Below are 72,089 nucleotides of genomic sequence, written 5' to 3'. Positions count from 1 at the left end.
ATGAAAAAGGAAAAAAGAAAAGAAAAGAAAAAAAAGAACAAAAAGATACAAAGCACACCCATGATCATAGCATAGCACTAGGGGTCCTCAAATTAGGTACGTTCAATGACCTTGGTCGGCTGGCTCCGTTCCTATTCCCCTAGCCCTTTAGCATCACCCACAATTTTCCAGGGCATATCAAGGGCAGAACATACCTAGGGAGCTTGTCTCGCCTATGGTTAGACCTGTCACCCTGACCCATTTGCACGATTCCCTCTTGCACTCTGCCTTAATACCATTGCAATCAATTGTGGTAAGCACCGCATGAATGGCCATGAAAAGTACACCGTCCTCATCAAGAAAGTCTAATAGCTCCCAGCTACCGAAAGTGCGGTGTCCCTATATTCAGTTATGCTACATCGTGCAGTCACAATGCAAGGGATGTCTCATACACCTTCACATGTACTTCTTCTCAACATGGACAACTTTGCTTCATCCACACATTATTACGAGAAACCAGCCTGTGGTCTTCTAACTATGTAATATCTAAGTATGCACGAGCACTCACATAATATATGCACCGAAATATATACATAATTTGGGTCCTCAAGTGCAGGACAATACTCTCAGCTTGCTTAGAGTTCGACCTGTCTCCCAAACTAATTGAACTATGTCTTGTGCACGATAGAGAAGACTAGCACTACCCCTAGGGAGAGACCACATATGAAAGTTTTTAAATTGCAAGTATTGAAGAATCCAACGAAAGTATCATTCACTCTTCATCGACGCCCAACTCTGAATTCTTATCCTTTATCATCCTGCAAGCCCGCCAAGAATCGTCATGTGCAGAATCCCCAACAAACCAACACTTGTGCTGGGCATCGGTGCGATCCCCAACAAAGAACAGCCCCCACCAACTCCAACAACCCTACCACCAACCACCTAGGCCACCAACGTGCCCCCAACGACCTTCCTCCACACCACCACCAACACTCCTCAACGGCAACCATCGATGTCCCTTCCACCCACATCTTCAGTGCATGCCAAAGCCTGCTACCTACGACGGTGAGTGCCACGGGACTGGCACTCGTCTAGGAGGGGGTAATGTTAACCATCAGATGAACAAGGTGGAAAATATGGAAAAGCTAAAGCAGAAGACCAAGGCCAAGGCAAAGTGAAACGGAAGACGAATGCGCGACATGAAAAATATGGAAACACAAGAAGTGCAGAAAAGTCCTAAATAAAGGAAAAATGCACACAAGAAAAAGTGCAAGTCAATACTTTTGTAAAAGAGCGCAAGCGCATCATGATTTAATTTAAAAAGTGTCAGGCTCTCACCCGTGCAATTTATAAAGGTAGATGGGTGGTAGGAAGGAAGCTAGGAAGATAGGAGGACAAAGGAAAAAAGGGCCTAGGCCACGATCGACTTTGTAAAAAAGGGGATAAGGGGATGACCGCCCAAAAGGGATTTAGGGTTTTGTATATAAAGTTGAAAAGTGAATGAGAAGCTCATTCTTATATGTGGCTAACAAGAGTTCTCTTCTTCTTCTCTTCTTCTCTTCTCCTTGCTTGTGTGTGCTCTTGAGAGAGGGAGTGTGAGAGTGTGAGAGAATGAGTGTGTGGGAGTGAGGGATCAAGAGGGTGAAGCTCTTCACCATCTCCTCTTCTCTTCTTCTCTTCTCTTCTCTTCTCTTTTCTCGCACACGCAGCTATGGTGGATGGAGCTTGGAGATGGAGGAGGCTTGAGGATGCTTGAGCTAGCATTTAGGATTGTGGAGCTACCGATGTGTGCGAGAGAGGAGGCAACTCATATCGGCATCAAGGTAAGCTCACTACACCCGTAGATATGAATGGCACGTCGGCTATGTGAGAGGTGTCCATTAGTGCTCATCTTGGAACGCTTGAAACAACAAGCGGTCCATGGGTCTTGGCGGTTGAGCAAAAGCTCCCACAAATACCTGTCATCTTCACTTGACATACATGCAATATATTCTGACCAGCTGGACATGTATCAACTCTTGCATAGAGTGGCAACTGAATGAGATGTTTTTGGATTGTTTTGAGGTCTGAATAATTTTGTTTCAACATAGAAAATATTGTTGGTTACAATAGTGGGCTGGCTGTATTTGGTACTGCTACTTGCATAATGTACAAACATTGATACTTGTATGGACATAGTTTGTTGTTGGGATGTTTTGCCACTACCATAGAATGTTTTGAACTGATTTAAGCTTGGTTTATGCTGAGTTGACTATGTTTTTTCATTGTTGGAATATAGTTTATAGCAAGCAGGTTGTCAGAAAAACTGTCCTGAATTGCAAAAAACTGTCTTGAATAGTAGGAAACTGGTCCTGAATTGTAGGAAAAGGAGTCAGATACTTACAGGTTGTATACATCACTGAATACCTAAGCTGCAACTATGGAAAATGCTCAAGGTACTGACAATATCACTCAAATTGTGGGAGAAAAGATGGACAACAAAAAATTTTCTTTATGGAAGTTTCATATGAAGAATTTTTCAGTTGGCAAAGGTTATTGGGACTTATATACAGGTGTTGAAACCTGAAATACATGAAAGGAATCCGATAAATGATCAAAAAAGGGCTCATAAGCTATGGACTGAGAGAGCATGCAATGTGTTACATTAGTTTTCCTTATGTATATCAGTTTCTATGGTTATACAGATTACTGGATGCAATTCCCCAAAGGATGCATGGGACATACTCATGAAGAATTATAGAAATGTAACACATGCAAGAAAGATTCAGCTAAAGCAACAATTCGATAACATGTCTAGGAATGGTAGAAGCATTCAAGCCTACACTACAGAGATCAAGAACATAGCGGATCAGCTTGCCACCATTGAATCTTCAATGTTTGAGGATGATATGATTGCAATGACTTTGAATGGACTTGGCAAAGAGTATAAAGCATTTGATACGTCTTATTTTGTGAGAGCCGAATCCCCTGATTGGGATGAGCTGATTGCTTTGCTGCTACATGAGGAAGTTAAGCTTGGACTGAATACAGGTTCTAGTACGTCTCAAAGCAGAGACATTGTTCTTTACTCTAGCCAGCATGGCAGAGGCGGCAGAGGCCATGGCTCTTTTCGAGGTCGAGGAGACACTCAAAATACTTATGGACAGCATCAGCAGAATGCCTAGCATGGCACAAATACACAAGGCCAATGTGGATCTAGTGGCTTTAGAGGCAGGGGGAGATCACCCCATGGTGGAGGTGGTGGATCTGGATCAATGATCAGTCAAACAGAGATAAGGACTGTCATTACTGCAGCAGATATGAACACATTGCAAAGGATTGTTACAAGAAGCAGGGAGATATGAAGGCAAAGGGCAAACAACATGGGCAATATGCATCTTCTAGCGGTGCTCATGATGAGTAGGTTGATAGATTGTTTGCTATACAGCATGTGTCTAAGAATGCATCTAGACAGAACAGAGATGAGAGATGGTACATTGATTCAAGGGCTTCAAATCATATGACACCCCATGGAGAATGGTTTGATGAGATGGTTGCAGGTTCACATGGTTATGTGTGTACTGGGGATGACACCCAACATGACATTCAACATACAGGAATTGTTATGTTGTTGTTGATGTCTGATGGAAAGAAAAACAGCTTGCATGATGTACTACATGTACCTACAATAACCAAGAATCTTTTGTCAGTTGGACAGAAGGCAGAACAAAATCTACAGGTGAGATTTAATAGAGATGGATGCTTTGTTGAAGAATATGGTAATGGCTGCAAATTGATTGCTAGAGGCCAAAGAGATAGCAGAATGTTTACTCTTGATGTGTCAATTCCAAAATTGAAAGCATGCATGTTTGCACATGATGATGGAGCTATGTGGGATGTTGAGATATGGCAAAGCGGATTGGCCATGTGAATGTACAAAAGTTGAAATCTATGTAGCAGAAGGAGATTGTGCTTGGACTGCCTAAGCTCAAGTATCATGACATTGGACATGTATATGATGCATGTTAGTTTGGAAAGCAAGCACGGTTTTCATTTATGAGACATGTATGGAATAGCTCACGACCCTTGCAGTTGGTACATTCAGATGTATGGGGTCCATCTCATAATGCTTCGTTTGGTGGTGCTCGTTACTATGTATCCTTCATTAATGATTTCAGCAGGTATACTTGGCTTTACATACTGAAACATAAGTGATGCATTCAAGATCTTCAAGAAGCCCTGTCTAAAAATGAGACTTGGGAATTGGTTGAGTTGCCTGAAGGAAAAGTCCCCATTGGTTGCTAATCGGTGTACAAGGTTAAGTGCAAGTCAGATGGTTCGTTCGAATGCTATAAGGCCAAGCTAGTTGCAAAAGGGTATGCATAGCAATATGGCCTTGACTATGAGGAGACTTTCAGTCCAGTGGCTAAAATGGCAACAATCAAAACTATCATTGCTTTGGCAGCATGCAAAGGCTGGAAATTATAGCAAATGGATGTCAAGAATGCTTTCTTGAACGGTGATTTGGTTGAGGAAGTATATATGGAGCAGCTTGAAGGCTATGTTCACCCGAACTTTCCTACACATGTATGTAAGCTGAAAAAGGCTTTATATGGACTAAAATAGGCACCTAGAGTAGGGAATGCTCAGATCAGCAGTTATTTACAGCAACATGGATTTAGATTGGGTGTGCAGATCACAGTCTATTCATGAAGAAGACAGATCATGGATATGTGTTTCTAGTGGTTTATGTAGATGATCTTATCATCACTGGAGATGATGAAGAGGGCATTGCTGAAATTAAATCATGTTTATAGGCTGAATTTAGAGTCAAAGACCTTGGTGAACTAAAGTATTTTCTTAGGATTGAGGTAGTCTCTACGCCTCAAGGTATATGGCTACTACAAAAGCAGTATGCTCATGACGTGTTAAAGAAGTATGGTATGGTTGAATGCAAGCCTATGGAGACACCTCTTGATCAAAATGTCAAGCTACAGATTGATGTTGGGAATGACATAGAGAATGTGACGATGTATCAATCTTGATATACTTGACTATTACCCATCCTGACTTATGTTATGCAGTGGGGCTAATTAGTCAATTCATGCAGAAGCCTCGCAAACCACATTTAGATGCAATTAGGAGGATCATGAGATATGTAAAGGGTACTGCAGATTATGGGTTGTTTTATACATATGGAAAATCTCTTTACTTGACAGGGTTTACTGATGCTGATTGGGCTGGTTGTGCCTATGATAGGAGGTCAACTAGTGGTTATGCATTTGGATTTGGCAACAGTATAATCAGTTTTGGCAGAGTAAGAAATAGCCTATTATTGCATTGTCTAGTACAGAAGTTGAGTACAGAGGAGTTGCCTTAGCAACTTGTGAAGCAGTTTGGTTAATGAAACTGCTGAAAGACTTGGGAATATAACTAGAAAGCAGAGTGAGATTGCATTATGATAACCTCATTAGTGTTATGTTGGCTAGCAATCCTGTCTACCATGCTAGGTCCAAACATATTGAGGTTCACTACCATTTCATCAGAGAAATGGTTCTTACAGGGCAGATTGACTTAATTCATGTGAAGAGTGAAGACCAGGTAGCAAATATATTTACCAAGTCTCTAGGTAAAGAAAAGTTCATATATTTCAAACAGCTACTTGGAGTTTATCAGATGGTTTGAGCTTAAGGGGGAGTGTTATAATATCAAGCTCTCGTTACTCTTCAGTCAGTCTATATTTATGTGTGTGACCAACATTAGCTGGATACAGCTATACACGTGTGTGACATTCAATAAGTCAGTGTAGTCAATGACTTAATAACCACAGTTAGTCTTGGTCAGTCATACTTATGTGTGTAAGTCTCTTTCAGCTAGTATGATGGAAGAATAATGGAAGAAGAACAACAACGAGCTAAGGCTCATCTTCCGCTCCACTCTGTCTCTCTCCGTCTCTTCTAACATGTATGAGCATTGTATGTATGAAAAACTAATGAAAGTGTCACATAAAAAGGATGTTGGTGCCAAAAGGTTTGAATGTTTATAGTTGGTACATAGTGATGTATATGAATCTATGCCTACGACTCCTTTAGGTGGAGCAACTTCATTACTTTCATTGATAATGCCATTAGGAAAGTATGGGTATTTCCTATTCATAAAAAGAGCAATGCCTTTTATGCATTCCAAAAGTTCTTGTTCTTTGAAGAAAATCAATTAGGAAAAAATTTAAAATTCTTGAGAATTCATAATGGTGAAGAGTATATCTCTCATGAACTTCAAAATTTTTTGTGATATGCATGGCATCAAAAGAGAGTTGACTCTTCAAGAAAACCCATCTCAAAATGGGGTGGCTAAAAAGATGAACATAGCCATCTAAGAAAGGGTTAAGACAAGTGTTCATTTGGTTAGTCAATCACCTAGTAAGCCTTTGGATGGAAAATATCTAGAAGAAGTGTGGTCTAGTAAGAAACCCTCTTATGATCACTTTCAAGTGCTTGATTGTGAGGCTTATATTCATACCTCTAAGGACAAGTGGAACAAGGTTAATCCTAAATCCAAGAAATGTAAATTACTTAGATAATATAGATTCATGTGAGATGGTCACCATATTTGAGATCGTGAGGTTAAAAATCCATGATGTTATCTTTAATGAGGATAAGTTGCATAAATAGCCCATCAAGCCAATTTAGATACACATACTAATACTCAAGGAGGATGGAAATCCACCATATATCATGTAGGTCTTGAATAGCCATTGAGGTGGAAGAACTATAGATAGGTGGGAAACCTCACATTAGGCAAGATATACAATTGGGATAGCTAGACCCTTAGGTAGGTTGAGCCACTTCTATTAAGACACTCTACAAGTGTCTCTAGACCACCAAAGAGATACACATCATCTCTTGACTATGCCATGGTTACAGATTGTGGTAAGCCTTCATGCTAGTGTTTAGACACTCAACAAGAGTCTCTAGAGTATCAAAGAGATACACATTGTCTCTTGACTATATCATGGTTATAGATTGTGATGATCCTTCATGCTATGCTGATTCTATGATTAGGAATGATAGTCATAAATGGATAAAGGTTATGTAGTCAGAGGTGGACTCTTTGATTAAGAATTCCATGTAGGAGTTGGTTCCTTTGCTTAAAGGTAAGCATGCATTACCATCCAAATGGTTCTACGAGCTAAAATGTCTCCATCTTATGTGTATGCCTAAGTAAAAGGCAAGTGTAATAGCTATAGGATTCAAGCAAGAGAAGGGGATAGCATTTGATGAGACCTTTGTACTAATAGTCAACATGACCACCCTTTGTATGGTGCTTGCATTGGTTGTTCAAGGAGGATATGAAGCTTATACACATGGATGTCAAGATAGCTTTCCTGCATGGGGATATTCACATGGATATCTATATAGATTACCCAAAATAGTTTGTTCTGGAGGGTACAGAATAGTTGATATGCAAGCCCCTCAAGTGCTTATATAGATTTAAGTAAGCTTCGAGGAAATGGCATTGCAAGTTTGATGCCTTCATGAGGTCTCAAGGATACACTAAGAGTGAGAACAATTTTACTGCTTATATATACAAAAGGCTATGGATAGTAGAACCTTGCTTACAATCACCTTACTTCACTAATGCATGGTGCATACGTACACATACACAAACTGCCCACATCCTATTTTCACATTATCTTGTATGCAATCCACAAGCACACTTAGAGCACAAAGGTGCTCTTAACCTTTGCACATCACATAATTAAATAAGCACTAGATCCATTGTAATATCGGGCACACATTTGTCTTAGAACACTTTTTCATTAGATGTGCACATTGTCAATTGCAACTAGGTTTTGCACAAAGCTCATTCACACACACTCACGCATCTCACAACAGGCAAATAATTTTTTTTTAATTTTAGGGTGGAGGTGAAAATGATCATCTCTCAAGGTAAAAATAGGACATATCTTAAGGTTAGGTATTTTAATCATTGAGTGTGAGTTGGTCACATATATTGTACTTATGCACTTTCCTAGACACTAAATATTGTCTCTAGAGACTGTGGTTGAGTTAGGGATTCCTTTTCTAGCAAGAATCTTGCATCTTATTAGCCCTCAAGATAAAGTACATGAACACTTAGTAATACTCCTTGAGCAAACTTTGAAACTTCCAATTTATTAGAACTCTTAACACCTTGTGCCAACTAGTTTGGTTTTGTAGTACATGTTATGCTTGTGGTTTGCTCCTATCTCATGACCTTCAAATTTTGACATACCCAATCCTTTGGAAGCCTTAAGATAAAAACCCACTTTTACCCTAAGTGCTTGACTAGACACTCTCAAGAACGCATAGACCCACTAGACTTGTGATTATTTCACAACCTTGCTAGACTCTTGTATAGGGGATTAAAATTGATCCATCAATTATTTTCAAGTAACCTCAAAGTAAAATGATACACTTTTACCTTAGAGATTGACTAGATCCACCCAGGACATCAATTTTGGCACACAAGTTTGTTAGATATTGTACAAAGCATAGACTTATAGTAGCATTCTTAACACCCTTGCTTGTAGCTAGTGAGTTAGGCCTCAAAGACCCTAAATTAGATTCCTCGAAGTAAAAAGAAATCACTTGGTTGGCATATCCACTAATAACGTGAGAATCTACTAGTGATCTTGTAGCTACAAGAGAATAGCCCTTGAGCTCAAACAATATCTTTTCACCTCAAGGGCATAAAAAATTTCTTGTGAGGTCCCATTTTGCACTTATACCTGATATAAAACCCTCACAATTGCCTTGAACTTGGTTTTCATGCTATTGTCTTGGATAGCCTTGGATGTAATGAAAGGTGCCTATAAGGATACCCAAAATCATTTGTATGCCATTTTTCAACATCAAATGCACATGTATCCTTTAAGGTTTGCATTTGACACATTATTTATGGAGTGAAACTTTATTTGAGCTTGCATTAGGCCCTAGTCTTACATCCAAGTCCCTCAATCCATGCCATCAAGGTAAAGACCAAGAACACTTAGATGGAGCACATGCTTGGAATCTATGACACTAGTACTCCTAATTATGTACACATTGACCTAGTTTGCCATGTGCTTGAAACATGTGGTAGCTTCCAAAATCATCTTGTAGATCAAATCCATTATTTGGGTAATAGTCCCAAGGTTATCTACATACTTGGAACCTCACACTAGGTCATACGCAATCTACCCAATGTTATGGGGAATCTACCCAATGTTATGGACATGGCAAGTGCTCTTTGAGAGCAAGAAGATTGCTCTCACAACTTACAAGAGAAGAACTTGAAAGTGAAATTGAACTAGAACTTGATTGCAAGATAACTCGATAACAAGAGAATGCTCACAAGAGCATGGCTTGATTACAAGACAAGAACTGGAAGAGGACTTACCTTGCAGGAGCCTCATAATTGGTATTGGCAAGACTAAAGCGCTTGTAGCCCATGACCCCTATTTATACTATACGCTAGGGAGATTCAGGGGAACGCATGTCATTACAAGAGGATGCCACATGGCATGACATGCATATCAACACATGGCATGTCATGTAGATTGCCAATGTACTCCTTTACAACTAAGTTCTTGCATTGATCCACATGGCAAGATCTTCCTTTCCTAGATGCAAACTCATCCATAAATATTATATCCTAAATGACACGATCAAATCAAACAACATGATTAGTAAATGATCTAGAGGTATCGAAACTCGGACCCTAAATGCTAGCAAGGCAATTGCAGGTATGATTTTTTCCCAAGATTTCACCAAGGGGCTTTGGGGGACCCAATGCACCTTACGATCAAGTTTCGTCACATAAAATGTATGATAGTTACAAATCTCACCTTTTCTAGATCATCTTGTACCTTCATTTCCTCGTGTGTTAAGGAGATATTTCTCTAGGCACAGAAGGATCCACAAAATCCTTGGTAGGAAGTTGCGGCCTTGGTCTGAACAGATCGTACTATAGCGGTTCAAGCTCAGCATCTAACACAAGGTAACCTTATTCAACCAAATCAATATGTTCATGTGCTACTATGATGGCACTCAATGTACCTAAGTGTATGTCATCATATCTTCGAGCCTCTACCATCATTGGATACATATCCACATAATCATAATTGATGAGGTCTTCCATTGAATATGTGTGACTAGGACAAAGAATTAACTTCTCTTCATTCATTTCCAAGTATTGTAACACATCCGATAGAAGAAAGCTACTTCAATGGGTGTCAAGGAGGCAAGGTTGTGTTTGTCGACTTGTGGCTCTTCTAAAGAGCATGGCACCATGAGAGCCAATCCTTGCTATGTCACCACCCGACATTCCTCTTGAACATTTATTGGCTCTCCAATTGACTCTTCTCTCTTGTTTGTGAGAGCAATAATGTATGGAGTTCTATCTTCATTTTACTCCTTCTCTATGGGTGTATCAAATGTAAGGAGGTAAATCTCCAATGCACAATCACGCTTCATGATCTTCAAAGGCATTACACTTAATGCATTGCCCAATGGGCCAAACACCTATTCGTTACTTTTTGGTGGTTCTTCCTTGCATGAAATACCATGAGTTGTTCCAGAGGCACCAAAGACATGTCAAATCCCTCGATGGAGTATATGCAGGTGGCGATGGTGGTCACAAAGTCTTCCAAGACCTGAAGGTGAGATGCAGTGGTGAGAGCAAGTTGAAGTTCTTTGTGAAGACCTCAAAGATTTGTCACCATGGTGGGCAAAGAGAGTCTCATGGATCCATGTGTCAAAGTGTACCTGAGCATCCATCAAAGCAGTAAGGAGGATGAGTATGTTGGATGTTGAGAGATGAAGAGAAAATGTGTGAAATGAAACAAAGAAACAAGAACTAAAGTAGTTCCACTTTAAAAACCCTAAGTTTCAAAGCATTAAAGGATTGTTTCACATCATACAATATTTCGTTATGGCTTTACTTAATGCATTTGTAAAGTTCACATGCATAGGTAAATGTGTCGATATGGCAATTGCATGTTGTATCAGCTATGATCTAGGAGTTCCCCCCTCCCCTCCCCCCTTGTTACATAGGTGTGTGCATGTATATCAGATGTCAATAAAAGAGTGTTATATATATATTCAAAAATTTCATTGTAAATTACAAGATGTACACTCTATCAATTAACATGGAAAGGGAGGTGCCTTCTCTCCATCCCCGAGTTACGTAGGTGTGCATGTTATCAAATGTCAATAAAAAAGTGTTATATATATTCAAAAAATTCATTGTAAATTACAAGATGTACACTCTATCAATTAACATGGAAAGGGAGGTGCCTTCTCTCCATCCCCAAGTGGATGCTTGGATGTATGCATCTTATCTTAATTTTAATGTGTGTGTGTGTGTGTGTGTGTGTGTGTGTGTGTGTGTGTGTGTGTGTGTGTGTGTGTGTGTGTGTGTGTGTGTGTGTGTGTGTGTGTGTGTGTGTGTGTGTGTGTGTGTGTGTGTGTGTGTGTGTGTGTGTGTTAATGTAGATGTTTTTGTCCTTCGATGTGCAGTTGGGCGTGTGTATATTATCTCAAAATTTAAAGTACATGGAGGCATACACATGTTCGAATAGTTTTAAATATAATTACATAAATACACAAAAATTTTAAAAATAATAAAAAGTAAAAATATTATAAGTATATAATTTTGCAAGGCGATGATAGTTTATTAGCCAAAAAATTTTCAAAAGTTTACAAGTGTTGGATATTACAACTTTTGGAGTTGGAATTTTAAGGAGACTCTAAAATTTCTAAAGTATGTGGAGCCATGCACTTTTTACTGGAAATAGTACCCTTTGCTTGGCTTCAAATCTTCCTACCATATAATTTAAAATAAAATCTAGCAAGTGGATTCTCCATTAAAATTGTGATTTTCTCATGCATTATACTAAAAGGCCAATCATCCTCAATCTCTAACACTTGAGACTCATGGCCCTCATAATGACAATAACATCTACAGGTGTACTTTCATGTGTGCCTTAATCAAGGCACAACCATTCACCCTTGAGTATCCTCCATCTCTACGATAGTTAAACACTAGGCATAAAGTCTATCATACGACAAAGTACCTACTACAATTGGGAAGGAAAGTTAGCTAATCCATCCCAAAGTAAAAAAATACTTGAGCAAGAAATTAAAATTTTACTTAAAAGCGGTGTCTCTTGCTGTGACTAGACACTCTACCATGTCAAGACTATGAGTGATTTTTGAAGTCCAAGTTTTGCCTAGAATCCTATTACATAATCCTCCAATGCACTTTCATGATGTATGTGCTTTTGGTATGTCTCAAACCCTTACATTCCTTGAATATATGTGCAAGAATTGCAATTAGTATGAACCAACTTAGATGTATATTCTTTGAGCCATTGCTTGGCTTCGAAGAGTTTAATATGTCTACTCAAGATTTTTGTGCTAGACATGTGCAAAATGTTGCTACTGCTGCACAATGGCCATTCTATGCCATTGAGATTTGATATGTGTATAGACTCAACGGTTCCATATTCTCGTCGACGCCCCTTCGACAATATGTACTTAGACTCATGGAAAAATACAAGGTTCTCTGCAAGCTGCTTGGCTACATGCCCCTCAAAGAGTAGTCTACCAATTTCAAGGTGGTAATACTTAAAAGAACTTGTGAAACTCTCAACATTTTGCCACTCATAGCAATCTGAAGGATATACATTTATAAATACAATACAAAAGTTACATAAATATTATGAAATTTCACATTCTCAATGTGCTACAAAGACTTATTATTTGCAATGTTTCGTTGAACGATTACTGTGGGTGCAATATATATTTTCTTTTGCATGAATACATGTTATACCAACACCTCTGTTACAAGGTGAGAATCAACCTTCCTTTGTTTGTGAGCTAAAATTCTACCCTTCCACTGCTTTGATATATTTGCAATTGCAAATGCTTTCACCCTAAAAGCTCCCTTCATACTTGGATGCATATATACCCAAGATAAGCAATGATACATATCCATAGTTCAATTCTCTTCTTCATCTTTCCTATTACGTGCTTTTATCGAGAGAATGATTGTTCTTCTCTCAAGTATTATAACCTAGGCAATAGATGTAAAGAAGTATGTGTTAAGCCCTAAACAATAAGCATTTTAGGTCCAACCAGTAATCACCAATATGCTTTACAAATCAACATGGCATTAAGAGATGTTTGCACTTTTGTAAATATGCACAAATATTGATATCGAAACGCATGTAGGTATGTACATCAACACAAAGTAAGGATTCAATTTCAAGGCATCAGTTTAATCATATCATTTACTCTAAATAGAATGGAAGAGTAGTACAAGAACTCTCAAAGAAGTTTGTAAAAGGAAATTGCATTATAAGAATAGGAGTCTCATTTAACTCAATATATTGCATAAAAATATAATTGTTAAAGAGTAGTTGATACAAGGATGGCATGCACATGGCATACAAATCTGAATAGGCACATTGGATGGGCACCTTAGATATTCTATGACTCAACACATTGTACATTATATGGATGATATGGTACAAGAGTTTCATTCATCATAGGGCAATCGGCATGAGATCCAAATGGACACATAGGATCAACAAATCAAAGGATTTTTGAACCTCGACTTCCAACATATCTATATCATCCAGTACAAAGGAATTGCTCACCACAGTAAATTAGTCAATCAAGAGTTGTGTGCTTCCCCTAAACCTTACACAATACATGCATGTCACAAAAACATAGCACTTTAATAACAACCAAAACAACTAATTATTCATGAGTTCTTGCAATATAAAAGAGAGAATTTACCTATAAGGTAGAATATCTACACTACTTTATTAATTGCAGTATCAACAATAGATTTGAAACTTATGATCATCAAAACCTATTGAAATCATAGACATGAGAATAATGTGACTAGATTGTTCAATCAATGAATCCCTTCTAATAAAAAATATATAGATAGTTACATGAATAAAATAAGATAAATTTGGGTAACTTTACCTATAAGGTGATCTACTAAAGATAAGATTAAATCATTGATCATCAAAACCGAGAGCTATAGAATACTTACTCTACCTTGTGTTAAGTGATGCAACAATAATTAATTTGAAAGTTGAGACTAGTATTAAACCCTATAGTAAAGATAGCAAAAAAGGAAAAACACAAAGAGAAAGAAAGAGAGTGTATGTGAGTAAATGAGAGAGTGTGTGTAATCAGTATCTATCCAATCTTGCCTAAATTTATCTTTGCAAAAAGATAATAGCAAGAGTTAGCATTTATATCAAGGTATACTGAAAAAAAAATAGAAAAGAGGAAAACATAGAGAGAGAGTAAGAGAGAGATGAGCACTTATACAAACTCACCCAAAATAATATCTACGATAAAACAACAATAAGGGTTAGAACCAACATTATGTTGTATTAAAAAGATAGCAGCAAAGAAAATCCACAAAGAGAGAGAGAGAGAGAGAGAGAGAGAGAGAGATCAACACCTTCACCTTTGCTTCGAATGAACTTTGCAAAAGAAAACAACAACAATTAGAACCAATATCAAGGTATGTTGAAAACACAACAAAAAATAGAAAAAATACATAAAAGATATGTGTGTGTGTGTGTGTGTGTGTGTGTGTGTGTGTGTGTGTGTGTGTGTGTGTCTTACCCAAAGAAACCTCTACAATAAAACAATAACAATAATAAGAAATTATATCAAACCCTACTGAAAAAATAGCAAACAAGAGAAAATGCAAAGAGAGATGGACAGTTGTATTTTGCCTAAATTTTGGAGCTGCAAGAAGAAGAAAGTGAATAGGTAACTAGAACACTCAAAACCCTAGTTACTCTCACCAAAGATATTATTTTTAAGGGTCCATTTTTTAGTGCAAATTTTTCATAATGCCAAACTTGATCTTCAATTTTGTATGATGGATATTGCATGTGAACCTTATCTACATTTCTATTATATTTCTCTTGAGCTTGTTGGATCTATACTTGCAACTCTTTATGAATATCAAAGAGGTGTTGAGGTTGTCTATCATTGGGTATTGACCATAATTAGCAAAGAATAGTGTGAATTGAGTGGAGGCATGGGAGGCATGGGAGGACTTATTGTATGAAAACTTAGCAAGGAGTAATACATCCACCCAATTGTGTTGATGATAGTTGATTGTGCATCTAAGGTATTGCTCCAAGATTTTATTCACTCTTTTTGTTTGTCGGCTCCTCCAAAACTCATATATAAACTAGGGGCTATGATCATATACAATATCATCGAGTAATCCGTGGAGCTTATTTACTTGTACTAGGAAGAGCCTTGATGTCCCTTCTCCATTGATAGTCTTGGTTGTTGAGATAAAGTGTGCCATTTTTGTGAATCAAACAACCACGACCAAGATAGAATCATACCCTTTAGAAGAAGATAGTTCAATAATGAAGTCCATGGTTAAGAATGACCATAACTTACTTGAAATAGATAATGGTTCAAGAAGACCATGTGATCGATGACAAGGAACTTTAGCTCAATTGCACATGTCACAAGAATGCACAAAGTCCTTGACTAGTTTCCACATTTGTGGCACCTAAAAATCCCTTAAAACTAGCTCAATTGTCTTGTTAACCCCAAAATGCCTTACTAAGGGGAGATCATGTCTCTTCTTGAGTATATCCACTTGCAAAGGACCAAGAGGAATGTGGAGGAGTTCTTTATAATAGAGCAACCCATCAATGTCCTAAAAATTCCTTTAAGTTTTTTCTTAGCCTTGATGTAATTGCCTCCTTATGTCCTTGGTGAATGAGTCTTTTGTAATTTCATTCTTGACTTTGTTACAAGACATGCCATGAACACGAACACGGACCATGCGGCCAAAAAGAAGTAGAGGAAGACTAAGAAAGCCCAAGTCAAAAAGTGAATGAAAAAGCTCATTCTGCCCAGGCAGGAAAAGTGGAGGAGAAGGCAAGCTTTAAAAAATGTGGGAGACCACTGAATATTCTAGCAAGGTCCTCTCAAGGATGAAGAAGATCCTCTCAACAAAGATGAAGGAGGTCCTCTCAAGGATCAAGGAGGCTCTCTCAAAGATGAAGGATGCTCTCTCAAGGATGAAGGAGAGCCCCCGAGGGCTCTCGCAAGGAAAGTGCGAGGGGCAATGTAACTCATTTTATAGGAGTGTTGGCCTAGGAATGCACACAGGAAGCCAACAAATAAAGAAAATACACCTAAACTACCAGAGCTCTTATGTCTCTATTAGACGCTCTGATAGGAGCTCACAACTAGGAGATGATAGATTGACATAACTAACATAGGCACACAAACATAACTAACCTAACTGGAAGGGACAAGCTTCTATGGGATCGAATGGCTAAACAAGCTTTTCAAATATTAAAGCAAGCCTTCACCTCAACACCTATTCTTATCCATGCAAATCCATTGAAGCACTTTATCGTGGAGACAAATACGTCAAATTTCCACTTTGAGCTGTTCTATCTTAGATTGGTGATGACAATCGATTTCATCCAATAGCTTTCAACTCAAGAAATATCTCTATTGCAAAAATCAACTATGAAATTCATGATAAAGAACTTCTAACTATTTTGGAGTCTTTGGAGACCTTACAACACGTACTTGAAGGTGCCCCTCATAAGATCACTATCTACACATATCACAAGAATTCGGAATATTTTATGACTTATCATATCTTGAATCTTTGTTAAGCAAGATGGAGTGGTTTCCTATCTAGATTTGACTTCATCACTACTTATAGGCCTAGCCACCAATAAGAAAAGTTAGATGCTTTATCTCAAAGATCCTACATTGCACCAAAAGAAGGCGATGAAGCCCATGACTTGCTGGCAAGACTGAAGGGCTTATAGCCCATGACCCCCATTTATACTATAGTCTAGGGAGGTCAAGGGAAACACGTCATTATGAGAGGATGCCATGTGCATACTGACACATGGCACACTAACATCAACAACGGAATAAGTAATTATGCATGTATCTTCTAGAATATTCTAAAAACTTCATGGAACCTAGGCTCGTTCCCTTGCATATGAACCAAGGGTTCCCCTTGCTTGAGCATTTGTTACACCCAAGAGACACACCTACATAGTCACTAAGGCCTATCCTCTAACTCTTGAGTTTATTAGTGTTACCAAAAACAGAAGAGATTGTAGACTTTGAACCTAAGAATTACCTTGTAACATATATTGGCCAAGGCATTGACTGCAAAAGCAAAGAGTAGAAGAGAACCAATTTGAACTCTCAAATAACAAGAATTGACTTGCAAAGTGTTACCTTTACCTTGATGTTGAGTCTCATTTACTTCTAATTGCATTAACAATGGGGTATACCTATTGACGTTTGTAGTTTAGACAGACTTTTTTATGTGCAAGTTGCTTTGTTCTTGGCCTTCTTCAATTGCATCTTCTAGAAGCCATGATTATCTTCTATTGGCCATCTCATTGTTGTTTCTTCTTTTTTGCCAAGGTTGCCCCATTCCAAGAAATCTTTAATGAAATATTCATGTTTCAAGCACTTAAAACAAGTGTTCAAAAGGTTCTTGCAAGCCATTTCCTACTTTTGTGTCAATACCCCTTTTGCATTTCTTATTAGCATATACATCCTTTAGTTTCTTGTTAATGTTGATTTCAACCAACACTTGCTGATGCCATTGTGGGTTTATGTCTAAGTGCAACCTTTGTCCTAAAGTCCTATCTAACAATGTAGCCAAAGAGCCAAGAAAAGGTTGTAGAGGATCAAGCAAGTTGGGGAACTTTTCCCACCCAAGAACCTTAAGTGGGTTTAGGACCAAGTGACTCAGAATCATTATGCCACTTGAAGAAGTTGAGGGGCAATTTCCTAAGTATACATAGATCATATCCATGAACATTGATGGCCATCTCTTAGGATTTGAATAGAAAAAAATAATAATTGTTGGGGAGGTATCTAGTAAACAAAGTTCTTACTCCTATGGGATGCCAATTCTCTTTGATCAAAGATATTAGAGTTTCAACAAGAGGTTGAGAGCCATGGCAAAGCCTAATGAGGGCTTGGGATGTCAAGATTGTGGGAGAGAAGGAAGGAGTCCCACTTATAGCTTTCTTACTTGCACAATGGGAGAATACACACACAGGTGGAGGCTGAAAACAATTTTCCTCTTCTTAGTTGTGTAAGCCAAAAAAACTCTAGTACATAGAAATAGAAGAACCCTATATATAGGTCTCAAACCAAACTCAACTAACTAAGGTGGCATACTAACTGAGCCACGAACTAGAGTAGATAAGGATAGCTGTCATCTAGCTATTATTCATGGGCGGTGTACCAACCGCATCTGCAACTGACAAGTCGATGACATAAATGCACAATGGTCACCCTGGCATATCACGAGTGGAGCTTGATATCTCAACACTCCCCCTCGAGCTCAATCCCGATTCCCGCACACCAAGTAGGTCTCTGAACTTGCGCAGCTTCTCTGCGCCCAATGCCTTCGTGAATATGTCAGCTACATGATCCTCTATGCTGACATAAACTAGATCAATAAGACCTAGTAAAACCCTCTCCTGCAAATAGTGATAATGCACCTCAATGTGCTTTGTTCTAGCATGATAGACCGGTTTATTTGCCAAGTGTATACTACTCATGTTGTCACAATAAATGACAACTGGTCTATTTGTAGACTGATGCATATCATAAAGTAGCTTATGCAACCAAGCTACCTCACATGCACCCATTGATACACCCCTATACTCAGCCTATGTGCTCGACAAGGCAACTGAGGTTGTTTCTTGATGCTCCAAGTGACTGCAGCACTTCCAAAAGAGAACACATATCCACTGGTAGATCGTCTATCAGAAATACTACCAGCCCAATCAGCATCATTGTATCCATGCAACTGTATCTGAACCCCAGTCTCATAAAATAGTCCATACTGCAATGTGGACTTCACATACCTGAGTATGCATCTAGCCACATTTAAATGTGGTTTCCTTGGAGCCTACATAAACTGACTTACCAATCCAACAGCATAGCTCAAATCTGGCCTGGTAATAGTCATATAAATCAAACTTCCTACTATGTGTCTGTACTTAGTAGGGTCTTTGAGAAGCTCACCTGCATCTGCGCTCAACTTCACATTCTGCTCCAAAGGAACTGAAATAGGCTTACAGCCTGTCATTCCATATTTGGACAGCATGTCCAATCCATACTGCCTCTGCAAGAGCCATATCCCACTTGGTGATCTAATCACTTCAATGCCCAAGAAATAACGCAGCTCTCCCAAATCCTTCATCTCAAACTTCTACTTTAATAGCATTTTCACATGAAAGATATCTTCATCACTATCACCTGTAATAATCAAATCATACATGTCTAAGAAATGGTTTCCTTGCCTGTTTTCCAAACTGACAGGCATCACATACCTTATGCATTTCTGCAACCTTGAATTTAGGAAATCCTGCAACAATATTTTAGGCTTACATTGATTTAAGTCGCTGTACATTAACATGACCAATGCGTTTATGCCAGATATCAATATCTGCAACTACACCCGTCCCATGTGCAAACATTGTTGCACTCAGTTCAGGCATGTCTGCATCCAACGTAAACATTCTGCCCTTCTTCTTTCCTTTTGCTATCAAGCGACCTTTATTTTTCATATCCTCAACAAAGCATCCATGAGGATTAAATCTGACCTGCAAGCCCTGCTCAACCATTTGACCAACAGAAACCAGGTTCTTGGTGATATTCGGGACATGAAATACATCTGACAAGTATTTCTTTTTCCCATCCTGCATAGACAAAGGAATTTTTCAATCTGCATAATAGAATGTGCAGTATCATCACCAGTCTCCACAAATCCTAGCTTTTTCATTTTCCTTGCATCCTGCATCTATTCTGCATGACCTGTCATGTGGTTTGATGCACCTGAGTCAACATACCACACATCGTTGCTTTCTTCTGCACTTGTCACAGAATTGGTAATGTGCTGCACCATAAACAAATACTCATTTCTGTCATCACCCTGTCTACTAAAAGATGCATAATTCCCTTGTTGCAATTTTCCATTCATGATATCATTCTGCTTTTTATAGCAGTCTTTAGCCATATGACCCATTTTACCACAGTAGTAGCATTCAACATTGCTATTTACATTTTGGCCTCTTTACCATCTACCACGACCTCTTTGGCTCCCCCTGCCTCTAAAGTTACCACGTCCTCCTCCATAGGACTGGTTTTCTTGAGTTTGCTGCATATTCTGACTTCTACTATGGCCTCCAGATCGACCTCCTCTACCACTGCCTCTACCTCTTTCAGCATTTGAGTAGAAGACAACTTATTTTGAAGTTCCTCCTGAAGAAGATGCACCACCATTTCTCTGCTCCTCAGAAATTAGAAGAGCAATCAACTCCTCAAAATCAGGAAATCTTTCACGGACGGAAATGGATGTTCGAAACTATGCATAATCCTTTTCTAGACCATTCAAGGTCACAGAAACTAAATCATCATCTTCCACTAGCGACCCAATGGAAGCAAGTGCATTTGCAATCTTCTTCATCTTCATGTGGTAGTCATTGATGCTCATACTTTCTCTTTGCACATTGTGCAACTCTTGCTTGAGCTGCATTTTCTTGGCTTACGTATTTGTGTTATACATTTTTGACAAAGTATCCCATACCTCCTTTGGCGTACTTGCATCTTGAATATGCACAATCATAGAGTCTGAAATGCTGATAGACAGCCAGTACATAACTTTCCTGGCTCTCTCATGCCATGCTTTAAATGCCTGCATTTGCTGTTGATTGGGAACGTCAAGAAGAACTGATTCTTCTTCATTTCCTGCAATGAATTCCCAATATCCTTTTCCCATAAAGAAATTCGTCATTCTGAACTTCTATGCTTGGAAATTGTTCTTGTCAAGCTTTTCAGTGACAATCTGTGAAAGAGAATTAGACGCCATTACAGAACATTGCAAAAAATTCTGTCACTGCAAAGAACACAGCTTCAGCCTCACAAGGGCAAATCTACAAAACTGACGAAAGTGGTATTTGACCACACAGTCACTTCCTAGTGACGATTTTGCATCAACAAACAACAAGGATGATTCTGTAACTCCCAATGTCTCTGCGCACAGGCATACAATGCAATTTCTACAGTAACTTTTCACCAACCTGTAGAACGGTGGTCGCACAACATAAAACAGGAATAACGACCTTGCATATCAATTACCCCATGGTTGAAGAGAGGGTTGAATTGTATTGACAAGGAGGGAATTTGATCTTGCAACATGGCAAGGATACCTTAGGCTTGAGGTTGCATATCAAAAGGATGTCATGAGGATCTATTAATGAAGGCACAATCAAAAGAAGGGACCCAAAATGCATCTTGGTATAGTGGGGAGTTGCATTGTGCTAGAATGACAAACTGGATGTAGGCTTGTGGTAGAGGGGCTAGCACACTTGCATGAGGTGAGCAAAATGATGGTGTTGGGAGGGGACGCATGGGGAAAAACTTTTCCACTCAAGTGAAGCATTGAGGTGGGCGGTGGTTGGGGTTGCAAGTCAAGTCAGCATGCGTGTGTAGTGCAAACAAGCTTTACATTTTTTCCCAGCCCATCTTTCTTTCCCATATTCACTTTCTTAGTGAAATTTCTAAATGGACCACATCCCATTTAGTTGGATTCAACTCTTCCTTGCCTCGCCCCAACATCTTTATCTTCGTTTCCCATATTCACTTCCTTGACAAATTTTCTAAATGGACACCCCATATAATGAAACAGTGAATTAGACTGTTTCTTGCCTCAGCTCCTTAGTAGGTTCTCGATCGTCAAATGTTTGAGAAGTTAGTGTTGAAGGGATCTCCAAATGGCAACAAGGACACACAAATGCAAGCCACACCTGCACTCCATTTGTTCATGGCAACAAGTCAACACAAGGATAGCACCAATGACCAATCACCCAACATAATCAACACATGATTAATAAGCAAACCTGCCAGATGTCAAACGCAAAACCTCTTCACTCTTCCACAGCAACAATAGGCAGGGTTCACCACCTTAAATACGACTAACTATTAGATTGCCCAGTGCCACTGCAACAGATAGGAACCACAACATATTTGATTATTACACCAATACGATCAAGAAGGGCAAATCAGTTGAGACTCTATCTAAAATCCTTCCTATAGAGATATAGAAAAGCAATGTCACTGGCAGGTCTCTGCAAGCAGACAATTTGAACTTGCTATCCAGTGTATGACAATTCTAACAAGCTAACAGCTAATTACTTGCAAAGACCAAGCTGCCTGTTGCAACAGCTACAATTGACTGCCACTATTGTTTGGCAGCCATTTGGATACTAGATTTACGAGGTACCATTCTCCTGATGAAGAGATAATTGGAGACATGCAGTAGCTTGCACAATTTACCATGTAGTACTTATCATTAACGTGTTTCAAACATCCATAGAGGGCAGGGGCAAAACTGAAAGATGATGTAACATGGCAACTTCAGATCTTTCTGAAAGGTATACATGCCTATGAACAACATCTAGCCAGAGATTAAACACCAATGGTACCCGTTCAATGAAAGCATGGTCTGTTACATCTGCTGGAATTCCAAAAATCTCAAGGGTTTTAACTTAATTACCAAATTACTGGATTGCCTACTGGTAAAGTCTTATTCAACCCTGTTAATGTGATGCTATCAAGGTAAAATGCCTCTCTTATAAAGTGAAACCTTACGAATAATCAAATGGCATAAGTTAAACAACTCTAGGAGCTGCAGAAACATTGATGCTTGGAATCCAGACTTGGACACACCCAATGTTACTTATAATTCCTAGACTGCAAAACAGAAGCATTACCAGTGATCTGTTGTCTAGCACAACGTGTGGTAAGTTATTTTAATAATGCATGAATGCATTGGGTTATTTCAATAATGCACAAGAAAAATGTATTCATCATGCGGATCTCACATGCATGATAGCCTCTTCAATGAACAAGTTAACCTTCCATGAACACCTTTTTCACTGTATAATCTTGAAAAGTCAACCTTTGAGGATCAATCACGAGAAGGCGACATGAATATATGCAGAAGAATAAAACATAGAGGGTCCCCTCAAGTGGTAATGTATGCTACATTGAAAAGGCCCAATCGATGACAGGACAAAGGCAACAGAATGGCGGCAAAAATAATGTAACAAGTAGCCACATAGCAAGTCTGGTAGCATCACAAATGTGGCATTTCAGAAGACCAGCCTAACAACCATCAACAAATCTGAAATAAGCACCAACAACCTATTTAGCACCAAGACAGTTTCACATGCACAGGAAAGCGATCAGAGGGTGCCTGCAGACAGTGCTTTAGTTTCCATACCTTGCAGGCAGCATCTATACACAAGCCTGCAGTATGCCACAAAAACAGAACAATGGCCTGCCTGATCACGTCTGAAACAGGAGGAACACCTTCAACAAGATTATGCACAGTTCTCTGAACTGCGAAAACCTGCCATGGAAGGCTGAAAATCTTGTACAACCAGCTTGTTAGATATCAAGAAGCAGGAAGTGAAGGCATACTCATATACAAAAAACCCATCAGTACAAAACAAATTAAAGAGATAGCTCCGATCCAAATGGAGGAACGGCTAATATGATTATTAAACTAACAACCAAAATATCCAGTTAAAACTTCAAGAAGAAGGACCAGTAGACTAAAGCCTTGATCTGGATAAATTATATCTGAAATGCCCAGTTAGCAATGACTAGAAAGGGCACTCAAATTTTTTTTACGCAAGTCCTCTTTTGAGCATGAAGGCTCGTACATTACAAAAGGCAGTACTAGAAATCAAGTACATACAATGAAACACCAAAGTACTCAGGCATAGGATTTAAAAAATAAGCTGCACAATTTGAGGCTAAATTAGTGACTCCTTAAGTATTAGCCTAAATTCTTGGCCTAACATTGCTCGTGCGAGATAGCTTTGTTGCAACCTGTGGGTTATAGGCCTTCCTACATCCAGGGCATCTGCCATCACCTGATGCTATCTTGTGGTGACAAAATAGACACAGGCGAAACCCACACGAACAGGGCATGAAAGATGAGTCCGTAGTATCTAGCTCTTCCGTACATATTGGACAGTGAGATGGAGCAGGAGGAATCCCCCACAGACTGCCATGTGAAGCCCCCCACACTGAAGCACTACCTGTAGGAAGCGGAAAACTGTGCTGCTTAGACAAGCGTGGTAGTGTAGGTGGTCGAGAAGTATCATCTGGTCGCCACGCTCTACCTACATCTGCTCTGGTCCTCGCAGCAAAGGTACCTGATCTATTGTACCTGCTCTCAGGTTTCAGGACATAATTGTTTGCCATGGAATTTAATACCATTGTGTTGTTCCCTTGAGCAATAGAACTTGACATCATGGCCTCCCTCTCATCGTCCCTACATCTAGACTCTCCTCCATGTGATTTCTCCTCATCAACAGATGCCTGCACATGCAGGGCATCCGCTACAACTTCCCAATCATCAACCTCTTTCTCATCATCACTACCACTGCCACCAGAGCTACAACTTGATTGACTACTGTTAGACCGCGTAGAGCTTGTATCACTGCTAGACCAAGTTGAAGACCCATCCAGTTGATTAGTATGCACTACATATCTTGAACTTGAAGTAGGCAGGCTTTGACATTCAGGTTCAGGTACAGATGAGCTGCCTCGCCTGCTTTCTGAAATTGCAACCCGTGAAGCACACGACATGCCCTCTGAAAAGTTATCTTCTCCTGCCTTATAAGAAATAGACTTTGAATCCCATTTTGATCTAGGCCCCTCTGTATGCACATCCTTGCCTCTATTGCACAATCCTGTTCCATCTTCAGAGCCAATGGCAGCATCACCGCTCCAATGTCCTGATTGCTTGTCATCCTGATTGGACACACAGCTTTCAGGCTTGCTATTTTTTCCTGCAACTGGTGAGAAAACTGAATTTCAGAGAGGCTTAACTGGAACCCTTTACAAAACCTCTCACTCATCTTGAATAGAGACAGGATTGGATTACATGAAAGCAAGAGTGAAACTCCTTGCATCAGTCAGCACAGTAAAAGTACAAGAAGAGAGTCATCATTCAAAACACATAATGTCAGAAACAGCACATTCATGATCATTTCTTTTAATGGCTATCTGCAATCATGCTGCAAATTTTATTTCAACTCACGAGGAAGAGTACACGCCTTTGGCAAGCCACTGTTCGCGTCTTGCGTCCAGCTTACATTGCTTCAACTTTGCGGCCCGCTGGACCTGAGAAAACCAGGTACGACAAGAACCAACAGTAAGGAGTCCATAATGACCAGTAATAGCGAGGCAGCGATGATAACGATCCTTAAAAGGATAAGGTTAGAAATGTGCAACGAATCTGTGGCTATTGCGCCACAGACATGCCAATACAGCAATGCAAGAAGATGGCAGACCAGAGCGGACCATGATAACTGATTGTAAGGATTCCTAGATCACATACAATCGGCAAAAGAGGCCATTCAGGCTTACCCTCTTCTTTTTCCCGGTATCAGCAGCCGGGGGTGCCGGTGCCGCATCGGAGGAGCCCGAAATTTCACCTTTAGTGCAATGAAAGCCCTGCAGGGCGTCGTCACGATGGTGGCGGAGCGTCTGATCAGGGGTGGAGGAGGGCGCCGGCACGTGAGCTTCCATTTGACACATGAAAAGGGGGGCGAATTGGAGGCGGGAGAAGGGAGGTTAGGAGGGGATAACGAGATTCAGAGGGGATACGGCAAGGGGGGATATGGCATATGCAGCAGCAGCAGCAACAGCAGAAGGTCTGCGGGTGTGTGGGAATCTGGAACAAACAGCGAAAGAGAGAGAGAGAGAGAGAGAGAGAGAGAAAGAACGAACCGTCCACAATATGATTCGATAGATTATTATAAAGCCCCCGAACCTGAGCTGTATACGAACCCCGAGCCTACCCCCTAGGCTCGGACACAAACCTAGCTAGATCCCAAGGCAATTTCCACCGTCCGATCCACCAGCCAGAGCACATGCCTAGGTCCGCTAGGGACCGTCCGATCAGTCCCCAGGAACCTGAACGTCAAATTTTCATTATTTGCGGAAAAAGCACTCATCTGTTCACACCGGCTCATTGTTGTTAGTCTACCCCCCCAAAAGCGCTTGGTAGACCTTTCACGGTGTCGACAAGTCACATTTCTCTCTCTATTTTGCAACCATAACAACATTATTACAATCCATGTCACATGTCCACAACTATCCTTTTGTCCTTCCAATAGTCACTTAATGCTACATTTGGACATTTTACAATCCATCTCTTGTCTTACACATCCTTTATATTTTTCCTAAAGCTCGAAGAGAGTAGCCTATGACTCAGTTTGAAAGAGAGAGAGAGAGGCAGCAAGAGAGAAGTAAAGACACATAGAACAAGTAAATTTAGCCTATAACTAAGGTCTCACATGAGTTTTTCCATTGCGATGGGGAGTGCGAGGGGGGGGGTGGTAGGTAGGTGTAGCTAAATTGATGGCTTGAATGTAGTATGGTGATGAGTATGTCTTGAGTTCATGCAAGTCTGTGGCATTACTCCTATGGGCAAATAGGATAGCTTGCAAGTCATGTGAACACTAGAGGTTGATTGTAATGAGACCACCCTCCTCAGTGACCTTACTAAGGTGTGTGTTTTTTTCCTCTCGTTTTTCTACAATGCTTTGAAAGGCCTTGACTAGAACCCTACACAATTGAAAACTTGCCATTAGGGCAATGCTATGATACACCTAAATATCCTCTAGTCTCTTTAATATCCCCTCTTCCTCTCTTTTTTGCAAGAACAAAGCTAATTAGAACACATCATTGCACATTGAGCACAATCCCAAATGGAACATATAGGTACATGTTAATTTGTCCCTATATATTTTGAGGATACAATAATGATTGATAATAAGCTTTTAATTATGTTCACAAATCAACATGAGTACAAGGAGAACTTGTTTTCTTGCTCTTTACATTATCACATGGTGATTTGTGTTTAGATACTTAAGTGTCTTGTCAACACATGTTAAGAGCTTGCATGTGTTAATGCCAGAGAAGTGTCATTTCTTTTTCATGGATATGATATGGTTGTCCGAGTGTGTACTTTCCATTGTTCTACAAATAAACATGGGGATGTCTTTGAACCTAGAAGGTTACTTTTTGGCTCATGGACTCACTTACCAAACAATCAAACTTTCCAACCCTAAAGACTAGCTTCATTGAATGCACCATTTATTTCATCATGGTGGGGTTCATCTCCATAGACTCACAATCTTTAAACCCTCAAGTCAAATTCCATGTCAAAATTAGCACAACTTCACCCAAGTCATCTTTTTCTTCTTTTCTTTACAAATACAATGCTAAATATGTTGTACTACATTATGAAATCATTTGTGTTTTTGGTTATACACCCCTCAATGATCTTTGTTGTAATTGAACATTGTTTTAATATCCACATGGTATTATGTATGGACATAAGCACATGATGGAATTGATTGAGTAATCTTGAAGACAAATGATTGGATGTACTACTACATTTGTATGTGGAAAGAGGCATGTTGGCTTAAAGACGCATGAATGTTAACTTTAGAATCTTTTAATGAGGGTAGAGACCTCTTGCTTGGTAGTAGGCTATAAAGAATCTATCCACTTAGAAATGGATGAGTCATTTAAGAAAGCATAAACAATAATTTACTAATATCTAGAAATGTACATAGATGTATGTGTATATTGAATGTAAGCACACATACACATACATAGTGAAAGTGCATAATGCATGCAAATAAAAACACATGGAGATGCATGTGCACATCAACATCCATATGCACTCCACATGCATGTGTACATCACCATGCATGTGGTCCATGTGCACCTACACATGCAAATACATAGAATGCAAGTGCCTTTAAATATGTGTGTGCTCCATTAGAGTTATTCATGTGGACTTGACGAATATGTGTATCTCAAAATAGTTGTAAACTACCAATGCACCTAGAGTTACATGCAAATACACAAAATGCAAGTACCAATTAGAGTTACTTCATGGATCCGCTAATGGAGTTTCAATAACTCTAACTTTTCTTTTAGCTTTTTTAAAGCCTCCAAGGATCTCTACAACAATCATTCCTTGGTTTAATCCATGGCAATGTGTTAAAAAGCAACATAATAGTATCATTATTTTCCAAGTGACTACATGCTAATTTGACCAATAGCTCTAAAAGGTGATACAAATTCTAAAATAAATCTAGAAATTTACTTTCTTTCACATGATGATTTTTCTCTCTTCCTCTTTATCATTGATTGTTTTTCCTTTTCGCCAACAATATATCCTTCTTATTAGATCATTATCTTAAAGATGGTCTCGCTCTAATGCGATCATTTGGCATGATTGGTTTCCTTATCCTTGATTCTTTTATTCTAATTTCATCATTCTTTGTCACCATTCTCGACGAGCATATTGCTAGAGAGCTATGGTTATAATAATTATCACTTAGAATCAAATTGAGAAACAAGAAAGTGCATACATGAAATCTTGCATGAGAAAGAAGCCACATGGAAGAGATTGCCAATGGACAAAACACTCAATCTTACTATTTCAAAACTTGAGCTAATGGTGCTTTGCATGCCCTCCAAGTTCTAACCATTGTTGGTCACTACTTTTGATGGTTGTTCTACTAATCATAGCCACTAAAGGGTAAGACTACAAGAGGCTAGAAAGGAGAAGAATGGGCAATCCATGCTCTATATACATACATGAACTCAAACTACTCATTAACCCTCTTATCCATTGGGAAAAACAAGAAACACTAAAAAGAATGCAAGGTTCTTTTAGAGCATCTATTGATTTCATATGAAAGAGCCTAGGAGAGTGTCATTATCCTTCTTCCCCATATCCAATAAGAGAGAACCAATTAATGTAATTCATGAAGCTAATTAGAGAAGTACCAAAAAAGCAACTACTAACTATAGCAATGTAAGTGTCCAAAAGTAAAAAAGGTCAATTGGTGTGAAAAATAATTTTTGGGAAGGGATGTAACTTTTGAGAACTTCAATGTGCTACATTCACACATTGTATTCACACAAGGTGAATATGTAAATTTTCCATCCATTAATTGCAAATGTGGGACTCTTGAATTTTTATAGAGATAAAGTGAGAGTCAAGCTCACTCCCAGTGTAAATGATTATTGAGGTTACATTAATAAACCCAAAATGTATATACATTTGAAGGCAATCTTTATTCACTTTTATGTCCACAAAGGCTAAAGTGCCCAAATTGAGTGGAAATTCCTAACCCTAACTCTAATGCTTGTAATGTATGAAAGTGAATATGGAGCTTATTCTTATGTGAGCAATTTTTGAGTTTTTGCTCTCCTACCTTCTTGTCTAGTATCTTGTGGCACGAGAGAGAGAGAGAGAGAGAGAGAGGGGGGGGGGGGGGGGGAGAATATGTGTGTATGCATGTGTGAGTGAGTTGAGTGAGAGACCAAGTGAGGGTGAAGCTCATCTTCATTTCTTGCTTCCATTTTCTTATTTCCCTCTTGCTTGCTTCTCCATCCTCTTTTTCTCCTTCTTCTTCTCTTAGCATTGGAACTACATGAAGTAGTTGTGAAGGGGTAGGGATGCTAGCTTGAAGTGCAATGCATGAATTGTGAGGCTAGCCTTCCAAAGTGTTGGATAATAACATGGTGAATGTAAGTATGTGACTCTACTATACCTTTGAGTCTAGCATTTTTAATCCACACACACACAGCTTAGATGGTTTGGGGTAAGACTATGAGTCAACTAGGTGAGACAATTGAGACATACACATGTCAAGCTCTTATGTCCAATATCCCATTGTTAGTGTGATGGAATAGGAGACATTGTATGCTTTTGAGGGGTGGAATGGTGAGGAGTGGATCTCACACCCTTACACTTTGGTTATTGTAAAACACGCATGGTTAGCTAGGAGACCAAATTGATGAGGAATCGATTTGGGGATTGGAAGTACATTAAAGTCAATTAGAATATATTAGACCAGATAATGAAAATTTTAGCAATAAAAAGCTTTAAAAAATCTTCAAAACAAAAAGATCCATTGATCTTACATGAGGAATGTTGCACATTATTGATTCATTTGATACCTTTGCAGGATGAAGAGAAGCTGTCTGCACAAGGAATTCAACTTGAAGTAGTTAAAGAGTTAATTGCAGCAATTAAAGCTGAAGATAAAGAAAGCATAGATGCAAAAATTAAAGAAGTGAAAGCTGAAAATGTAATGGTCGGATGTTCCAAACCAATTGGGCAGCCCACCTCTCAAAAAGAAGGTCTTCTTCATCACATGCATGATGAGGAAGAAGCTCAGTTCATTCCAAGTAGTCACTACTCTCGTACGCATTGGGCAAGAGCAACAACGGAGACAGTCATCAAAATTGGAGAAAAAGAAACACCATGTATTGTACTCTTAGACCATGGTTCTAAGATAAACGTCATGGCAAGGAGTCTCTGTGAAAGTGGTGGGTGGCCCATAGATGTTGATCTAGGCTAGCGAATGAGAGTTGCAAACAACTCTTTTGGAGAGTTATATGCTGAATGTCCTAATGTGCAGGTAACTATTAGAGACATAAAAGACAATTTTCACTTATTTGTTCAAGACTCTTGTAGTTACCCTGTCATTCTTGGGCAACCTTACATTTCTAAAGCCCGCTTGGAAACAAAAGTTCTTGATGATGGTTTTTCTTATGCTCGAATCCGAAGCAAGGATAATGAACGAGCTGTCCAATTTCTTACTGTGTGTGTTAATCATTATCGAAACAGAGACCAATTGCGAGATTATCATGTGTCTTGTAATGCCCAATAATTCAAGGGTTTTCGGGCAACACTACTGTAAAAGGAGGCTATGGAAGTGCTTCATATAAAAAGATTGTGGCTCCTCATGCTACAGAAGATGTGTTTCTAACAAATCGACATGTATGTACAACCAATAGTATGGGCTGTTATAAGTCTCCTCCAGCCATGACTAAATGTAATGTCCCCATGCCCATAGGAACCCCCCCCCTCCTTTTCTTTTCTTTTTTTTCAAAATTTTTTTCCCTCTCCCTCCCCCCTTGATAGTACGTTGGGGGGAGAGAGAGAGAGGGAGTGAAGTAGGAAAGGGGGGTGCATGCCGCCTAGGTGGTGGTGTACCACTGCACCCCCCCTCTATAAAGGTTGTACCCCCTCCTCCCCGTCGGAGGGAAGTTTCCCCTCGTTGCTGCAGAACCCCCCCCGTTTGCTGTAGGCAGGCCATTGGGCCTCTGTCAAACACTGTGGCCCCCCTGCTGATGTATGAGTCCCCCCCCCCCCCCCCCCCCATCAAAGACAGGCACTCCGTCCGCCTAGTGATCGTGGCCCCCTGGGCATCTATCAGAAAGAGCCCCCCCCCCCCCCTCGTTGTCAGTTGCGCCATTTTCCCTCATGGACAGTGTGAAGGGAAGGAGGAGGGAGAGAGAGGTAGAAGAAGAAGGAGAAGAGGAGAAGGGAAGAAGTGAAGAAGAAGGAGAGAGGAAGAAGGAGTGGGAGAGAGAAGGGAAGAAGAGGGAGAAGGAGAGAAGAGGAAGGAGAGAAGGAGGAAAGGGAAAGAAGGAGAGAAGAGAAAAAAGAAGGAGAGAAGGGAGGAAGAGGGAGAGAAGGAGTGAGGAGATAGAAGAAGAAGGAGTGAGGAGAGAAAAGAAGAGGAAGAGAAGGAAAAGGAGAAGGAAAGAGGAGAAAGAAGGGAGAGAGAGAAGAGAAAGAAGAGGGAGAGAAGGAGAAGGAGAGAGGAAAAGAAGGAGTGGGAGAGGGAAGTAGATGAAGAAAAGTAGAAGAAGAGAAGGAAGAGGAGAGAGGTAGAGGAAGAGGAAGTAGAGGGAGAAAAGTAGAAGAAAAGGAAGAGGGAGAGAGTGGAAAGAAGTAGTAGAGGAAGAAGAAGAAGAAGAGTAGGAGAAAAGAAGAGAAGAAGAAGAAAAAGAGAGGGAAGGAATAGAAGGGGAAAAGAAGTAAAAGAAGAAGAAGAAGAAAAGGGAGAGGGAGAGAGAGAGAGAGAGGGAGAGAGTAGGAGAATAAGTGGAGAGGAAGAGAGGGAGATTAAGTGAAAAGAAGAAGAAGAGAGAGAGAGAGAGAAAGAAGTGAAAGTTGGTAACTGCAAGGAGCCACGCCCCAAACCACCCTCTCGGCGAAAGACCCCATCCAGTGGTCTTTTCTACCAAACCTGTCAACCCGAAACCCGTCATGGCTCCCGAAGAAAGTCGGGGGAAGGGTAGATGCCCAAGCCACCAGTAATGCGGGAGGGGCGAGCGGAACGACCAACGCAGCACACACGAATCAGACCCAGGTTCTAAGCCTTAAAATTAATTACGTAATATTACTCATGGAAGAGATGAAATGGTTTGTGCATGGAACAAGAACGAGTCTTAGGGTTTTGTTTACTCTAAGAACTAAGTTGCATGCGCGAACGGAAGAGTTTGAAATTCACATAAAATGATAAGATTATCACCTTATCTCACATGAAATGATAGCTTTTTAACCAGTTCAGTGCATGAATAGTCATTTGGAATTCACGTTTCGCAATCATGGTTAAAAAGAACACATGAAATGTTAATTTCTGTTCATGAGATACACTTGCATCGTTAGACAAAACCCTAGACTTTCATAGATGCAAGTCACATGTGATCCGGGGCATTAGGAATAAGTTTAATTGCCTGCGAATTGTTTTATCGATCTTGTTGTGGACTATCGCAAATGGATACACTCCTAGCTTAGTTGAAGCTGGTGACCTAACCCTAAATGGATTGTTGACCCAAGTTATACTTGGCGGTTTGAAAAGGTTGTAAATCCCTTAAGCAAGTGTTTTGATATATCCAGTAAAAATTCTGATTGTGTATGCAATGGGATTGCGATGCCTTGAAGCAAGAGGTTGTGCATTCAACTATTTGTTAATGGGGTTTGGGATGTTAACCCAAGTGGGGAGTGTTTAATGATTTCATGACCAGGTCTAAGATGACTGATTGCCATGGAAACGAAAGGGATGTTTTCCCTAGCAATTGTTACTATGCTGGTTGCTTCAGCTAGGGTTGATTTCCTAAAGGGATAATTAAGGAAGGATGGCGCTAGCTACCCCCCGCGAGCCGCCAAACCCTAACCAAGGGGGTTATGAATCCGCGCCGGGAATGTGGACTGAACCCGCCGCGAGAGGTCTCTCTGTGGAAATCTCTTGGCATAGGAGGACGCTTGGGTGCCAATGGGGACTCTGGCCGTAAATCCCAATGCCTCCGAGCCCTACACAAGTGTTCTACGTGACTCAGGACGTGATCTCGAGGCCTTGATACTAGTTACAAGGAGGAATCTTGGAAGGATAAACCTTCGGGTTTTATTGCCGGAAGACGGAAGGATTTTTCTGCGGAGGCAGAAAGGAGCACTTAATTCTCCTGTATGGGCAGGAGACACACATTAATACGAAGATAAGTTAAGGAAGTGTTTGATCTTATTTTATCTTGTCTTCGTGTCTGTGGCCTAAATTACGTAAAGGAACATGTGACTAATGGGTTAATTAAGGAAGCTACTTTTATATGTCAAGCATAACATGGTAGGTAATTAGATAACTAAAACAACCCTCGAGGGAAGCATGGTGGATGTGACCAATGGGTCTATCCTACGGAAGGGTGGTCTCGGTTATCCGAGAGCTTTCCTCAAAGGAGGTGTTAACAGGAAATGTTAGGAAAAAGTCGGGGTCTATGACCTTAGACAATGTTGACTAGGAACCTAAACTTCAGGTTGATCCTAGTGGGAACGGTCGGATAAGTTTCGTTGTGGGGCAGACTCGAGAGACCCTAGTTGGCAAACCCTGTGTCATTCCTTGGGAGTGCTAGTAGCGTCTTCTAGATATATCTCTCGATGGATTGCTAAGACGTGTCCCGCGATTTGAGGAGCATGCACGTTATAGTTGGTATCCGAGCAAAACTTCTTAATGATGCATGATTGATTAATGTTCAGATCATAGACATATCCTAAAAAACCTAAGTGGTATGGCTTAATTGCCAGGCACCTTCTGCACCCACGAATGCTAACATGAAAGAGAAGAAGTTCCTTCTCAAGTAAATTAAGCCACCCGAGTTTGATGGTAAGGGAAGGACTGTTCAAGCTGACGCCAAGATCTGGATTGAGTCCATGGAGGACTATTTTGAGGCAGCAGGAACTGCACCTACTAACCAAGCCATGCTCGGCAAACTTAAACTTACAGGCGAAGCAAGACTTTGGTGGAAACAGTGGTGCATAGACCAAGCAATCTCAGAGGGGATCGTCACTTGGGATAAGCTTAAGGAAGTTGTGCAAGGGAGGTATCTGCCACCTACCTACCGCACACAAAAGATGAATGAATTCTATGACTTGAAGCAGCTAGGATTATCCCTTGAAGCATACTATTCAAAGTTCGTTTCACTCCCAAAGTATGCACCCCCAATGGATATGACACAACAGGTGTCAAAGTTCTGTGCTGGGTTAAATCCACCCATAAACACTCAACTGGAATCAATGCGCCCAATGGACTTACAAGACGCATTACTCCGAGCGAATTCAATCGTCCAAGGACTTAAATCATGCAATTATGATGAAGATGACTCATGAGATCAAGACAAGAGGTGCCGCAAGTGCGGAGAGATAGGACACATCCGTAAAAGATGTCCCAACCGCCGATATTTCCACTGCAATGAACTAGGACACATCCAAACAGATTGTCTTGAGTTGGACCCTCAGAATCAGGAACGTGCAATCAAACGAAGCTGTCTAAACTCTACTTTTGGCTCATATTATGAATCACATGATGATGAAGGCCTGGAGCCTGTTGTAATCTTTGAGGATGACTAGATATCCTAGGAAGATATACTTGAGGTAATAAGTCTTGTACTTGGAATAAAACCTATTGAATCCCATGAGTTGTGGCCAGTTGTTATTTTAAGATGAGAATTTGAGTAATCAGAGTTGCGCAGCGAAAGCGTGATGGGACCTAACCCACAGGTTTTAGAACCCAATAATAACTAGTTATCAATGAACCCTAAGAGCATTCAAGATGAGGACATCTCGATCCTCTAAGGGGGAGAGGATGTAATGTCCCCATGCCCATAGGACCCCCCCCCCCCCCCCCCCTTTTCTTTTCTTTTTTTTCAAAAATTTTTCCCTCTCCCTCCCCCCCGATAGTACGTCGGGGAGAGAGAGAGAGGGAGTGATGTACGAAAGGGGGATGCATGCCACCCAAGTGGCGGTGTACCACTACATCCCCCCTCTATAAAGGCTACGCCCCCTCCTCCCCGTCGAAGGGAAGTTCCCCCTCCCTCCCCCCCCTTTGCTGTAGAAGCCCCCCCTGTTTGCTTTAAGCGGGCCCCTGGGCCTCCGTCAGACGCTGTGGCTCCCCTGCTAATGTAGAGTCCCCCCCTCCCCCCCGTCAGAGACAGGTGCTCCATCCGCTTGGTGATCGCAGCCCCCTAGGTGTCTATCAGAAAGAACCCCCCCCCCCCCCCCCCCATTCATTGTCAGCTGCACCATTTTCCCCTGTGGACAATGTGAAGGGAAGGAGGAGGGAGAGAGAGGTAGAAGAAGAGGGAGAAGAGAAGGAGAAGGGAAGAAGTTAAGAAGAAGGAGAGAGGAAGAAGGAGTGGGAGAGAGAAGGGAAGAAGAGGGAGAAGGAGAGAAGAGGAAGGAGAGAAGGAGGAAAGGGAAAGAAGGAGAGAAGAGAAAAAAGAAGGAGAGAAGGGAGGAAGAGGGAGAGAAGGAGTGAGGAGATAGAAGAAGAGGAAGAGAAGGAAAAGGAGAAGGAAAGAGGAGAAAGAAGGGAGAGAGAGAAGAGAAAGAAGAGGGAGAGAAGGAGAAGGAGAGAGGAAAAGAAGGAGTGGGAGAGGGAAGTAGAGGAAGAAAAGTAGAAGAAGAGAAGGAAGAGGAGAGAGGTAGAGGAAGAGGAAGTAGAGGGAGAAAAGTAGAAGAAAAGGAAGAGGGAGAGAGTGGAAAGAAGTAGTAGAGGAAGAAGAAGAAGAAGAGTAGGAGAAAAGAAGAGAAGATGAAGAGAAAGAGAGGGAAGGAACAGAAGGGGAAAAGAAGTAGAAGAAGAAGAAGAAAAGGGAGAGGGAGAGAGAGAGAGGGAGGGAGAGAGTAGGAGAATAAGCGGAGAAGAAGAGAGGGAGACTAATGAAAAGAAGAAGAAGAGAGAGAGAGAGAAAGAAAGAAGTGAAAGTTGGTAACTGCAAGGAGCCACGCCCCAAACCACCCTCTCTGTGAAGGACCCCCATCCAGCGGTCTTTTCTACCAAACCTATCAACTCGAAACCCGTCATGGCTCCCAAGAAGAAAGTTGCAGGAAGGGTAGGCGCCCAAGCCACCGATAATGCGGGAGGGGCGAGCGGAACGACCAACGCAGCACACACGAATCAAGCCCAGGTTCTAAACCTTAAAATTAATTAAGTAATATTACTCATGGAAGAGATGAAATGGTTTGTGCATGGAACAAGAATGAGTCTTAAGGTTTTGTTTACTCTAAGAACTAAGTTGCATGCTCGAACGGAAGAGTTTGAAATTCACATAAAATGATAAGGTTATCACCTTATCTCACATGAAATGATAGATTTTTAACCAGTTCAGTGCATGAACATTCATTTGGAATTCACGTTCACAATCATGGTTAAAAGGAACACATGAAATGTTAATTTCTGTTCATGAGATACACTTGCATCGTTAGACAAAACCCTAGACTTTCATAGACGCAAGTCACATGTGATCCAGGGCATTAGGAATAAGTATTATTGCCTACAAATTGTTTTATCAATCTTACTGTGGACTATCGCAAATGGATACGCTCCTAGCTTAGTTGAAGCTAGTGACCTAACCCCAAATGGATTGTTGACCCAAGTTATGCTTGGCTGTTTGAAAAGGTTGTAAATCCCTTAAGCAAGTGTTTTGATACATCCAATTAAAATTCTGATTGTGCATGCAATGGGATTGCGATGCCTTGAAGCAAGAGGTTGTGCATTCAACTGTTTGTTAATGGGGTTTGGGATGTTAACTTAAGTGGGGAGTGTTTGATGATTTCATGACTGGGTTTGAGATGACTAATTGCCATGGAAACAAAAGGGGTGTTTTCCCTAGCAATTGTTACTATGCTGGTTGCTTTAGCTATGGTTGATTTCCTAAAGGGATAATTAAGGAAGGATGGCGCTAGCTACCCCTTGCGAGCTGCCAAACCCTAACCAAGGGGGTTATGAATCCACGCCGGGAATGTGGACCGAACCCGCCGCAAGGGGTCTCTCCGTGGAAATCACTTGGCATAGGAGGATGCTTGGGTGCCAGTGGGGGCTTTGGCCATGAATCCCAATGCCTCTGGGCCCTACACAAGTGCTCTACGTGACTCGGGATGGGATCTCGAGGCCTTGATACTAGTTACAAGGAGGAATCTTGGAAGGATAAACCTTCAAGTTTAATTGCCGGAAGACGGAAGGATTTTTCTACGGAGGTAGAAAGGAGCACTTAATTCTCCTGTATGGGCAGGAGACACACATTAATCCGAAGATAAGTTAAGGAAGTGTTTGATCTTGTTTTATCTTGTCTTCGTGTCTGTGGCCTAAATTACGTAAAGGAACATGTGACTAATGGGTTAATTAAGGAAGCTGCTTTTATGTGTCAAGCATAACGTGGTAGGTAATTAGATAACTAAAACAACACTCGAGGAAAGCGTGGTGGATGTGACCAATGGGTCTATCCTACTATGGAAGGGTGGTCTTAGTTAGCCAAGAGCTTTCCTCAAAGGAGGTGTTAACAAGAAATGTTAGGAAAAAGTCGGTCTATGACCTTAGACAATGTTGACTAGGAACGATCCTAATCAAACAATTCAAGAATTTGTTGAACATGAAGACATTGGTTTACTAAACAAGGCTGAAATGCAAGTGGAGAAAAAATACAAGATGGTGGATAAGAAAGTCAATCTTGTGGTCCCCACTGTCTCCTGAAAGTGAAGGGATGGCTGATAGCGCAGCAAATCAGTCAATTCTTCGTGATCCTTCCAACATTGGTCACAAATTTACATCTAAAAGTATAAAAGAGCTCAAAATAGGTGATAATTCTTTCCTTTACCGGCTGAAAAACACTCTTTTATGCAAATGCTAATGAAACATGGTAAAGCTTTTGCATTTTAGCCAAGCAAAATAGGTTGTGTGGATCAGAATATTGTGGCTCCTATGGTCATTTTTACGATTCCACATGTGCCTTGGAACCTAAATCCTATTCATGTTCCAAGGGCGCATTTGCCCAAATTACTGGAACTTCTAAATGAAAAGATTAGAATGAAGATTTTAGGACATTCTTCTGCACCTTACTCAAATCGATGGTTTACCGTGCCCAAGAAAAATGGATCTTTAAGATTCATTCAAGATCTATAGCCTATTAATTGTGTCACAATCCGAAATGTTGGCTCGGGTCCAATTGTTGATGAGTTTGATGAAGCTTTTGTAGGGAGAGAAATTTATTCCATGGGCGACCTATATTCAAGATAAGATCAATTTCAGCTTTCATTAGAGAGCCGAGACATTACCACAATGAAGACACCTCTTGGATTGGTTCGCATATGTACTCTACCACAAGGTGCAACAAATTCCGTGGCCCATATGACGAACGCCATGCACAAAGTCTTAAGGGACTTTATTCCACAACTTACTCTTCCTTTTCTTGATGATGTACCTATCAAGGGATGTGAAGTCTATGAAAAGAATGAGGAGCTTGACAAACACGGCTGCAGGACATTTGTAGTTAACTATATTCATGATTGTGATAGGATTTTGACAAGGCTAGAAGAGGCTCATCTTACCCTTTTTGGAGCTAAATCAAATTTTGGGGTAGAAGAAGTTCTAGTGGTCGGACACTTGTGTGGCCCCTATGGATGTAAACCTTCACCAATCAAGATAGATGCCATCAGCAGGATGCAAGAAAAATGCACAAATATTTCAAAGGTGAGAAGATTTCTTGGCGTGTGTGTATTCTATCTCATATAGATATACCACATTTTGCTCATGTAGCCGACAATCTTTATCAATTATTAAGAAAAGGCCAAAGTTTCTCTTGGGGTAAAGAGCATACTCTCACTGTATGCAAATTAAAGAAGCTGTTAATTTCAGCCCCCACTCTAAAAAAGGTTGATTATTCAAATGGTCAACCCATCATCCTTACTGTGGATACAAGTCCCATTGGGATAGGATGGGCTGTTGGCCAAGAGGATCTTGAAGGTAATATGTACACAATTCGTTTGAGCAAAGGTTCTCAATGAACATCAAAGAAGGTATGCACAAGTAAAAATGGAATTGTGGGGAGTTGTAACAACATTAAAGTGTGATCGTGAATACTTTATAGGTACTTCCATAGTGGTAGAAACTGATTGTCTTCCACTCTTGGGCATGATTGCCAACTTCTCTACACCCAACATTGCTATGCTAAGATGGATTACATATATTAAATCTCTCAACCCCAAATTAAAGCATATTGCAAGAAAGGAGAATCCAGCTGACATGTTGTCACGTGCAAGATATGACAATGAAAAGGAGTTGATGGAAGAAGATAATGTTGAAGAATCTATACTTGTTGAATTTCATTCCAGGATTGCTGAAAATACATTTTCAATTACTGCATATACAAAACCAAAGCTGAAAATTGCAAGTGTAGCTAATCTTTTTAATGGTACAGCATTAAGTACAACAAGAATATGAAAAGGTATTGCTGTAAATCAGTAAACAACAACAAAGATCAAAGATTTGTCTACGGAAGGTCAACTAAAAGCCAGCATGCTCATTGCATTGCTCTAGTTCTAGTTCATTTCCTTGAAGAAGATTGGCTGAAGATCGCCAATATTTGAGCACAATGAAGAAAAAGGAGACTTGGATTGATGAAGAATTCAAGCATATTAAGAGGAAAGCTTATGGCAATTTTCTTAAAAATGGGCATCTATGGAAGCACGCAAAGAAGAAAAAAGAAGCGCATGTCCGAGTTTTAGGTAACAAAAGATTCCAACAATAGGTAATGAAGGAATTTCATGAGAGTTTGTGGGCTGGCCATAGAGGCATATGGGGAATCTTTATTAAATTCAAAGAAAAATACTGGTGGTAGAACATGTACCAAGACATAGAGCATTTTGTTGAAACTTGTTATGTATGTTAGATGTATTCTATGGTTAAGCATCGGGATGGGTTACAACTGACTTATCCCTTGTCCATACATTATAGATGGGTTATTGATATTGTAACCATGCCTACAGGGATATGGAACATGCGGTATTTAGTGCTTGCAAGAGAAGACCTAACCAATCAAGTTGAAGGTAAAGCTTTAACAACCAAGACCACTCAAGTTGTTTGTCTCTTTTTGCTTAAAGAAGTATTTTGCAAATATGGCTATGTCGGCAAAGTAATTGCAGAGAGGAGAGTTGGATGCTCATGAGGCACACAACTTCTTTGCTCAATTGGGTATTAAGTTGGCTTTGACATCAGCTTACAATCCTGAAGGAAATGGGAAAAGTGAGAGAGGACATCAGTCTATTCTCAAAGCTCTAGCAAAGTCTTGTAGAGGAAAAATCAAGGATTGGCCTAAAATGCTTCCTTTTGCATTATGGGCTGACCAGACTACTCACAATGTTGTAACTGGCTATATGCCAACTGAACTTATGCATGGACAACAACTAATTATGCCAATTGAAGAATCTATTCTCACATGGAGTCTTCTTCCTTGGGAGGAAGGCATCATTAGAGAAGAATTACAAACTTTGCGCATATGGCAGCTAGAAAGAAGACCTGAAGATGTTCAAGCAGCTGTTGAGAAGCTAAAAATAGCAAGACTAAAGAACAAAAGAAGATTTGATAGGCAACATTGACTTCGGCCAAGAGCTATCTAAGAAAATTACTGGATGCTTGTCTATGACAACAGCCTTGACAATTAATACAATGCTTCAAGGAAGATGGTAAAGCATTGGTTTGGTTCATATGTGGTAAAGATTGTTCATGAATGCTACATGTTCATTGGCTGAATTGGATGGGACAAGCATGAAGATACCCATAGCTGGAAAAAGAATCAAGCTCTTCAAACCAAGAGAAAGTTCAACATATGAGTTAGAAGACTTGGATATAATCCAAGAGCATGAAGACACGGAAGAAGAAGATGACTTTAAAAATGGAGAAGAGGACATGGCAGAAGAAGAAAGCTCCTTATACATAAAGTGGCACATGCTGGAGGATGTGAAGGTTAGGAAGGAGTGAATGTCATAGGATTCTTTGCCCATGGTTCAAACATAAAACTTTTATCCTTTACATATAACACTTAGTCGCTTGTAATCTAGACATGCTACATAGGGACTTGCCTAGTATAATAAATCATAAAAACCTAAGTCCACTAGTATATGGCATGGTGCAATAAAGATGGGGGTTCTCTACTTTAAAATACAATAAATTTATCATGGGTCCTTAACAAGATGAATGATTGTGGTTACTTACTTTTAACTTTCCTTGCATTACTTACATGAAATTGCTACAAGTTTTGTAAGTCATGGAGCATTAAACAAGATGAAGTATGGACATGAGTAGTTGACTTGATAGGTTCCCTTGGGTTACATTTTGTAGGAGCCAATGATGTGGTTGTGTATTTATGAAATTCAAAGTTTTGAATGATTGTGGTTACTTACTTTTAACTTTCCTTGCATTACTTGCATGAAATTGCTACAAGTTCTATAAGTCATGGAGCATTAAACAAGATGAAATATGGACATGAGCAGTTGACTTGATAGGTTCCCTTGGGTTACATTTTCCAGGAGCCAATGATGTGGTTGTTTACTTATCATATTCAAAGTTTTAAGTGTATTCACAAGCCAAGTCACAAGGGAGACAGAGTTACCTAGGTTGACTGAGCATAGGACATTGTATATGTCTTGTGCCATGCTTATGTAACTAATAAAATAGTCAAGGAAGAGATCAAGGGGGCAATGTGATCTACACCGCTTTTTGTGCAGAACCGAACAAGATGCATCCTGGATGGGGGAGAAAAGAGCTCCTTCACTGCCACAACAAAGGGAGAGAAAGCCATGCAACCACAAGCAGCTATACAGATGACTCCACTTGACATGTAAGTGCTATTCCTCCCATGCACTGACGAAAATGGAAGGCCACTCTTGGCTGAGTAAAACAGGGTAAATATGTATAAAAAGAGGGAAACATACCATTTAGGGAGGGGGGATGCTCAAGGAAGAAGAAAGAAGGAAGCTTTGAACATTGTTTGTGTCTATATCTATGGAGAAGCAACTCTCTCCTTTAAATCCAGCCTCTCAATCCACTTCTTGATCTTCATTATCAAAACTTGTGGGCTGAACCGATAGGCCCAAGAATGCTCTTTAATGGACCGAATTTCTATTTTACAAAGCATGTCTTGCTTGGTTCAAGAGGTACTTGCATTTGTGAAGAAAAAGAGAAGGGCATTGTCTACCTCTTGATGTAGACTCTCTTTTCTATCAAGAAGGGAACTTGGGAAACATAAAAGCTCTAATTGGAATATGAAGAGAAGGACAATGCCCTATGAACCTACCGCTTGATGTAAATCCTCTTCTCTATCAAGAAGAGATCTTTGGAAGACATTAAACTCTGGTTTTGGACTATCATATTCAGCCCATCACATTCTTTGGGCTAATTCTTATCTTATTAATGTTCCATTTTCTACTCTCATGGTTTTTGAAGAGAACATGCTCTACTCTCACTTGTAATTGCTGCATCTTAACACTCTTGCCTTGAAAAGGGCATTAAAGATACTCTTTAATAGATATTTGTGCCATCTTGGATTATTCTTGGCTAAAACGTGAAATTTATGGGTTGACGCTTTATTTTTGAACCACTTCCTTAATCTTGGTAGAATAGGGGCTGTTTTTGGTTCATATGAATGACTATAAGCTTTACTCTTTGTAAGTAAGTTTCAAAGACATCATTTGACACTGCTAAGAAAAACTTTTGAACTCTTCTTCTCAGTCTAAACCAGGATATTCACGGGCTGAAATCTGTAAGCACACATTCTACTTCATCTCCAAACATTGCAAGTACAAACTAGGCGTGTAATTCTATCTTCATAGTATCTTGCTTCCTCTTCATTCAAGACAAGGTTTAAAGAAGTCTTTCAGTGATTTTTTGCCATACTTTGGAATTAAACTTGACTGTCCATAACAATCAATCCATAAGCTGAAGCTTTTATGCAACTGCTTAATTCAAGTTACATTGATTTAAATCATGAAACTCATGATCTTTTCATAAAAACTCAACAATAATGTTGCTAGTCCTATAACCTTGAATCATTCAAAAGGCTGATATAGGCAGTCTTCTTCTTGATCTTCTATCTTCGTTGTACTACATAGTTGAAAAGAGAATGTATCTTGTAGTTCTTCTGCATGCCTAGGATGAAATAGGCCGCTATATTCATAGGCAAGGAAGGGCAAGACTCATCTTATATCAATTGAAGTTTAGCTCCTGTTTGCAATTCATCCATCTTCGTGAATATAAGTTTCAAACGCTTAACCCATTTATTCAACTGTCTAATGTATAAATCTGTCTTTCCAAGTTAAGCCAAAGTATATGGAGAACTAAAGGTTGTGCATGATCCTCTTGAAAAACACTCACTTGTAACTACCTATTCCTTGAAGTCACATCCTCATCTATCTTGTCCAGTTTTCTTGCCAAACCCCTGTGGTGACCTTCAACCCTACGCGCTGCAATAGCACGAGACAAGAGAAGAGAAGAGAAGAGAAGAGAAGAGAAGAGAACATAAGAGAAGAGAAGAGGAGAGGAGAAGATGGAGAGCTTTTGTAGTAGCACTGTCCCTCACCCTCACACACCCACTCCCTCACACTCTCACACACTCTCTCTCAAGCACAAGCACAAGCAAGCAAGAGCAAGAAGAAGAAGAGGAGGAGGAGAGCTACTTTTGGCTACATACAAGAATGAGCTTCTCTCTTCACTTTTTGGCTTTTATGCATGCCCTAATCCCTTTTGGACACCCACCCCTTTTTCACATGATCGGCCATTTTAGCCTAGGTCCTCTTTTCCTATTCCCTTCTATTTACATTATGGTTTCACCTATGCCCCCGTCTACTCTTTACAAATTGCACAAGAGCAAGCTTGGAGCTCTTTTACAAAGATTTAGGGGGCGCCTTTGCATTTTAAAATGCAACTCCTCCATTTTACACTCGTCTTGGGTTTTTAAGGTGTCTTTGCGCTTTTGGCCTTTTTTCATCTTATGTTTGATGTTGGGCTGCCTTTTTCCACTTTGCCTTGTATTTTTAAATTTACTTTTACTTTTTTTTCCCTTTTTTTGGCTTTCTTGCATTGGGGTTAACATTACCCCCCTCCTAGTCGAGTGCCAATCCCATGGCACTTGTGGGCTTTGTTGATGAGGGCTCTGGTGGTTGAAGGGTTGTCGTGAAGGTCAATGATGGGACCTTGCGGGGATTGGACGTGGAGAAGAAGCATATCAAAATGGTTGAGGTTGTGGAGGCCGAGAGTGGATGGAGTGGGTGATGGGGCCGTTGAAGTTGACGGGTTGTTTTGGTTGGTTGAATTCACCTGAAAGTGACCTGAAAAGGAAAAGAATATGCACTATCTCCAACACTTGAGGACCCAGTTCATGTAAAGGGGAGGTGTGGTGGGTGTAGCATAGGGGGATAGATCGAGGTAACCTCCCTAGGTGTGTCCTGCGCTTGATGAGCCCTAAGTGTGAAGTGGGGGGACAAAAGGGACTAGGGGGTTAGGCACGGAGGCCGATCGAGGCCATTGTATGCACCTAACTTGAGAATCCTAGGTGTAGTGGTTGTGGCACTTTGATGTTATAGTGGACTTCATTTATTCTTTCCCTTTTACCTCATTTTCTCTTTTCTTTTTCTTTTCTTTTCTTCTTTTTCTTTATTTTCTTTTTTCTTTTCCTTTCTTTTCTTTTTATTTTTGGTATAAGTAGGAGGAGACAAGCTAGATGTCATCATCATGCTCTTTAGGAGCTTCATGAGAGGGCCTAAGGGATTTGCTAAGGAATGTAGGGCTTAACATGTAGCTCTTTTGATTAATCCTTACATTGAGTGGGATAGTAGAGAGGAAAGGATGGTTACATTTTGAGAACCTACTATCACTCATATCTTCTAAGAGACTTATGCAAAATGCTGGCAAGAGAGCATCCCTTAACATTAGGCAAGTCATTGCACAACCGTCTATCCCTACATTTATATCAAAATAGAGTGGTGGCAGGCGCTCTTCCTGGTGGTACTGGCTTATGTTTTAATAGGATTCCCAAGAGATGGAGGTAATTATAGGTGGTAAGGAAAGTATGGTCAGGGGCATGCTGCGAACTCATCTAGGAAGTGAGTGATGGAAGGTTGGAGGCCTTGCGCTCCAAAAATAAGGCACACTTTAGGGTTGGGGGCATTGACATTATTGATCAAAGGGAAGTTGTATATGCCATGCTTCTCTTGGTCAAAATCCACATTGTGATGCCTTGGGTAAGCCATGTAGGTGGGGTCATTTCTTTTATATGGGAGAGTATTAAAAAAGGCCATCCATGCCTCAAAATTGTTGTCCCAGATCTTCCGGTGCCATTTACGTTGGGATTCATAGCCTTTGACTTTTCTTGGCTCCTCCATCACCTTATCCTCCCAGTATTGGGTAGTTTTTCTCCTCCACAATGTAGGGTTTTTTACTCTCTCATCTTGCCACCACTTTCCTAACCTCTTGTGGAGGTAAGACCTTATTTAGAGTATCAAGGTAGAAGAATTCAAATTCAAATGGTGTGCATCTATTCTCCCACTGCTCCAAGTGATTCAACTCTCATGCCTAGTTGATTGGCAGTTGTTCCTCAATTTGCAGCATTTGGACATTGGGTGTTGCTCGTGGCTTGGCACTAAATTTTCTCCTTGTGAGATTGACCAATTCCCTGCATTTTCTTTTTGCCTTGATTATTCTTTCCATGGCGACTGGTCTTCTTCTTGGCCTTCTACTTCTACTGATGGAGGCGGGGGTGGCCTTTGTTTAGTAGTAAATTGCCCTACAGGGTTGTCAAGCAGCTCCTAATCGGGGCCTTTCTTTGTTGGTGGTTCTACGTGGGTGGTCGTGGTCGACTGTTCCTACTGTCCTCGGTCTCCAATTCCTAGCTGCTCTAAGTCTTCTCTAGAGAGTTTTGCTTGCAATAGAATCTACCTTTGTTGCTCTAGAATTGGGCTTGAGTTGGTTTTGGGGGTGTGTTCTTGGAGCCCATACTTTATGGCTCTTGTGATTTCTAGCTTCTTCTTCAGGTTTTCTATGTCGTCTTCATCTCCTACCTGAGTGACATGAAGCATAGTATTTAGAACACCTATTATTGGACTTCTAGCCCCACCTTCACTACTTTGGCCCCTTGCCTTTGCCATGATCCTTCCACTTTTTGCTAGAGCGAGGCGTTTGGCAAGGTGTCTAACCCTTCCAAGGTTTCTCTCTTCCCATGACTTGGCCTTCTCCGCCATTCTTCCTTGATTGTCGCCCACCAGCTCTCTTAATAATGTTGCCATCACTTCTTCTTGTTCTTTCCAGATATCAAGCATTTTTTTCTTGTTTTGTTTATGGCAGTTCAACTCTTCTTGTAGTCTTTCCTGCTCTTGGAGAGTCTCAAGGAGTCGCCTCTCTGCCTCTAGTAGCTTTTTGGTTGACTCCTTGTCCTTTTGTGCCTTGGCCTCATGCAACTCCTTGACCAGTTGTTCCTTTTGCCTTCTCTATTTATGGTATTGTGCATGAGATCGAGTCTTAACTCTTTTCACTTCCTCTGTGAGCTCATCTGTAGTCTTCTTCAGTTTCTCAAGGACCTCTTCCATGTCCTTCTGTCCTTCCCTGCATGAGACTTGAAAAATCCATTTCCAAGCTCATTTCATCCTCTATCTTCTCCAACTAGAGCTCCTCAGCCTACTCTTTTTTCCTTTGCAATTGGAGTTCTTGTGTGCCTTCTTCTTCTTTTCTCACCTCCACCTCCTTCTTTGCTTCCAATTCCTTCTTTAGGTCATTCAGCTACTTCTAATAAATAGTCATCTACTTCATCTTCTCAAGCTGATAGGCATAACGAATGCCTCTTTTTCAATCTCTAGCTCTACCATAGCAGCCTTTCTTTCCTCTTTCATATTTTCCAGTTGTCCTTGGAGCTCTTGTACATATGCATCATAATTAGCCGTTGTTGGAAAGGCTAGCAGCATGGATTTCATTGATGTTTCTACTTTGGGTTTCTTTGGGTCTTTTCTAAATTCAACGTCCCCTGTGGCCAGCATCTTTGTCCTTATCACAGGAGCTCCATCTTTGTGTAGTGAGCCTAGGTACTTTGAGCTCAAGTACTGCACCCATGTCACCATGTTGCTTTGGTCCACTTGGACTTTTGAGGTTCCTTGAGTGGTAGCAGGTGTGACAATCAAGGTTGGAGATGGTGGGTGCAGTGGGGCCTTTCCCTTGCCCATCAAAGCAGGTTCTTGAGCCCACTCTTCTGCAGCAATGCTTGATCTTGGTTCTTCCCTTGGGCTTCTCTTTGTTAGCTCTCAAGAGGGTGGGAGGCCTCCTCAATTGACAGCCTCATGGCCAGGGCCAACTGCTCATCATCTTCTCTTTTCAACCTCTCCCCCTCCTCTAGTTGCTTCCTCTTTCTTGTAGCTTGCTCAACTTTTTCTCTTTGCACCCTTGCTCCTTCTTCGTCTCTTAGGTTTCCTGTGGAGAAGGAGACAGGAGTTTGCATTTGTAGTGGTGATTAATTGTAGTGAGCACACCTCCAAATCCTATGCTTGAGGCCTTGGCCGATGGTTTCTTCCATGCGATCCCTACTATGGAAGCCAGGGATTTCCCTCATGTTGGTCTTGTCTTTGTGGCTAGTGCCTTTGCTAAAGCTTCAATTGTTTTCCGCAGATAATTGTTCCAATTCACTTTGTCCAAGGACTTGGCCATGAGCCTCTCTAGCAATGACACTCTAATCCTGCTCATTAAAGCATTGTACCTTTGACTAGAGAACGGAGCATGGATTGTCTTTACCTATAGCCTGACCTCAGGGTCTGGAATGTTAGCTAGGCTGACTCCGTCGTTGGTGCGAACTAGGACCTTGTCCATTCCTAGCACGTTTTAGACATCTCTTTTAGGCCACCTCTCAACTTTGTTGACCAAGCCCATTGCTCTTTCCACCATTTTGAGGTTCAGTTCTCAACTTTGACCCTACAGGTTTATTCTTTTCTCACTGTTACAGTGCCATGGTTTCTGTTAACATCAAAAGTTCATAGAAATTCTATACACTTGTCATAATCCACCTTCTTTTCCACCTTACCCTCTCCCCTCCGAGAATGATGTGAATCCTTCCTAGGATCGAGGGATGAAGGGTTAAGGGAATTAAGCACTTGTTGTGGTGCTTCACTTTTGCATGAGCCAAGCTTAGAAGTGTGGATTATACTCCAACTAAGCATGTGGGTCCATGTCGTGAGGTCGAATGCCTATGTGTGTAATGTAGGTCAAGACATCAGTTAGTCATTGGAGTTGATCTTGATGGTGATGTGTAGCTCTTTGTTAGTAAGGATTCGATCTAAATAGGGGTGGGCCATGACATGATCTGCTAAGGGTCGATTGTGAGTGATGATCTATATATGCAAGGAGGTAGGAGCTACATAAGTGGGTTCATACCCAGAGGTTTTGATGGTGCATCTCTGCTTGGCATTGGTCATAATTGGGCAGCCCTCTTGTTCCCATTGGAGATAGAGAGCATGCTATTTACGTAGAAAGGAAGAGTCAATGCCGGCTAGCTTTTTAAGTTCTTCTAGCTTTTGGCTTGTGGTAGAGACTTTGCTCTTGCTATAGGAGGTGATTAGCCTTCGTTTACAAGCTTGCTCTTGAGAAATATCTTTGGCGACTAGTTCCTTGGCTACCATGGGGACTTAATGAACATGAATTCAGATTCTTCCTAGGTGCATGGTAGTGTGTGTACATCAGTTGTTACTAAAGGCTCTTCTAGGAGACCTAAGCCCAACTGCTCATAGCTTTTTAACAAGCATAGTGAAGGTGGCATCCAAACGTCTAATGCAAGTGACCAAGTCATCCCCCATGTTTTCAGCTAAATCTGAGGCCAAAGTGAGAATAGATAGATGCTCATAAGAGGGTCTAAGGCATGCAGGAGATTGGCATTTGATTGGGGTAGATAGCTCAGCAATTAATGCATGGTGCGTGGATTGGTTAGTAGAGCACTCATCTACGACTTGTGTGAGGGGTTTGTCTTGGGGCTTCGAGGTTGCACTACTTCCTACTTGTGGAACATTAGGGACACTGGGAGTGTCAAGTTGCATCGGTTTAGGGGTAGCATGCTATGGTTTTGGTTGATAGACTCGTTGAGGCTCTATGGGTTTGGTAGCTTTTAGTTCAAGCAGCTTCTTAGTTCTAGGTGGCTTAGAGAAGGTTTTGAAAATGGGCTAGGAGTTGGTGGTGGTGGTGGTTGAGGGGTGCACATGCCACTCATGATCTTAGGAGACCAAATTCAGTTGTTGTCTTCATAATAGCTTTGAGCACACAATAGGGATTTAGGCACCCATCGTGTCTTGGTTCTATACCATTGACTTTGTCTCCTTGACTTAGGGCATGATATTTGGAAATTATAGATTCATTTAGGTACCTATTTGAGATGTGGCTATCATTTAGGTACCTGATTGTCATCTAGGTACTTGTTTGAGGCTCATTGGTTTGGGCCATGTTTTCTTTGGGTTGCAGTCGGTTTGTCCTAGTGGGGTGGGATGTGTCACGACCCCCCTCCTTAGACTTTGCACTAGGTTCCTCTATTGGCAGCTTTGTGGGCTTAGATGGAGCCATGCTGCCCTTGTTGAAAGCCATCACTATGTGAACACTGCCAACAACAAGGTGAATGCACTACGAGTCATAGTCAACAATGCAATGGGCTTGCTTCTTGAATGCACGACCCAGTAGCAATTCCCTACCAGCAGCGGTAGCCTTAGTGTTAGATAACACATACAAGATCATAGGGAGGCTTTCAGTTTGGATAGAGATCGTTGCCTTGCACTTTCCCAGCAGTGGATAGGACTGCCCTCCAAATGGGTTGAGCTTAGCATTCATGGGTTGCAATTGGGGTTGACCAATGAGCATCCAATGCTCATGGGTTAGGATGTTGAAGTCAGCTCCCTCATTGATAAGCATGTCAAAGGTGTGTATTTTTTGAGTAGTGATTGCTATTCACAAGTAAGTAGGTGCTACTACTTCCTTGTTTGTGTCCTCAATCTCTATGATAGTGGCCACTCTTACATTTATAGGGGGTTGTAGCATTGGCAACTCATGCAACGGGTGGATTGAAGGGTAGTACTTCTTGATGTGACTACCATTGAAGAAGCCTATGCCCTCGCCCTCTAAGGTCTCAAGCTTGACATTCTTGGTTCGACTAATGCTGTGGACTTTGAAAGGCCCTAATCCTCTGAACTTCATTTTCTACTTATGGCCCTTCACAGAGCACAACAACATGAAGTCGCCTTGCTCGAAGTCATGCTGTTTGACATGCTTGTCAAACCAACTCTTGCATCCTGATTTTTCATAGATTAGCACATGGGTAGCTAAGAGTCAGGTCTCAGAAAGACATTCTAGCTCTACTAGGCATTCTGTCCATGCCTCCTTTCCATCCCATCTCTCTTGTACTACTACTCTCAAGCTTGGAATGAAAAATTCTATTGGCAGGATTACTTTGGTCCCATAGGTTAGCTTGAAGGGTGTTTGCTCCACTATCATCTTGTAGGTTGTCCTATAAGCCTATACCACTGCCACGAGCTTGATGGGGCAGACAAATTGTGAGATCACTTGCTCCCAAAGGAACTTAGCCATATTCCTAGTGTCATTCTTCTTGGTGGCTCGAGCTTCGGCTCATTTCTTGAGAAAGTTGTTAACCCTCAGATGAACAAGGTGGAGAATTTGGAAAAGCTAAAGCAGAAGACAAAGGCCAAGGCAAAGTGAAACAGAAGACAAAGACGCACAAGGAGAAGAGTCTTAAATAAGGGAGAAAGGTGCACAAGGAAAAGTGCAAGTCACTACTTTTGTAAAAGAGCGTAAGCGCATCATGATTTAATTTAAGGAGCGCCCGTGCAATTTGTAAATGTAGATGGGCAGTGGAAAGGAAGCTAGGAAGATAAAAGGACAATGGGAAAAAGGGCCTAGGCCACGGTCGACCATGTAAAAAAGGGGATAAGGGGATGACCGCCCAAAAGGGATTTAGGGTTTCGTATATAAAGTTGAAAAGTGAATGAGAATCTCATTCTTGTGTGTGGCCAAAAGTGGCTCTCCTCTTCTTCTTCTTCTTCTTCTTGTTCTTGCTTGCTTGAGCTTGTGCTTGAGAGAGAGTGTGTGAGAGTGTGAGGGAGTGAGTGTGTGAGGGTGAGGGACCAGGGAGGAGAAGCTCTCCATCTTCTCCTCTCTTCTTCTCTTCTCTTGTCTTGTCTTGTCTTGCTCGCAGCAATGGAGCTTGGAGCATGGAGCTTGAGGATGGATCTTGCTTGAAGCTTGCACTTGGATCGTGGAGCTACCGAGTGCGCAAGAGAGGAGGTAACTCGATCGGCATGGAGGTAAGCTCACTATACTCGTAGATATGGACGGCGCATCGGCTATATGAGAGGTAGTCATTAGTGCTTGGCTTGGAATGCTTGAAACAATAAGCGGTTCGAGGGTCTTGGTGGTTGAGCGAAAGCTCCCACATTTTGGTTCCGATGCCGGGACCAACGGATTCAAGCCTTGAGCACTTGCGTGCTTCGAATCAAGCATTGGAGTAGGGTTTTCCCCGAATCGGTGCTTGAGGTAGATAGGTAGGAAGTGAGGGAGTTTACAGAGGTATTCAATATCCTTAGCAAGTAGGTTTTTGATTTGTTGTTGAATATTAGAGTAGGACCATCCATCTCCATCTCTGGTTTTGATTTTTGTTGCATTAGATTAAGGTTAGGATAAGAAAAAAGAAGGAAAACAGTAGGGTTTTTTGTTGCTGTATAACAGGCTAAAATAGGGAAACAGGGGCACAGATTTGGATTTCTGGCTAGAAGAGTATGAGGGACTAACCTCTGAGGTCAATACTGAGACTGGGATGGGGCAATAAAAGGCCCAAGGAACCAGGAAAGGCCACATTTGACATCCTGCCCTCTGAGAAGAGAGTGAGCTTGAGAGCCAGGGAGAGAGAGAGAGAGAGAGAGAGAGAGAGAGAGAGAGAGAGAGAGAGAGAGAGAGAGAGAGAGAGAGAGAGAGAGAGAGAGAGAGAGAGAGAGAGAGAGAGAGAGAGAGAGAGAGAGAGAGAGAGAGAGAGAGAGAGAGAGAGAGTTGCGGGGAGATCGTCAGTGTGGTGATCGATTCGAGCGCCACACCATTTTCAGGTATGCTAGGTATTTCCCTCTGTGGTTTTGCATCTAATTAGGCGGCAAGGCATGATTCGGTGAAGTAGACGTCAGCCTAGAGGCGTCGCGTGCAACTCGCGGGCCATCGGCCACACAGTTGGACCAGTTCGTCCGAGTCCCAGAATAGGATTGCCCTATCTTTGGAGTCAAACCATCCGACTCCAAAAATAGGACCTCTCCAAAAAACCATCCGACTCCGAAAATCGGACCACCCTCCCAATCCAATTCCTAGAATCGGACCAAGCTTCCCTACTTAGTTGAGCTTGTTGGCAGCCTTCTTTGGGCTCTCATGACCCCCCACCATGGTAGAGACTTGAATCAGCCCCGTCACACCCTTCAAGTAGCAGGTGTAGTTTGCACAGTTCACATTAGGCCTCTGGATAGCACATGTCCTCCATGGCAGCAACCCTCTAGCTCCCCTCTTCAATAGGGCACTTAATCATGGCTTATTGAAGCCCCAAGCACTTGGCTTGAAGGCATGGCACTTGTATTTGTACTTGGGATTTGCATTTGAGATGATTTTACTTCAGCCATGGACTATGTAACAGTCCCAAGATCTGTCCAGAACAGGGCAGCAACCAACATTTCATGCCTATGCTTATCTACCCATATCATTTGATACTCGATCATGCCCAGATGCTGCCTACATATCAAGAAATGTATGCCTATGATGTGAGATGCTTTTGGGGCTGAATTTTCTTAGCCATTGGCTATTTTACACAATCCAGAAGTAGCCCAAAACAGGGCAGCCCCCTGTCATTACATTTTATGCTTATGCTACATGGTCATTTGATGCCTGACTATGCCTAATTGGTGCCTATACATATGGGAAAGTATGCCTATGGTTTTGAGCTTGGATTGAGCCATTTTTTGCTCAATTTTGGACTGTTATTTTCTATTGGACACTACATGACCGAAGCTATTTTTCTTCTATTTTGGTTATGCCTATTGCGTAGTACGGGGTGCTCCCAACTATTCGGGATGATATGGTTATGTATTTGAATGATGCCACATGGTTCCTTTTTGAACTTGGAATACTTTTGAGCAAGAAGTAAAGCTCAATTTTATGTTTCACTGTAATTTTTTATTTGTAGGTGGCATTCCACTTATGACTGCTTATGCCTAGGCTACCCATGTGGGTTTATGTCTTGGTGGATGCTTTTGGGTTTCACCTACAGTATGGCATATGTTTGGGCTTGAAAAGACTTGCATTTGAGGACTTTTGTCGAGCGGTTGGACATTGATTTGGCCTTTTCGATTACGGCCTTGGATGTTTGGCAAATGCTTCTACATGTATGAGCAGTGATTGCTCTACTCTTTAGCAGTTAGTTGATTGAGCTTTTATTGCTCAGTGATTCCTAGATCTTTGCGGGTTCTTTTTGGTTGATTAGTGGACTTCCCTATGCTTGGGCTGCAGTTATGGCTTTCTTGCTCCTCTGTTGTCTAGCTTCTATGCTAGTTGGGCTACTGTTGCCTATCCATGTTAGAGAGCATATGCTAGTATGCTTACCCATCTATGCACATGGTCTACTATTGTATACCTTACAGATCCACTTGTATGGATGATGTTGTACACGTATTTGGGCTTCTCCTGGAGCTTGACTATTGCGGGATCTTATGCCGCTTACTGATCTTGCATTGACTTGGATGCTACTATGTGGTCTGATGTACTGCAGAGTCATGCTTGCCATTATGGTTATGGGTTGATTTCATGGCTGAATACCATATGCTCTTATGATAGATGTCTTATGCTTTACCATACTATGGTTTCTTATGTCATGTAGTTGGCTATGACTCTTCTTCATGTGGGAGATTTTGCATCCTTGGTTGATCCCTTTATATCCTCCCGTCCATTGAGGTTTCATGAACCTTTGTAGCATGCTTCTACCACTGATGTACTTGCAGATGATTGTCTTTATGAGCAAGTTCCCTTTGTTGAGACAACCCTCCGTGGATGCTATGGATAGCCCTATTCATGATGACTTGATTCCTTGTTGTCTTCTTCAGGTTCTTTAGTTATAGATGTTATATGCTTCCATTGTGGAAAGCCTGGGCATGTTAAAACAAAATGCTTTAGATGGATTAGAGAGCAGAAAAGACAAAGATGGACTTGACATGAGTAGAGAGTCAGAGATACAATAGATGTAGTAGGTGTTACCACTCTTACTAGTGGTGAGGTACATGTGGTTACCCATGATGATGTAGTAGAGCATGTACTCTTGTCATCTAGTTTCCCTACAACTTACTTGCTCAATGATCAAGCCTGTCTTTGAGTGGCTATTGGATTCTTCAGCCTCTTGCAATGTTACCCCTCATAGAGCATGGTTCTCTTCTTACAGGGAGGTTGACAGATGTATTGATTTGGGCCTTGAGTAGACTTATGCTATCGTTGGTACAGGGGACATACACCTAGCTTTGCTTGATGGAACTTCTCTTATGCTTAGGGATGTTTACATGTTCCCATGCTCAGTAAGAGCCTGATTTTTGTCAGTCATTTGCATGATGCAAGATATATTGTTTCTCTTCACGATAGGTCATGGAAGATATGTCGTGGTTGCTTGGTTTTGGCCAGAGGTTCTAGAGATGGTTCTCATTACCCAGTGCATGTCTCTCATGTGGGAGATTCTATGGTTGCAGCTATCCCGATATCACATGCATTGTTATGGCATTATCACCTAGGCCATATGCACCATAGAGAGATGGAGATATTGTCTCATTTATACTCTTTGCAACCTCCTTTGTCACATGCAGATCTTGATGCTTTCTCTCATTGTACTTATGATCTTTACAAATCCCCTTTGGCTCATAGCGATCGTGAGAGGCATGATCCTCTAGATCTTGTCCATTATGCAGTGTATGGACCTATGCCTTCCTAGTCACTTGGTGGAGCATCATACTTTATGACCTTCGTGGATCATGCTACCCACCATGTTTGGGCTTTTCCCTTGTTACGGATTGAGGATGCCATAGTTATGCTTGATAGGTTTATGGACTCTTCTTGATGCAGGCCTAGGTGATTGTAAATGGATTATGAGAGTCATGCTATCTCTCCCAGCTTTTAGTCCTATTGTTAGTAGTCTAGCATTGATTTCCTATGCCCATGGTATTACGGGATTGCTTATGGCATGTTCCAAACTCTACAGGCAAAGGTTGCTTTTATGCTTACCAGAGCTGGGTTATCTTATGATGGAAGTCAACTTGCTTAATAGGACGCCGTGTCTAACTTTGGATGATATTACATCACATGAGGCATGGAGTGGTATGAGACCCTCCTATGATTACTTGAGGATGTTTGGCTGCTAGGCATTTGTATGTATACCAGATATGCTTATGTCACTGTGATGTATCCTCCTTGGTCAAGGAGATGGTGACTTTCAAGCTTACAGGTGATGGGATTCAGATTCCCAGTAGGTTATACACAACTATCATGCTGTCTTTTACGAGACACAGACATCTCTCAAGCCTCTTGATGCACGTTCATTGTGCTTTATTGTTGATGCTAAAGTTGTATGTTAGTCTTTTGCTTTGCTGAGGTGGCATACTATCTTGAGATGTTGTCTGTGTCTAGGATGCTGGCCCTTCTTCTATGATTGATTTTGGAGAGTATATGTGCTCTCAGCTATCTCCTATGTACCATGCTAATGCTATGCACTACTCTAATGCTTATGCATTACAGCCTTGCATTCACGAGCTGTGCTTGCTTTATGAGAATCATTCTTAGATTTCTCCATTGTATGGAGCCGTGGGATAGCTTGTCTCTTGGATGTCATGGATTGGGGATGATTCACTCTTCTACAAAGGTTCCCGATGCTTATTGCACAACTTGCTTTCCGATAGGGAGTTGGGTGAGATATCATACTTTGTCACCTTTTATCTTTTATTTTTTCTTTGTTTTTTCACTCCTTGGCCCTTTGGCCTTTTAGTGGGAGGTTGTTGGGGTAAAAGGCCCTTGCATCTACCTGTGTATAGTGACCCCCATATTCTTTATTCATATATATATGAGATAGTGCAATAGGGTTGTCATATTGTTCTTGACGGCACCTACATTGTGTGTGCTCTTCTCTCCCACATCTTCCTCTTCTCCTTCTCCACTACCATTGCATCCCCTTCATTCCGTGCGGCGAATGTTGTCTTGTGTCCATTGTTAGGGTGTAGTCGAACTTGGTTATAGCCTGAGAAGTCGTCCAAGAAATTGTAGGCTTCTCTTTTTGCTACTCTCTTGAGCATGTGCTCTGTGTAGGGAAATAGATAATTATCTCTCTTAGTTGTGGCATTGACTTTTTTTTAGTTTATTCACACTCAAAATTTTCTGTTCTTTTTTAGGACAATCATGATGGGTGATACCTAGTCCGTGTGCTCAATGTTATAGATGAATCCCGCCTTCAATAGTTTATCAATCTCTTCCTTGATGGCATGAGCATGCTTCGGAATCATTGGATAAGGTCGTTGCTTTACTGGTATTGCATCAAGAGTCATTGGAATGTTATGCATTATGACTCTTAGAGATCGAATCCTTTGAGTTCATGTAAGGACCGGACAAACATGTCTATGTACTCTTGCAAGAGAGCAATGAGACCAGTCTCCTCTTTCTTGGTCAGGTCGTCAACTATAAACATGGGTTGAAGCTTCTCCCCTTCCGTTGCTAAGTTGACTTCCTTAACTTTGGCAGCCCTTCTATTGGTTTGCTTGCCTATCCCTACCTCTTTGCTCCCAGTAAGAGCACTACCCTATCTCCCTTCTTAAATTTATTGAAGCACTTTGGTAGGTCCTGGGGCTTCCTTTGTTGTTCAGCCTCCAACCCCTTTGGTTGTTCTATCTTTTCCTCCTTCAACTGTTTGCACTTAGATGGATCGACAAGTCCCCCTTGGTGCATCTAGTTTTAGGTGGTCAGGGTATTCTCTAGATCACTCTCAGAGCTTATGTTCGATTTTGAGTTAAACTCACAACCCTCACTAGAGGATGGAGTCTCCCTTGGTAGTTACAACTTTCTAAGACTGATTCTATTCTAAAGAGAGGTGCGGCACTAGGCTGGTGGACTAGCCCTACTTGCTCATAGTCTATCATGCCTAAGTGATCCAACCAAGTGTGATCTCACATTCAGTTTTGAAGACTCGTCTTTCAATTTTAAAAGCATTGGCTCTCCATGGCTTGGAGTCTACTCTTATTTGTTTGATCACTTAGTTATATGTGTCATACTCTATCATCTTGACCTCTTCTTCACTTTCCTTATTTGAGGAGTAGGAGTCCTTGTACTCATCGTCTGAATCGCTACATTTTGGTTGCTCATCATTGTCTAGGTCTGTATTCTCAACCCTCTTTTCATCCATGATCAGTGCCCAATTGTACATAATATTTAGGTCGTGCACCTTCTCTATTGCCATTTCCGCTCATCCATGAGGTCTTGGAGTGGCTTGAGATTGATGGTTGGGTTATTGGCTAGCTCCCTCATCAAGTACTCAAGAATCCCTTGGAGCTCAAGTTTTTTTGAAGGAATATGGAAAGGGGTAGGAGTTTGTCATCTACTAGGGCTTTTGGCCATCATACAAAGTGGCGCCGAAGGTGGGGTGTTACCCTTCGGTAGCTAGGATGTGGTGGCTTTACGAGACTCACTTGTTGTCCTTGCAGCTTGCTTATAATCCTCTTCTTCATCTGAAAATGGCAGGTTGATGGTGGTGGCTAGCACATGCATCCAATCCCGGTCATCTTCAAGGCAAAGAATATACTTCATTAATAGCCCATATAAATTCCTAGCCTATGAGTCTCCGTTCAAGATAGAGGAGATGGCATCCAAGTCGACCGGCGTGGTCTTCTAGGTGTCCACCTTAATGTTAGAAATCAAGCTCACCGTCAGTGTGTCTTCATCTATGACCGACATCTATGACAGCTAGTGTGTACAGTTGTCTACATGTGACTACATTAAATAAGTTGGGTTAGTAGTCAGTTAGTGACCTGACTAGAGTTAGTTAGTCTAGTCTACATTTACACTAGGTCACTTTATCTAGTTGTGTGCATGTTTTTCAGTTTAGAGTGTGGAACATGAAGAAATGAGCTTGAGAGCCTGAAGGCTCATGGATATGGTGTTTTCCCTGTTTCTCTCTACTCTTTGAACATGCTGTTACATATCATGCTTGAGATTAGATGGAGGAGGTGAATATGTCTCAAACTACTTTGACAGGTATCTAGCTAAACATGGGATCAGAAGACAGCTCACATGCAGTTATACACCGCAGCAAAATGGTGTTGCAGAGAGGAAAAACCGGGTTTTGATGGAGTCAGCTAGAGCTATGCTGAATGAAAAATGTTTGCCAAATGGTTATTGGGTTGAAGCAGTGGTGATTGCTGTATATGTGATGAATCGAACCCCTATAGTAGGGATTCATGATGTCACTCCGTATGAACGGTTGTATGGTCATAAACCTGACATTTCACACTTGAAGGTATTTGGCAGCATTGCATATGTGCATATACCGGATGAGAAGAGGAAGAAATTGGATCCTAAGGCAGTGAAAAGTGTGTTTATTGGATATGCACAGGAACGGAAAGCTTATAAGTGTTATGTACCTTCTACGCATGAGACACTCATAAGCAGAGATGTGGTATTTGATGAGTTAGCATCTTGGTATGGGAATCCTGTTGCAGTGCCTATTGATGGCTCACCCAGTATGAGTCATGCTGAAAATACTCCTGCAGAGAGTACTTCCATGAGTGGTCAGATAGGTGATGTATCATCTACAGTGAGTCCTTGGACAGGACAATTACGGAGTCATACTACTGCATCCACTGACACGGATATGTCAGTGAGGGGGAGAACAGATAAGGGAAAAGAAAAGGTTTTTGAAGATGTAATAGGTCCACTCACTGCAGGTTATGATTCATCTAGCAGTGACAGCTTAGACAGTGAATTGGGGATTCCGTCTATTATGACACCAGGTGCTAGGTAGAGCCATTATGTGCCGCCTCATGAGAGGCAAGCTCACAGCGAGCCACAGCTCAGGAGATTAGAGAGGGTCAGACGACCTGTTGATAGGTATACTTATACTGGATATTCAGCCCGTCATTATGCTTATATGACGAAAGTAACAGGTTTTAGAGAACCAAGTAAGTTTGATGAGGTAGTTGCAGATGAGAATTGGCATGCTGCTATGGATGAGGAATATTCAGCTTTGGCTGAAAATGGTACATGGGATTTGGTACAGTTGCCTGAGGGAAAAACACCTATTGGATGCAAGTGGGTGTATAAGGTAAAATGTAAACCAGATGGATCATTGGAAAGATATAAGGCCAGGCTGGTTGCAAAAGATATGCGCAGCAGTATGGCCTTGATAATGAGGAGACTTTCAGCCCTGTAGCAAAGATGGCTACAGTTAGAACTGTGATTGCTTTGGCAGTAGCTAGAGGATGGAAACTATGGCAGATGGATGTAAAGAATGCATTTCTCAATGGAGAATTACAGGAAGAGGTTTACATGGAACAGCCTGAAGGCTATGTACATCCAGAATTTCTAGCACATGTACGTCGGCTGAAAAAGGCATTATATGGGCTGAAACAGGCACCCAGAGCATGGAATGCTCGCATCAACAGTTATTTACAGCAACATGGTTTCCGATTGGGAGATGCTGATCATAGTTTGTTTGTGAAGAAGACAGATAGTGGCTATGTTTTCCTAGTTGTCTATGTTGATGACTTAATCATTACAGGAGATGATGAAAATGGGATTGCAGAAATAAAGACATGTTTACAGGCTGAGTTTAAGGTCAAGGATCTTGGAGAGCTGAAATATTTTTGGGGGATTGAGGTTGACTCTACACCTCAAGGCATATGGCTGCTATAGAAGCAGTATGCTCATGACATGTTACAGACATATGGTATGGCTGATTGCAAGCCTATGGATATGCCTTTGGAGTAGAATGTCAAGCTGCATATTGATGTTGGGATAGAGATTGAGAATGTTACTATGTACAGACAGATGGTAGGCAGCTTGATCTATCTTACGATCACTAGACCTGACTTGAGTTATGCTATGGAGCTGATCAGTCAGTTCATGTAGAAGCCTCGCAAACCACACTTAGATGCAGTCAGAAGAATTCTGAGATATGTAAAGAGTACCACAGATCATGGGCTATTTTATGCATATGGGAAACCCCTTGACTTGATGGGGTACACTGATGCTGACTGGGTTGGTTGCACATATGACAGGAGGTCAACCAACGACTATGCATTTGGATTGGGTAGTAGCATGATTAGTTGGTAGAGTAAGAAACAGCCTACAGTTGCATTGTTTAGTACGGAAGCAGAGTATCGTGGTGCGGCCTTAGCGGCTTGTGAAGCTAAGTGGTTACAGAAGTTGCTGAATGACTTGGGAGTACACTTGGACAGCAAAGTCAAGCTGTACTGTGACAATTTGAGTAGTGTTATGTTAGCAAGAAATCCTGTTTATCATGCAAGATCAAAACACATTGAGGTTCACTACCATTTCATCAGGGAAATGGTTTTAGCAGATCAGATTGACTTGGAGCATGTGAAGACTGAAGACCAGGTAGCAGACATCTTTACCAAATCACTTGGTAAAGATAAGTTCATTCACTTTAGATAGCTACTTGGAGTGATGCAGATGATTAGAGTTTTGTTTTTGAGCTTGAGGGGGAGTGTTAGAAATCAAGCTCACCGTCAGTGTGTCTTCATCTATGACCGACATCTATGACAGCTAGTGTGTACAGCTATCTACATGTGACTACATTAAATAATTCGGGTTAGTAGTTAGTTAGTGACCTGACTAGAGTTAGTCAGTCTAGTCTACATTTACACTAGGTCACTTTATCTAGTTGTGTGTGTGTTTTTCAGTTTAGAGTGTGGAACATGAAGAAATGAGCTTGAGAGCCTGAAGGCTCATGGATATGGCATTTTCCCTGTCTCTCTCTACTCTTTGAACACTCAACTCTTACTACCTTCAAGATGTTACCTAGGAATATAAGGTTGGTAACCCAGTCTTTGATTCCTCGTGTGTTCTGCATTCAGGGTAGTAGATCCCCCATTGGTAGAGTTATAGGGGCCGATATCAACATTGTAAGCAGGCTACTATAGCTGCTTGCCTTTCATCATGCTCTACATTCTTTTGCCATTGCTCTTGGTGGGTGGTCTGCCCGCATATGGCACCTAGGCTTCGTCTTTGTGGTGCTACATGGGGTGCGGATGCTTCTCTAGATTCTATGTGAGTAGGCAAGATAGGTGTGCTCACACTAGAGAACTCATGGATCTCATCTTCTAGGATGAAAGGAATAAGAATAATCCCTATGCAAGATAACATAGAAAGAAGCCCTTGAATCAAGTACCCAAGATTGAGAAAAAGTAATGAGGTACCAAGAAACTGACTAACATCAAGAGAAAAAGCTACCAAGGTGCAATTAGCAATTAGACTTAGGCTCCAAGACATTTATCTCCTCAATTTTCATGCTAGACTTACTAGTAATAATGCTTTGATCATTAGAGTTTTTCTACACTTTGCCTTGGCCTTTCTCTTTGCACTTATCATCGTGCATCTTATGGCATTGGGGCTAAATATAACTTTATTTCCCAGAATAATAAGATGTAAGAGAGACCTTTCGACCATGTGACTTACTATGAGATTATCCACGAGACTGAGACCTCTGTGAGTCTCTACCACAATGTTCATTACTACTCTTACCATCATGTTTGCCCCTAATAGCTAATGCATGAGAAGTACAAGCTACATCCACATTCTTTTTGTTTATCTTTGCATTTGGGCTTTACACTCTTAGTTTTCAAAGGCCTAACCTACTTATTATGAATTAGTACCTGTCATACCTATGTCTTCCAATAGGTCAAATTTGTGCCATCAAGCACTATCATTCAAAGAACTAGCCATAATTATGGTATACCAATGTAAAATCCAAGAGAATGGATTGCTATAAAAGTTTGAAAATCAGCCCCCAAAACTCAACACCAAAACAAGGGAAAAATAGGAGGGAATATCAAAGTATAGAGATTCCCACCAACTGCAAAGCAATAGACTACCAAAATTATAATGTTTGCTCTCCAAGATAATATTGAAAACTATAATTATAGCAATATTGAAATAAATATAATGGTATATGTCAATTCAGATGTGGGCACATGGCCAAGAAAAAAAGCTCCCACTACCGCCCAGAGATATCTGGGTAGCAAAATTAGGATATAAAGAATCAACTAGCAATGACTAATAGTATAGATCACCGATACCAAAGATTCTTATGAACTCAAAGTGTCAATAACCCATACATCCCCTAAGTATATACATCATAGAAAAACTGTTGATAGAGGTAAGTGCTAGTGTCCAAAGTATATAGAATCAAATCAGCCCACAAGCAAAGGTAATTGTGTCCAATAGCATACAAGAGAGCATACACATGAACTTAGAGTCTCACTATCTCAAAGAACCAAGCTTTGCTAAGTAAGTACAAGCATCTCCCAAATCATTAAAAATTTCTAGATGTGTATATAGCTCTCCTCCACCAAGAGAGAGCTCCAACTCCCCTTCATTGAGGTCCTCATTCCCATCTAGACAAGTAAACGCTTGCTCATCTTGTCCTTGTGAGACATAGATTAGGAGATACTTGTTGTGGCCTCATTGGAAGCAGCCACCTTTTTATCCCCATTAGATTCTAATCCATCCCATTTGGACAAATAAATTCTTGGCGTCAAGTAGGTTGTGCTTTTCATGTTGCAGGTGCATGTTTCTACACCACCGTATATTCACTACATTGATAGTACCTGCACATCTGTACATGTAGGTGGCGGGTGCCCATCACTATCACTTCATTCTTTATTCAGGCCAGTCACATATTGTGACTGTTGGAGCTTCCACAAAATGAAAAATGAGTAATCAAAGCTCAAGACATATACATCAAAGCATTTGAGAAGCCTAGCGCATCACAAATACATCCGGGAGAAAAAGTATTTAATGAACCTTCAATACTCGTAAAGTAAGCAAGCATAAAAGCTCAAAGAAACTAAACAAATTCCAAATACATCAAATATAGCTCAAATCCAAGTGCAAAAGTATGTGATAACCATATTTGGATTAGACATCAATGCTAGACATCATTGTAGATATGTAGCATACCTGAAATACGCTCTAGATACATTATGTATTCAAAGCATGAAGTTCATTATTGTATGCTTACTGTCCAAATTGTTATAATAGTAAAAAACCTCCACAAAACTAATCTAATCAAGATCTAAAAAAATTCAAATAGCATCCCAAAGCATAACCATGCCATATGGGTACTAAAATAGCATCCTCAAAGCATCAAACATGCATTATGGAATTTATTGTTTACTGTCTAAACTAGATGTTATAGAATCCGAGATACACGCTCGACTTTCTTATATACTTAAAATATATTTGGCGAATATTATGTTGGCATAGAGGGAGAATAGATGAGAGAAAAGAAAGATGTAAAGAGAGAGGTAGAGAAATTGGCAACACACTAGGGACTGGAAGATGGGCCAGTCCCCCCCTTGTGGAGTTATATTATTGACAAGGAGCAAGCTCCTGTACACATAAGCTAGTTCTTACTTGTAGATCTTGGAAACAAGATCATGATTCCTTGCACGGTATACAACTGACTAACACTTGCACAACTTGGAAGTTGGAACCTTTTGATCCTTCTTGAGTCTCCTTCTCTCCTACACAAAATGTGTAGGGCTCTCCTCTTGGTGCTTGATTTCAGCAGAGCTTCCGCATCACTTGCACCTTCTCTTCTCCTCTTGGAACTTGATTTCAGCAGAGCTTCTGTAGCACTTGCACCTTCTCTTCTCCTCTTGGATACATGCAAAGTGATGCCTCCTTCACCTCTCTCTTACACCCAAGGAGAGCCTCCTCTTTTATAGGCTTTCAAGAGCTTCTCTTCTTGGAGAGAGAGTTGAGTTAATCTTCATGCAAGATGTGGTTGTTCCACTCTGCAGCACTAATTTTGAGATATCTCTTTGTGCATTGTTTGGATGGAAAAACATCCAACACGAAAGTTGTAGATTTCACTGTTTCTAATAACCCCCTCACGGCCCGTTTTTAGAGATCATTTTTCTATTGCGAGATATTTTAAAAATAATTTTTCTAAAAAATAGCTTTTTAAACTGTACTCTTAACTTGTGGTCCATGCAATCACCTTGAGTCATAGATAAGGAGAGTTCATTAGATTGCCTTGGGCCTCAACCTTAAGATTGAATTCCACACAAAGACTTGTGTCATTTTAGACCTTAGATAGAGAAAATCACTTCTCTCCTCACTTCCAGAGGATCACGTCTCTCGTCTTTCTTAGTGAGAGAATTCCCTCTCTCGTCTTTCTTAATGAAAGAAAAGACCTTAAACCTTGACTTGTAGGGGAGAGGATGACCCCAAATGAATGCAATGCTCATTACACACAAGTAAACATTCCCAGGCATCCCTGGATGCACACATAAATACATATACACAATGCTAATGCACTTCCTCTTCTTAGAACTCAATCCATCTTCATTTATGTGTAACTTCTTGGTTCTTGTGTACACTCTTACACTTGGCAGACACTTCTTTTCCCCTTCATAACTTGTACTGGTTGTACCAGATATCCCCGTCATAGTGCTTCGACGACCACCCCATTAAGTGATGCACTAGGAATACTGGTCTCTAAATGGTCTCATGGCCATGATAGATCATCATCAACACTTAAAGAAAAGTGAGTCATTAATTTATTGACATGAATTTATTAAATAGAGAATGCATAATAAGCAATCAATTTAGTGACACTAGAATTGTATTGTTATGTCAAATAAAGAATTGAAAACTGCATAGAATCAACTCAAGGAAAGACAAGAAATGATGAGCCTTTTGAGCGTGCTTTTCAAGGTAACCCCACTAATCTTATTCCACATAGTTCACTTATTCTATCCCTACATATATCCACTTCCACATTCACTTCTATCACTAGTACCACCACTAATAGTGCTACTATCACCTTCATAACCACCACCACCACCATCTTATCTCCACCTATCTCCCCTGTCTCTTTGTCTATTTGTCTATCTCTCTCTCTCTCTCCCTCTCCCTCCCTCCCTCTCTCTCTCTCTCACACACACACACACACATAGACACATGTTCTCAATCTCCCTCCCTCTCACTCACTCACTCACTCTCTCTTTCTCTTGCTTTTTCGATTTCATCAATTACACCCTCTCCCTCCCTCCCTCTCTCATCTCATTTTTGTTATTTCTCCTCATCTATCTCCTTCAGATTATTGTTTGCCCTCTCTACCCGTGAACCTACTCTCTCCTCAATTTCTCTATTTGTATATTCTCTCTCTCTTTGTGATGTGCAAACAACTCTCTCTCTCTCTCTCTCTCTCTCACATGCACACGCACGCACGCACACGCGCACACACACACACACACACACACACACACTCTCTCTCTCTCTCTCTCTCTCTCTCTCTCTCTCTCTCTCTCTCTCTCTCTCTCTCTCTCTCTCTCTCTCTTAACATCTACTTCAATAGCACTCTATGTCATGTAAACGAGACTCACTCTCACTCTCTCTTTCTCTCTCTCAACATCTACTTGAATAGCACTCCATATAATGTAAATGATTCTCTCTCTCTCTCATATGAAGCATGGAAACATTTGTGTGATCACCCCAGAATGGTAGATTGTCACTCACATGGTTTTATTTAGAATCATAAAACCTATCTTATATATGGGTATGAAATGTATTGCATCAGATTTGACATTCTTTACTAGTAAGCTCTCTTCTCCCCCCCCCTCTCTCTCTCTCTCTCTCTCTACTTGTGAACATCTCTCGCTCTACCCATGAACACACACACACACACAAATTGCCCCCACTTTACTCTCTCTACTTGCAATTCCCCCTTCTCTCTCTACATTCTATCCCTCTTTGTGTTATGTAAACAACTATATATACATATATCTCTGTTTGTCTCTCTCTCTCTCTCTCTCTCTCTCTCTGCCATGCATGTGATTAGTCCACATTGTATGATAATGCCTCACATTAGATTATGATATGTGTTGTAACAAACACTTCTCTTTAATTGTAAATACTTCTCTCTCTCTCTCTCTCTCTCTCTCTCTCATTTTCATAATGTGAATGCTTATGTAGCCACTCTGGATTGTTAGAACTTTTATTCAATGGATAGCTCCCTCCCTCCCTTCCCTCCCCCCTCTCTCTCCCCCCTACCTAATGAATTCAATATAATATAATTCATACAAGCAATCCAAATGTACATTTATAATTCTTTGACTCCTGACAAGAGTGCTATTGCTTAACAAAATGACAGAGAGAAGGTCACCAAAATCTATTTTGACATTAGCCAACTAAGTGAACTGTATGTCAATATTTTCTCAACAAAATAAAATGTGGTTGTGGTAAGAGGTAGCATTGGTGTTGCTTTGTTGGTAATAGTATGGGTGGTGCTGAAAAATTTCTTCTGCTTCCAAATACAGAATACAAGTTTTCTTTCATAAGGATGGGTTGGTGTATAAACATATTTACATTTGCATCCATTCCAAACACATAGAGGTACACATAGTATAGGTATGTGCATGCAAAATATGCTTTTCCTTCTACTATACCATCCGTGAAATCCTGAAAATTACATGTTGGGTTCTTTGCAAGGTAGAAGGATATCCCTCCAAGTGATTGAGAGAGAGAGAGAGAGAGAGAGAGAGAGAGAGAGAGAGAGAGAGAGAGAGAGAGAGAGAGAGAGAGAGAGAGAGAGAGAGAGAGAGAGAGAGAGAGAGAGAGAGAGAGAGAGAGAGAGAGAGAGAGAGAGAGAGAGAGAGAGAGAGAGAGAGAGAGAGAGAGAGAGAGAGAGAGAGAGAGAGAGAGAGAGAGAGAGAGAGAGAGAGAGAGAGAGAGAGAGAGAGGTTACCCCGAGAGACTGCAAGGGAGAGAGTTAGCTCAATTCCCCTTATCTCAGTCTTTGACTAAGTCATATTCTTTTATGCTCTCCCATCTCAAATCCATTCCTCCTTCTTTATCTATCAAATCCACTTGTAGATGATGACCCCCAAGCGAAAGATCTCTCCAAATGTTGAAACTTCCACCACAACCAACGGGACCGCGAACCAAGGGACCGCAACTATGGGAAACACATCTCTTATAAATCAAGTGCACCCCGTTGTATTAGGAAAAAGAAATCGGGAGAAAATAATGTTTACATTAATTATCACAACTAAATTTAGCATGTTTCGAGATAATGAGTGTATTGGAAAAATTATGTTCTCGTCACATTCATCTTAGGTGATTGATTGAAATTGCACTTAGAAGTCGTTAAATTACACATAAATTGCATGAAAATTTCATGCTTATATAAATAAATAAATAAATAAATAAATATATGAAAAGTTTTAAGAATATGCATTAAACTGCAATTAAGCCAAATAGATTTTATGCATTCGCATCCGTTTGTTTGGTTGAAATAATAGGAAATCCTATTACATCTCACAAAACATAGATTGAACTTGCGATAGAATACATAGGGTTTCTAGGAAGTTGAAAGAATTTAAAATCCTAAAGAGTTGAAGGATTATTCTCAAGGCCCATCTTGCTTGAAGTTGAAAGGAATTCAAAGTCTTTAAGTAACTATATGAATTATGCGACAAACCCTAGTTCAAATGAATATGTAGGGTTTGATTGTAGGGAAGCCAATGTCCCAAATTGCAATCAACATTGCAAGGATACTCTTTCATTCAAAAGAATGAGGAAATTAAATTAGGTTATCTCTAGAAATCTCGGATGATAATGATGATAAAGCCGAGACTAGATGCTATCACATCAAATTGAAATTTCCTTTGATAGAGAGAACAAAGAATTTTCTAGTACATATTGTGCACTTCTGCTTGTGTTCATACTTAGGAACACCTATTTAGAAAAGGAGTCATATAACAAAGGAATTGATAAGAAGAAAATATTTCAAATTGGATTCAGGTTGAAACACCTAGGAAAGGCGTGTTTAGCACCCCTAGCTAGCCGCCAACCCTATCCACGGGGGTTTTTGATAGCCACATTGGGAATGTGGACCGAACCCATTGTGAGAGGTCTCTCTGTAGAAACGTCTGTTCATAGGAGGATGCTCGGGTGCTAGGGGGGCTCTGGCTGTAAATCCTTTATCTCTAGGTCCTACTCAGATGGTCTACGTGATCGGAAAGGAATTTCGAGGTCCTGTTACTAGTTAGTGCCATGACGAAAACTTGGAGGAGAATAAGACGCATCCTTAGGGATTGCGGGAATCGTCCTATGGATGGGATTTGTATCTCAGTTGAAATTTTAATATAAAGTTTACTTTTAGGGAATTTGTCTAATCTGTTTTTGTGTCAGTGCATAAAATTACATAAAGGAACATGTGACTAACAGGTTAATTAAGGAAGTTGCTTGTATGTGTTACCACTAATGTGCCCTTAGGTAAATAGAAAACTAAAGCTATCAAGGGAAGCGGGTGGGCGAAACCCCCGATGGCAGGCTCGTCCTATGATAGGGTGGTCCCAAAGAATTGGGAGGCTTCTTAACATTCAAATCGTGATGATGTATTGACCTTATATAATCTAGGGTAGAACACTGGCTCATATCATTTTAGGGGACTGGAATGGGACTTTACCCTACGGTTAGAGAGGTTGACTGATGCATCCCTCTCGTTTCCCATTCTCTTTGAACTAAGTGCGATATGAGTCTGCCTCAGTTTAGATGCACTGTGCAAAGTAGATCACGATGCTAGAAGGCTGTAGAATGACTTGACTATTAGAAACCCAGGAAGATTCAAGTTGATCATGTAGGGTTGGCCGATATGTTTCGTTGTGGAGTAGACTCAAGAGTCACTAATCGAGAAAGCCTGTGACATTCTGTGGGAGTGCTAGGTGACATCTTTTAGATCAGACTCTCGATGGACTACTAAAATGTGTCACGACCTAGATACATTACAATTGGTATCAGAGTGAACCAACAAACAACATAAGCAAGATAAGAGTAAATAAGGTAGAGTGAAGTAATGTTTGACTTCCAATATCACCATCAAGGAAGTAAATGAAGAGGAAGGGCCAACTATGGAAGCAAATATTGAAAAGGTAATAGTCCATGTTGCTCTCCATAAAAAGGGACTAAATCACGAATTTTTGATGATCCAAACCCCTTCACACTACCAAGGTAAGAATTTGAAAACCTTGATTGACTATGGAAGTATGCATTCTTTTATTTCTCCTGCTTGTGCAAGAAAGCTAGGGATAACCACAATAGTTGCATCCACTTTACTTGTGGAATTAGCAAATGGGCGTGAAATCACTTGTACTAGACAAATTGCCAAAGTGAGATTCCTACTTGGTGAAAAGCCAACCATGGTAAAATTCAAAGTAATGAACTTAGGGGCTCATGAATGCTTACTTGACATGGATTGGTTAATACCCAATGATGCTCACATTCACTATGGAAGGGGCCAAATTTCCTTCTAAAGTTCTGAAGGGGAACTAGTCACAACTCAAGGGGAGGCTGGTAAACCCAAAATCCAATTAGCAAAGGCATCACGGATAGTTAAGGGAATGCAGAAGGGTTTGCCCATCTACTTGATCAAGCTGAACAAGCTAGAGCAGAGTAAGGAGTATGAAGAAGAATCTTCATGACTGAAGGAGTACGTAGATGTGTTCCCCAAAGACTTGACGGAGCTACCGCCCCCAAGGGAGGTTGATCATGAGATCAAACTCATACCAGGTGCTGGTCCAGTTGCAAAAAGACCATACAAAATGTCTATTTCCAAAGCTATCAAATTAAAGGAGTAGCTCAAATAGCTTTTAGATCAGGGGTTCATTCGGCCTAGTAGTTCACCATGGTTGAGCTCCTGTGTTGTTTCAGAAGGAGGATGGAACGCTTCGGCTATGCATTGACTACAGAGGGCTGAATCAAGCAATTGCCATCAAGAATAAATATCCTATCCCAAGGATAGATGAGTTACTCGATTGCCTACAAGGGGCAAAAATATTCTCAAAAATTGACTTAAGGTCAGAGTATTACCAAATTTGCATTAAGGATGAGGATATTCCAAAGACAGCTTTCAACACTAGATATGGTCATTTTGAGTTCATAGTAATGTCCTTTGGATTAACCAATGCTCTTACTACATTCAATAGGCTAATTAGGATATCTTTAGACCATGAGTTTGTACTTGTTTTCTTTGATGACACCCTGATCTACTCCAAGGAAGAAGAAGACCATGAGCCTCAACTTTGCATTGTCCTTGAAATCATGAGGATGCACAAGCTTTATGCCAAAAAGAAGAAGTGTGCCTTACTCAAACGATAGATTGGGTATCTAGCTTCATTGTATCAGAAAAGAGAATCTCTGTGGGTCTTGCAAAGGTTAAAGATGTGCAAGAATAGCCCCCATCAACCACTTTTAAGGAAGTAGCTTTCTTGGTCTAACATGATGGTATAGAATCTTCATCAAATATTACGCCTTAGTTGCGGCACCCCTCATAGATCTACTAAAGAAGCAAGTTGCCATAGTGTGGATAGCCACCCGCTGAACAAGCAAGCTTTGACCAACTCAAACATAGCTTAGTGATAACGCCAATTCTGAAGCTCCCATACTTGAACAAGGAGTTCAAAGTTGTTACAGATGCCATCTCACTTACACTAGACTGTGTACTAATGCAAGAAGGTCATCCCGTGGCATATTCCTCAAGGAAGTTAAAAACCCATGAGAAAAATTATGGTACTCATGACATGGAATTGTTGGCTATCATTCATGCCCTCAAACTCTAGAGGCACTACTTTCTCGGCAACAAATTCTCCTTGGTATCATTGATGCCAGGAGGCATATTCCATAGTGGATTCCGTAAGACCACTCCTAGCATATTCCACTGTGGATCTCGTGAGACCACGGTGGATTCCGTGAGGTTTTTATTCCACGGTGGATTCCATGAGGTTTTGCGATGGATTTCGTAAAAATATATTTATTTATCGGGGCTTGTACAAAGGTGGATTCCTTGTGCGAGAAGTTGACGGGGACACCTGTCCTTTTTGAGCATCATGTTAATCTCTTTTCTATAGTGGACGTTCATACCAAACTCTTCCTGAACCACTCTGGAAAACTTCAGTAAGCCTCTATTCACACTTGCACTTTGACAGAGTTGATTTCCAGCAAGCGAATTGTCATATGCATTCTGTTTTGGAAGAAGACCGTCATCAATTACCGTACCCGCAAAAAAAGCAAGATTACAAAAAGGCATTAAAAAAAAAAAGCAAGCCTTGTAAACACAAACTTGAGTTACGTTCATTCCTCTAACAAGATTTTGAGTGTATGAGGTTGTTTGAGATTTTGAAGGATGTCCGATCAAAATATGGAAGATTTTATGACCGAAGGTGATTTATCGAAACCAACCATGGAGCAAAATTTGGACCTAATTATGATGCAACTTCAAGAGGAATGAAGAGCACGTCAAAATTTGTAAGCTCAACTAGCTACTCTTGAACGATCCACTGTCGATCAAGATGGAGTGCAACCTGAAGATGTTATTTGATGTACGATTGATACGACACTCAAAGCATAGTCTCTTAGAAAAGAAGGCAAGATAAGTAAAAGAAATTTCAAATTCCGTACTTTTAATGGGCAACGTGACGAAAAAATTATTCTTGCTTTT

The 72,089-nt window shown here is 40.8% G+C and overlaps 1 protein-coding gene across 1 annotated transcript; it reads right to left on the bottom strand.

Annotated features, from left to right (window-relative positions):
• Nucleotides 1-23,672: 23,672 nt before the first annotated feature.
• On the bottom strand, nucleotides 23,673-25,849 carry LOC148028889 (uncharacterized). The gene is made up of 3 exons (XM_087687653.1): nucleotides 25,503-25,849; nucleotides 25,190-25,256; nucleotides 23,673-24,928 (listed from the first exon to the last, which is right to left on the bottom strand). Exons 1-3 carry the CDS (start codon nucleotides 25,671-25,673, stop codon nucleotides 23,907-23,909), a joined length of 1,260 nt encoding a protein of 419 aa, XP_087543779.1. The 5' UTR covers nucleotides 25,674-25,849; the 3' UTR covers nucleotides 23,673-23,906.
• Nucleotides 25,850-72,089: the final 46,240 nt, after the last annotated feature.

The sequence above is a fragment of the Lygodium microphyllum genome, chromosome 11 (assembly GCF_053477565.2).
Source record: "Lygodium microphyllum isolate KBCC chromosome 11, Lygodium_microphyllum_v1.1.10, whole genome shotgun sequence".
Lineage (NCBI taxonomy): Eukaryota > Viridiplantae > Streptophyta > Polypodiopsida > Schizaeales > Lygodiaceae > Lygodium > Lygodium microphyllum.
The sequence above is the reverse complement of the archived record's forward strand: the minus strand, read 5'-3'. Positions and strand labels throughout refer to the sequence as shown.

Bases quoted from the DNA above. Each gene is read 5' to 3' on its own strand.
- LOC148028889 (XM_087687653.1), bottom strand. From the start codon at position 25,673: ATGTGTCAAATGGAAGCTCACGTGCCGGCGCCCTCCTCCACCCCTGAT. The intron at 25,257-25,502 runs GTAAGCCTGAAT...TGGTTTTCTCAG, and splicing joins ATACCGGGAAAAAGAAGAGG to GTCCAGCGGGCCGCAAAGTT. The intron at 24,929-25,189 runs GCGTGTACTCTT...TTTTCTCACCAG, and splicing joins CGAACAGTGGCTTGCCAAAG to TTGCAGGAAAAAATAGCAAG.